Here is a 72089-nt window from a genome sequence, read left to right as displayed (position 1 = left end):
AGTACCAGACCAAACGCCTTCAAAGAGTACAGAACACGTGTGCGGGTCTTGTGTTAACTAAATTTGCTGGACTCAAGGATGTTAGAAAGCTAGGTTGGCTCACAATCAAAGAGCGTTTAGAATTTAATATAGCTAAGCTAGCGCACAAGTCATTATACAATGAGGACTTTCCACTAAAACTCAAGCAACACGTCGTAAATAGATATAGTCTTAGGTCATTAGCTGCACCAAAATTAGAACTTGCCAACAAAATTGAGAAGAACGCTGTACAAGATCAAGCTGCAGAAGCTTTGAATAAGCTTCCTGCGGAGCTAAGGAATTGCAGTGACCATGCACTTTTTTGTTTAAATCTTAAGAGACACATACTGACATGCAATGGATAATCTAGTATAGTCTTTATTATTCACTATTTTATCAATTTTGATTTATTGTAAGTATTATGCATATAGTTAGTTTTTATATTAGTAGCGACGAGCCACTATGTGGAAGTACACTAATAAAGGTCATTATGATTCCTTTCATTTTTTTCGAGGTCATTCATCATTCATTTTTAAATTTTTCTCGTTATTCATTATTCCGTATTAGAGTTTTTTAGGCAGTTTCTAATTCGCCTTCTTGTGAATGGATGATTTCAATTCAATTAAAATATGATTTAAAACCGTCAGCGTCATGTTCAATCTAATTACCGTATTTATTTACTTAACTCCAGCCTAAGGTTTATTTAATAATTTGGATATATCAACAAAGTTGAAATGGTAAATTGGCCACCGTAATGATTACAAAAGCTGACGTTTCGAGCGTTAGCCCTTCGTCGGAGCGAATAGAGGAATTGTGGGTTGTGTGTGCTTTTAAAGGCAGAAAATGGAGCTACGTTATTGGTGGGTGCATGGCAACGAGAAAAACATGAATAAATTAGTGGAATGAAAAGCGTTCATTGATCCCTGTGGGATTGAGACTGCCGGTTTGAAAGATGAGCTTTTGTTCAAGATTTTTACGGCTTTCCGTGCCACCTAAGTGCAAGGAAAGACCGCAGATTGCCATATGTTGCCTAGAATGATTAGGTAAATTAAAATGTCTAGCGACTGGTTTATTTAGATATCAGCCTTATAGGCGTGGCATTTATTTTTACATACTGTACACTGAACAAAAATGTACACTAAACATCTACACTATAGGGACTTTAAGCAGTGACGACGGAAAGCTCTTACGATGGCGTTCGACACTTAGCTTTTTCCCTAGTCCTATTTACTTTGCGCAAATTATTGGTAGATATCTAAGCATCATGATGTTTGATATTCTTATTTTCGATCATGGGATTGAGTCTTTCGTCTCTATAACGTAACCTAAAAAACACTGGAATTTTAATTGATAACGTATTTAAGATCAAAACAACATAGTTATTCAACAATATAATAGTGCGAGTCCTTGGTAGATTGGGTGGTAAATAGCCGAGAACCACATTTTACTGATTCTTTCCGACGTGGAAATACTGTCACTCAACTTTCTCAAAATTATATTAGGCTTTTAAAAATAACACAACGAAAGAAATAACTTTGAGATCCTAGAATACTTACACCAATGAATACGTGTGTTACGTTAGGCAAAGTATTAACTTAACTTGGGTTCAAACGTGTTGCAGTGCGTCCAGATCTCGTATTACAAGCTACACGTCTGCAGAGTCGTCTTTTACAGCTAAATAGTCGATATTGAAATCCCCCAAAACGACAATTTTCGATACGCTGGCAGTTTCGAGAGTGAGTGAGTCATTTAGTGCATCGATGAATGTCTCAGAACAGACGTCATGTGACCTATATACACAAGCAATAAACAATTTCTTGCACTTGAGTCGATGTACTTCAATCCATAATGTTTCAGTATTTTCAGTAGTCAAATCCGTTCTAAGTTTGTAGGGAATCCCATCGCGTACGTAAATTGCCGTGCCGCCGCCTCTTTTACCTGTTCGGTCATTTCTCAGTACTGAATAGCCAGTAATATCTACTTCAGAATCCTTTATAGATGGGCTAAGGCATGTTTCAGAAAAAGTAAAAATGTCGAATTTCTTGTCACTAAATAATAGTCGAACATGATTCATCTTGTGCAAAATGCTTCGCACATTAAGATGAGCTATAATTTCATCTGAAATGTCATATTGGGAATGCCTTGACAGTCTGGGCCTGCTAACGTTGTATGATAGACGCATAGAACTCTGTTGTCATTTATTCGATTCCATTGATAACAATCCCGAACCTAAGTTATACCATCTTCTGCCATCAAGGAATAAAATGTAGTTCTAATTTAAGGTGTCAAGAGATATATAATTTGCCACGTTCTCACAGACGTTTTCGATGCTCTTTCTTTTATGCTATGTCCCAGGGTGCGCACAATGGCCCCAAAAGTTTCAAAGAAAGTCGACTTTAATTTTAGACATTCATGAATATACTAGATTTATTTATTATATTAGGCATTTACATTTATATGATTTTATTTAGCTTTATATTTTAACCAATGTTGGCTGTAAAATACGCAATTCAGTTTTACGACTGCAAAGTATTACTGACTAAGCGATCTATCTATCTATCTATCTAAGTTTTGGGCGACAAGTAGGTTTCCACAAACCATTATATTCTTCCTTGTTGATTTCCACTCGTGATAGTTGATTCTCGAGCCCGTAGTCCTTTGTTTTATAGCCTGATTCTTCAAGGAAATCTCGATGGTTTCTTATTATGTGTTTTTCTTATCATGCGTACCTTAAGGGAATAAACTTGATTCATGTAAATGAAATAAAGAAAAGACTGAAAAGTATAGGATTCGTTTCTGTAGAAGTGAGTCGCTAAGACCATTGTAATCATTTTTACCTCTTGAAAACATTGGAAAATGAAAGAAACGATTCTTGGATCTCTCTTTCTTGTCCTGGTGGAGTAATGAACAACTTGTCACCCTCCCTCCCTCCCTCCCTCAGTAATCAGTCATCTTCCCTAGCCAACAGATCAAGGCAAACAGCCCAGTGGCCTTTCTAAATAGTCGCGGACGTTGAAGGGCACGGGCACCAAAAGGTCTTGTATCAGTAAATACTACTCTGCCTGAAAGATTCTTAATAAAGCTACTGTGCCCTGCATTAAAGGTGGACTATGCAGTAAAACCCACACGAGTTTTTATGTCTACCATAAAAGAGTATCTAAGATTGCCAAGAGTAACCGAGCTGTTTAAATCACAGCCGGGGCTCACACAAGCTTCCTGTAGTGTTTCCAACAAAACTGTTGACTTTAGATACTTTTAATATTTACTCTGTATCGTTATTAATATTTCTTTCAACTCAAGGTCATTATTTACATACCCATTTTCGATTTATTCACTATTTAAGTTTTTATTAATTGATAATTTAATTGGTGCAGGTCCACATCAAGACGTAATGTCTTGCCTATCCCTCAACCTGCTTTATTATGAATAAACGATGATGATGAAACGATGATGAAGCGGCGTGTCTGGTCGTTTATTCGAAATATAAACAAATGTATGGGAGAATGTTGAAGAGTCGTAATATCGTAAACTTATATCGACGAATGTCTTTGTTAAGGCTCAAGATAAATGTAAACCTACCTCACTTGCTGTGTATTGTCTTTTCTCTGGTTCAGTCTAACAGTTCCAAACTTTCAGTCACGTTTTCTTGCCATTTTTTCCGCAGAACACACCCAACATCCCTTTGTTGAGGTGAAATGCAAACGATCGGATAAGTTTTTATCACTTTTTAAGATCGATCAGTTTCCATTCATCAAATATTACTTTGATACCTTCTGAAACATCAATTAACTACTTCACTATACTAGTCCGCCGACGAAGCGAAGAGACAAGCACTCCCCCATCCCCTGTAGTAGTCTACCTGGTCGCGTGACATGTGAGAAGCATTGTGATGTAAATCAAACCTAAGTTGTCAATCAGGGAGTGTCTACTTGTAGCCGAACAGCTAGATTGTTCACAATCTCTCTTTGATTTCGTCATAATTCGCCGCCGCAGTTGTTGTTCACTTTGCTGAGAAGTAAGTATTATGTTCAACACAGTTATGAATTTAGCCCATTTGTGTAAACTGTAGCCTCGCTAGACTCCTGAAACGCGAACAAAGATAATTCAGCTGAGAATTAACTCGGACTCTCCGCCCGATCGAACTGATGTAATATTTCCCCTCAAGTGTTTTTGCCGTCATTTCCCGTAAGATTAATCTAATTCTCTGGTATCTCCAATACTCTTTCTTTCCCTTTGTATTCTAAGTTTGCTGGGTTCTGATCCATTGTTCGTACTTTAACGACGCTCGTCAAATGCAGAGCACTTTCGTCATACGATCTTGCAGGAATCAGTCAATGTTCTGTAACAGACGAGTTCAAGTAGAAACTCCAAGCAACAACAAGAGGAAAACAGTGATTTTAAGTTATGATAGCGTTTTTAACGGGATATTATTGGAACTGGAATGCACCAGAGAAACTGTTTCTGATCGTGTTGACGTCAATTAGCTCTAATCGTTATCTGTCTAGTAGTTGTTAAGCATCGATTAGTATTCACAACAAGTAATGAGAGTGTTTAAACTGATAGCAAAATTTTTCCATGGTTCCCTGGATTGTACTTCATTTTAATTTTAACTGATAGAAGTTAGAAATGTACTCGAAACCGCCAAGGTCTGTTAAGTAACCAAGTGTAGGCATGATTATATGATCTACAGGCAGTTATGTCACGTATTTGATACTTGCTCGCTTTCTGCTTCGGTAATTGACAAGTGAAAAAGTACAAGTCAAATTCTTAGAAACTTTCGAACTCACTCATTTTTTATTCATTAACAAGCTTTTTTGGTAAGATGTAGAAACTACAGCATACTTGAATGTGCATTTCAAGCCAAAAAATTTTGATTCCAGTATTTGGCCTGTTGTACGTTTCTTGTTTGCGAAAGCAACAAACGCTTCCCCGTTTGTATTCAATAAGTTTGATTATTATACTTTGGACATACAATGAAAAACCTGTTTGGTTGAGAGCTTTCAATCAACATACTAAAGTGTGTATACTTGACATGGTAAATGAAATATTTCCAGTGAATGTTGAATTTATTATTTTTTTTTTTATTTAAGCACATTTTTCATTGTTTTCCCCAAAATCACCTAGGCCTAAGGAGGGGATTACAATATTACAAGTTTTATCCAATTTATTCAGGGACACAGACAAACAGACACACAAACAACCCTTCATTGGCAATAACAATGAGTTAAACCTACAAAGCTAGAGGGGTTTATTATTTAAACAATCAAATAATGGCCTCTGAGAAGCCATTAGTATTAATTATCAAACTTTGTACTTTGTGAAAAAAACCACAGTTGACATTGTAATTTACAGACTGAATACCATACAATACAAATTTAGTTTCCTGATGCATCACTGCTCAGTGACCATGCTTCACCTAGAATGTTTGTAGCAGAAGTAGAATTAGGACATCACGTTGAGCTCAGTGTACCTTAGAAAAACAAGAAAGAGTATTTCACTCATTCAGACTCAAAACTGCACTGGGAAATACATAGGTGATGCACAGCTATTAATTTTCAAGAGATATTCTCAAAGAAAATAGGAACCCAGTCTGAGGTAGGTGTGATCAACAGATGCATGCCATGTAACAGAACAATCATATAACTTAGTGTCAGTATTCAGAAAGAGAATTTACCAGGTTTGATCTCAAAGTGGGAAGAGATACAGAGATTGGGACAACTAGGTCCAGACAATTCTAGCCAGTGATAATGGATGGAAAAAAAAGACTTTTGAAATGTAGAACTCTACAAGGAAATTGAGAGAAGTTTTCTTTTGATTTAAGACAAAAATATGCATATCCACTTGACAGTTTAGGGAATAGCTAAGTTGAATAATGTGGAGCAAGATTCTTGGCTATTTTGTAAAATTGGCTTAATGTATGTAGTTCTCTCCTCAAACTAAGAGGCTTCCAAGCAAGTTCATCATGTACCTTTGTGAAGCTGGTTCCCATTTTTAGTTATTCTTTAAACATAAACGAAAAATTATTATCAGTTTTCGATTCATTTTTTCAATTAAATTGTTTATTGCATCAACCACATCATTACACGACATAATGTGTACGACAACTGTTGCTGACCTAGATCTCATGCAAGATGTATCATAAATTGAAAATTGTTGTCTCAAAAGCATCTTACTGGGTGACAAACTCTTAAAAAAAAAGAAACCATCTTCTGAGTAATTTTCTGTGTCAATTGCAAATGAAAACAACTTACAGAGGATAAAATGAAATAACAGGTCTGGAAATAGCCACTTGGTTTGAATATTTTCAGCTTGGAAATCATTCATGTTTTGGTTTATATTACAACTGTTTAAGGTTATCACATCAAAACATAACCAACCATAGATTTGCACTAATGATTTCTTTCCTGTTAGATATTAACCTTTACAATAAAGGTAATCTTCATGTTGTTTTTAAAGAGTCGGGAGAACTCTGTTTTAAAATTCAAGCATTTTCTTGTTCGTAATAGCCTTGTTGTTAACATGTATAACGCAAGCAGTTGTTTATTTTTGACAAAAAAAGTATACAGTGAGATCGAGTAAAGTCAAAATGTCTGACGTGAAAATAAATAACTAGAGCTTTTTACAAATAAGCAGTGTTTACTCAGAGTGTTTAAAAGAACACTGAAGGGTGGATGGCTTGCAAAGATTGTACTTAGAGGAATAAAATATAACTCATTACTTTGGTTTAGTAGAAGTTAAATTATAAACCTCATTTTTTCCATTTTTGGTTGAATGGTTATAATGCCAAAGCAAGTTAGTTTAAGTTACTCACCTTTAATGACAGCTTTTATTTTTGTTGTGACAGTTTCCCATGAATGAAATGGAATTTCTTTCTAAAGAAGAGTTAAGAGGAAAGATGATCGGAGAGAGTTTAGATCTCACTGGGGAAAGTTTGCATGAATTGCCTGCAGCTTTGTTTGAATTGACTGAGTTGGAGGAACTTTACCTGTCATTGAATAAACTTACAACAATACCTGAAAATCTCGGAAAGCTAAACAATCTTACGGTACTTCATGTTAGAAGTAACCAGCTGTCCATATTCCCTACAAGTTTGACTCAGCTGAAAAAACTCAGAGTGCTGAACATCTTACATAACAATCTAACCACCCTCCCTGATGCTATTGGGGAGATGGTGGAGCTGGAGACACTGGGGCTGAGTCACAACCAGTTGACTGTGTTGAGTCCAGCTATAAAACAGCTGAAAAAACTCAGAGCGCTGGTCATCTCACATAACAATCTAACCACCATCCCTGATGGTATTGGGGAGATGGTGGAGCTGGAGACACTGGGGCTGGGTCACAACCAGTTGACTGTGTTGAGTCCAGCTATAAAACAGCTGAAAAAACTCAGAGCGCTGGTCATCTCACATAACAATCTAACCACCATCCCTGATGCTATTGGGGAGATGGTGGAGCTGGAGGAACTGGCGCTGAGTCACAACCAGTTGACTGTGTTGAGTCCAGCTATAAAACAGCTGAAGAAACTCAAATATTTGTCTGTGAGAGGGAATCCTTTTACAGTTGAAGGAATGAGAAGTGTTATGGAGCTAAAGGATAAGATTGACTTTGTATCATCAGATGTCCCAGGTGAGTAAAGGAAATTCCTCTTCACATTAATGTTGTGACATGTGCATTATTTACTAAATTGGTTCTAATGGTTGACTTGCAAGTGGTTATGGTGCTTGTTACTGAGAATTACAGGCAGCTGACAATAGTTTCATAATAAATCCTGAAAAGAACAATGAAGTAAATGCTGTCACAGTTATACTGTATGATCGAGCAAAGGTTGTATCACTTTAGAAATACATGACATTTGTACTGGAAGTTTTAGTTATATTTTGAAAGCTTTATTTTAACGATTTGGCTGACATTGAAAGTTCAGTTGAGCTACAGTGTACTATAATTAGATAGGGAATTGAGGAGGGATTAAGTTTATTACAAATCATTTTACAGTAAGGGATTATTGTAAGTTGTAAGTTTTGTTTTCTAGTTGATTGGAATTTAAGAAGTTTGTTGCAAATTATTTCACAGTTGTAGGAATTGCTGTTGTAATTTTTGCTTTCTGTTTATTTGATTTTAATTTTAAAAGGAAGAATTAAGTTTAAATTATTACAAATCATTTCTCATCCAGGAATGTAGTACTGTAAGTTGTAACTCCATAATTTTTGCTTTATTTTATTGGAAGTTATTAAGAATGTAACAACATTTAGCTTATCATACAGAATTTATGGACTAATATGATTTTAAAACGAGAGTTCAGGTTATTGGGAATAAAACTTTTGTCTTAACTGGTCAGGAGTAATTCTGATAATTGTTACACCATAATTTATGCTGCCCTTGTAATATTTTAGAATCTATCAATTGCTACATTTTGGGAATATGATTTTTCTTTCTGTTTTCCAAACACCATTTGGCAGAATTGACATCAATTATTGCCTTTGTTTAGTTTGATCAGTCACATTTTAATCAATTTACTCTTAATGTTTCATTTCATTGAGTCAGTTTATAATAGTCATATTGTATGTGTTTACCTAACTCACCGATGCAAAGATTTTTACGTGTATATACTAGCATAGTTTCTAACTTTATGCATGAAGGACATGTAATTAAATTGACTTATCAGACCTTTTTCACATTGTGTTTGAAACTTATAAAACAGAAATTGCTTTTCCTTTAGGGTTATTATAATAATTACAACTTCCTCTGATTAGCCTTTTTCCTTTGGCTCAATCATGATGACTTTTTTAATTAGACCATGTGGATAGACAAAGAGCGCAAGGACCATTGGCACAGTTGGCTTATGAAGAGGCTTTAAAAGATGGATATGTACAAGTTTACCGCGGTCGTGTTATGCTGGTTGGTCAGGATCGCGCCGGTAAGAAGATTCAGAGATTCTAAGAAGTAATTAAAGATTCTAAGAAGTAATTAAACATTCAACAACACTTAAAGCTTATCTGCATACAAAAGTTATGGTCAGGAGTAATTCTGATGATTATTTATCGTTAATTTACACTGGCCTTGTAATCTTTTAGAACCTTCAAGTTGCTCCTTTTGTGGAATTTATATGTGAATTTTTCTCCTTTGGTTTTCCAAACAGAAAATGTCTTTTTGAGTCCTCACTATTCCACAGAATTGATAACCATTATTGCCTCCATTTAGTTTGGTCACTCACAGTTTATTGAAACTTATTTCATTTCATTGAGTCAGTTTATAACAGTCATGGTGTATGTGTTTAATATGAAACTCACCAATGCATCTAAGATCAGGAAAATACTTTGATTGTATGACTTTTATATACAAGCATAGTCTCTACATTTATACTCAATAGACATATAATTAAATTGACTTATCTATTTCTAGGCTTGTTTCAGAATTTTTTGAAACTTTTTAAAAGAGAAATTGTTTATTCCTTTGCATAAATTATTACAACTTTCTAAATTTAGAGATAATGAGTGAAAAAATAGCAGATGGACACAGAGCACAGTTGGCTTATGAAAGGGCTTTGAAAGATGGGTATGTAAAAGTTTACCGTGGTCGAATCATGCTGATTGGTCAGGATCGCGCTGGTAAAACCAGTTTGAAGAAGAGTCTGTTAGGCCTTCCATTTGACCCTAAAGAACAGAGTACTGAGGGGATTGAAGTGGATCCTTCAAAGTGTGAAATTGATGTTGATCAAGTTAGAAATTGGCAATCCACCAACGAGAAGAAACCAGGACTGTTAGAATGTGCGAAAGATGTGGCAGAGATTGTTGCAGAGAAATTGGTAGTGCTGAGAAGAAATTTTGAAGATATTTCAGGAGAAGAAGATTCAGAAGATGGTTCAGTGCAAGAAGACTTTTCTGAAGTAAGTTTAGAAGTTACACTCATGAAACAGAAAAATTGATGTTTAAATTTGTACTTTGAATATCTTTATACATAATTAAAGCAGTATGTATTAACAATAGCTGTGGTTACACTCACCTCCTTCCCGAGGTAACCCTGTGTGTAATAACCTTGGGTTGGGATGGGTTTGTGTTTCCAGTCAGGTTTAATCCCCGGTTACATTGCAAATAATTTCCCGAGGTAAACTTTTGACCTAGCAGGCGGGAAATTAATTCATCATGGAGATCGCAAACTGCGAAACTTATGGTTTTTATTGAAGTATTCAGAGCAAAGACAAGTAAAATGTACTTCATGCGAACCTCGAAAGTTGGCCATGTTTGATGCTGCATGTCTTGAATTTAGTACTTGTGAGGATATATAATATATATTTGCTGCGATTTCAGTGCAACACCACAAATATGCCCAGAATGTGCTGCAGTTTCCGGATTTACCATTTTCTGCCATCCGACTGGTTGAACTACTCTTGTGGTTAGATAAACCACTGCTAAACCCTACGACTTGGTTCAGGAAACGTCATTGTTTTGTTTTTTTTTATGTATCCATAGTGATTTCCCATGGGCTGAGTTTCACTGTGGGAATAGAGGTCACACACAAAACACAGACTTCCTGTTGGTAAGGTGTCACTTTCCCGTGGCAAAAGGTCTAGTGTAACCACAGCTAATAATTACGCATTTTAATACATGGGCCATTTGTAATCGTTTATGAATTCATAATTATTTAAATTTCTACAGTCAATATTACCTTAACAAATGCTCCAGATGAAGGAAAAAAGAAATGTAGGTTTATGTTAGCAGAAAAATGCACCATTATGCATCATTGAAATGAAAGGAAAAGGTGATTGGCAATAATTTCTTTTGTGCATGATGGTATAATTTACAGAATTCCCCACCTCAAATTTTCAATTAGAAACTGAGTAAAGGCACAACTAGCTATGGCTATTATTAGCAATATGAGCTCAAATTGAAGCTGTTTGGCAGAAGAAGGTTTATTGTCAAAAATTTTTATTGTCACTGATGAGGTTTAAGAGAAAATTTGGGGATGTATGTATTTTGGGGATTGTATGTATGTGTTGATTAATACATGATATATAAATTTATCACTCTTATGTTACTTTCTTATGTGATAATTTATTTAGGTTGAGACAGACAGTGACACTAAAGGCCACTTAAATAACTCAGATATTTCCTCACCGTCAAAGAAATCAAAGGGAACCCTTCTGCAGGACAAAAGGGGTGAACATTTTCAGGAGTCCAAACATGAACACTTACCAAATGAACCTGAGGTACAGATTGATGCTTTTTCGCCTCCAGATGACATCATAAAACATCTTCATCAGTGGCTAGAGTATTTCAGAGGTAGAGTTGAGATCAGCAAAGAAATTGTCCTTAGTTTAGAATTATGGGATTTTGCAGGGCAGCATATGTATTATGCCAGTCACCCTATCTTTCTATCATCTCGAGCAGTGTACATATTGGTACACAATCTTAGTAAGCCGTTAGATGCCTTAGCTGAGCCTTGCATCAGACAAGGAACAATTGATGTCAAACTGGAAAACTCTAACAATGAAACAAATATAGAGACCTTGATGTCGTGGCTGGCCACGGTTCACAGTGTTGCGCAAGCACCACTAAATGATGGCATAGATGATGATTCACAACACAAACTGCCCTACCTCCGCCCTCCAGTGTTCATTGTTGGCACACATGCTGACAAACCAGTTGGTGACATTGCAGTGATGAAAAAACAAATCCAGGAGAGAATTTGTGGCAAGGAATATGAGAAGCATGTGGTGCGGCCTCTCTACTGCATTGACAACACAAGACCATCTTCAAGACAGCCAGGTACAATGTTGAACTGTATTTTGTGATTGACAATTAGAGATTGCCAATTTAGAATCAACAGTTATTTTGGCAAGCAATCTTCTGTGAAGGAAAGGTTTGGTTTGATTCTGATTGTGTACATAGCCTAGTAAGCAATTTTCTCCTCTGTGCAATCTACCTGGTACACCAAGAAACTTTGGACTGGAGCGAAATTAATTCAGATCTCTGTTATGTGGGTTTTCTACTTAATATCTTTTATCAGAGACTCTAATCCTCCCATTTGGCCAGATGCTTCTTTTTTTTCTTTGTTTTTTTTTTGGAATGATAATTTTTTCCTTGTATTTTTTCCTTTTTATTCATAGTGTCCTGAATTTTTGTTTTTTTTTTTTGTATTGGTTACTCATAGGAATTAATGGGTCAAAAGTATTAGTAAACATCCTAGGTGAAGGGAAGAAAAGAATAATATGCAATTAAGAGTGTAGTGAAAGTTAAGTTGCAGTATCAAAGAAGAAATCAAAGTGAATCCGTCAATCAATGTAGTAATGATTCAATTGTTTATTTACACAGCCATGTGAAGTCTCTAAGGCAAAAGGTTGCTCAAAATAATTATGTATTACTACTAACTAGGATATTAAGTTAAATTGAAGTTAGGTATTTAAATAACCAATATGCAGTGCTTTCCACAAACATTTACATGCCAGTGTTTTTGCTAGCTATTCAGTTGTGAAGAGCCTCCTATGTTTAGAAAACGAAACAGCAAGAGATTTGTTTTGATGTGAACAAAATTTCCTGGATTTTGGAATAAATTATGCTGGAAAGCCAAAAGTTTAGGCTAAAAGGAACTAGATGTCAGTGGAGTAGATGCAGCTGATTCTCTTTAAGAAATGAATTTTCTCCCCCTTGCTATGTTTTTTTTATGGTTGTCTACCTGGAAAGATCTGGAGAACACTGCGTACATTCCCTAATAACAACTTGGCTATCTTTGTAATCATGAGTAGTGTTGTCTTGAGACTTGCCTGTTTTTGATGAAAAACATTTGTTTTATTTTTTAGAGAATGCAATTAATGCTGATAACAGCTGTAGAGATGCAATTCACTCACTACAAAACAGAATCATGGAAGTGTTAAGAGAAGAACCCTACATGGGAGAGAAAGTCCCTATCAGGTAAATAACAATGTTCTTGTAATGTTTCTTACAGTGTCTGTAATTAGCCCTTCCACCATTCATACATGAGTCAGTTTGAGTTGGTTTCCTTGAATACCAAATGCACAAAAAGTAAAAATTATTCAAAAAAGAAATTTTCTCTTCTGTTGGGGGTGGGGGTGGAGGGAAGCTCTCTTTGTCTTTGATGTAGTCTGTATTTTTCTCCTTTGCAATAATTTTGCTTCGAAGTGTTGCTCAAGGTTAATGTGCAGGCCTGCTTAGGTTCATCAGTATCATGGGTAAGCATTTTGATTACAATAAGATCATCGCATTTTTAGTTAAAGCCACAACATGTACTTTGATTGTTGCAATGTGCTTCAAATTTGGGAAATGGGAATTAGTACTAGGTCAGAGGTAAAACAGAAAAGTCTTGAGTCAAATGGAAACTATTTAGTGCTAGAATTAATGAGTTTACTTAATTTATATTTTGGATATATCAACAAAGTTGAAATGGTAAATTGGCCACCGTAATGATTACAAAAGCTGACGTTTCGAGCGTTAGCCCTTCGTCGGAGCGAAGGGCTAACGCTCGAAACGTCAGCTTTTGTAATCATTACGGTGGCCAATTTACCATTTCAACTTTGTTGATATATCCAAATTATTTCGTTACTCCCACCGACGCAGCCCCAAACAGTTTCTTTCAAAACTATCAGCCTTTACTTAATTTATAGATAGCTTTGTATGGTAGGTCAGATCTACTGATTAAGGTCAAACATCAAAGCAGGTGAAATATGTTACTGGATCCACCATCTTGGTTTCCATGTATTGCAGATTTTTATGATCAAGACACCATCAACATGTATTCAATGTATTTAGTGTCAATTGTTTTAAACAACAAAAATGCTGTTTTCTTGAGAAACAATCAAATTACATAATGTATTATTCCAAATTTCACCTTGACTGTTTTCACTGTTCCCAAGGTGGTTCCTGTTTGAAAAGGTGATTGAAGCTTTGGTGGCTAAACAGATTTATCACAGAAATCTACAACAGCTTCAATACTATGCAAGGAAAGAGTGTTTAATGAAAGATCCAGATGAGTTTGACTCCATGATCAGTTTTTACCATGGCCTGGGGATGATAATCAAGCACCACAGTACAGTTATACTGAAGGCTCAATGGTTGATTGAGCTGTTCAAGCAGCTGATAACCATACCACATTTTGATAAAGTGGTGAGAAAATGTTATGTTTAATAGCCAGGTGATAAGAAAGAAAGACTAACCTGAGTAATTTGGAAGAAACCATGATTAATTTCCTTATTTAAAGATAACAGCTGAATGCAACAAACCCTAATGATATTTTGATCTGCCAGCTTTCTCTTTTCATTTGCACTTTTAATTTGAAATATTGACTAGGTTAAACTGAAAGATTTAAAGTGTTTTCTTGTTTTGCAGCCCCCTTTCAGGGAGGTTAATTTTACAGACAATATTGACTTAAAATGCTACAAGTATGTTATAATAGTTGTAGCCAACTGCAAGCAGTGGTACATCATATTTTGCATTTTGATAATTTTTCTTATTAATAATAACAATAATAATAATAATGATAATAAAGATTACAATTATAATTTCATAGTCTTAAACTTGTGTAAGATCAAAAGCTCTGTGTTGCAGAAGTATTAAGTGTTAAGGGATGGCACATTTACCAGTAACACACCTCTGCTTGTTTATGTTTATTATGTTTGATTTCATTGCTAGATTTCAAAAGTAACACAACGAAACAGTTTGAAATAGCGTCCATTTGTTTGAATTACCTTGCTTTCAGTGATTTTGTATTTCAAAGTGAACTTTGAGCGGTGTTCTCTTACTTATTCCTTGATCCTTTACTCTTTGTCCTTTTTGTCAATGACCTTCCTATAGTTTTAAAGCGATGCAATATTCTGATGTATGCTGACGATACAGTTATGTATTTCGCCGCTAGCGCTAGTGACGCCCAAGAAATCAGTAGTACTCTTACCAGTGAACTTGCCAAGGTCAATGATTGGCTTGTACACTGTTTAGAAGGACTGGGTACTAGTCTGACGTGAGGTCAGATGTCCGCCATGTTGTTTTTGTTGTACTGATGCAGCTTGTTATTTTCGTTAAATTAAATTAGTTAAATTTGTGAAGACTTGTTTTGCTTCGAACCTGGAACTCGTTCGGAAGAACATACACAATAGTTTTTTTATTCAGCAAGGCAAAACAGCATGTGTTTTATTCGATACTAGTTCTAAATTAGCAATGCTAATCTCTCTGTGAATATCGATGGTAAGGAGCTAACACGGGTTGCTGAGTATGAATACCTCGGAGTAATTATGGATGAGTCGCTTTCATGGAACGCACACGTGAATTATTTAATTAGCAAAGTCAGTAAGGGATTAGGAATTCTTGGCCGCACTAGGGGGGGTAGCATTGGTATGCTTCCTGTTCTCGATTATTGTAATACCGTTTGGAATTGTTGCGGACGTGTAAATGCTGATAATATAGAAAAACTACAGAGACGTGCGGCAAGGATTATCATGCAAACCATCAGCAGTAACGAAGCGCTAGCTCGCCTTACATATGTTACGCTGGGGCTTAGATGGAAGACACGCGCGGGAAACCTTGTGAAAAAAATGTCTAAATAACCGCTGCCCGCAATTTTTAATGGATTACTTTTCTTCTAATAGAGATATTGTACACAGAAAAACGCGGCAAAGTGATCATCTCTGTTTTCTCTCTATCAAACTAGAATGTACGGAAAAAGCTTTCTATTATCATAGATGTGAAGTTTTTAATCGTAATTTATAGTTTTTATCAATGCTTGTAATAACTTTAATGCTGTTTTAGGATATCTTTCGATAAACTTAGTTGGACCAGTTCTATTTATTTTTAACGCTTTTATACTTTTTATTAGGCCCTCTAAGGATATCAGTTTTCGTAACTGTAGGAGTTACCCTAACCAAATAAAAGTATCTTCTTCCCCTTCTTCTTAGAACTGTTTTTATCTCCATTTTGTAGGATCCTTTACATGCCAAGTACTGGCAGGAACTTGAAGGAAGTGGCATCCTCAGCATGGAACATGTTGATCATGTTTTCTCCAGTTTTATTGGACAAGGTATCATCAAAGATGATATCCTAGGCATGATGGAGCAGTTTGGTTTAATTGCTAAGTTCTCTGTTTCTCCAAATAATGTGAAGTACTTTGTACCAGCTCAGCTGAAGTCATCACCCGACAAGCTCGTAAAGTTGAAGCCATCATCAACTGATCCATGTCCAGTGTATCTTCTCTTCATGCATGGCTTTGTCCCACATGGTCTGTTCTTACAGCTTGTCTCACGATCCATTCGTTGGTGTGCTGCAACATGGCCACACATGCATCAACCTACCCTGTACCAAAATGGAGCACGGTTCATGATTGGGAAAGGTATTCATGATTTTGTCCTCATTTGCAAAACAGGATTCATCAAGATAATATTGCGACGAAAGAAGCAAAGTTATCAGGTTGTGGGTCAGAACACAGCTGAATTAGCAACTTTCGTTCGTGAATTTCTTGAAGCAACTCTACAGGCTTTGCCTCAGGAACTGCCCTACCTGAGGGGACTGCAGTATAAGCTGTGTGTTGCTTGTCCATATTGTCATCAAGGGACAGAGGAACCACTTCAACCATGCTCAGACTACATCAAAACCACTTGCACACACAAGGACTGCTTTCATCTTGTTGATGCAAATAAGGGTAACCCAACAATGTGTAGTCGAGATATCTGGGATGAAGAACTCACCATCAGTGGACTTCAAAAGTGGTTCTCGAGAGGAACAAACCAGGTATTTCCAGTTATAGTGTTTTTTTTTTCTCTCTCACTGATTCGTATTTTCTATCGCTCTCCTCGATTCTCTTTCTTTGAAGATTAAATGTATTCTAGTAAGTGTGCACAATGTGATTATAGTTAATATGACTCCAATTTCAAAGATAAGTCGGACATTTGTTTTCAAGATAAATTTATTTCATGGGTTATATTTCTCAGTGTACCATGTTACTAAACTTCTCATTATAAATGAGAAGGAGCATACCCAAACCTTATGATGCTATATCTGTGATAAAACCTTATATGACCTCTTCTTTTTTGCCCAGGGGTCTTGGTCTTCAAATGTCACCGCCAAATCACAGGGTGCAGCAGCTGAAATTATTCCAATTACGTCTGACACAGCACTGAGGGTGACTCTTCTGGGCAGTGAATGGAGTTCGTCAATGGGAGGCTTGTCCACCATAAACAGACAACTTGCCATTCTGTTGGCCAAACATCCGCAAGTGGACGTCACACTCCTAGTCCCACAGTTTGCTTGTTCTGAAGAAGAGAGGAGAATGGCATCGGGTCACAATGTATCCTTGAGGGAGGCACAGAGACGCCCGGGTTATGCCGACCCCCTTGACTGGCTGAGTGCCCCACCGAGAGATCTGGCCATTGACATAGTACTGGGTCATGGAGCAAAGCTGGGTAAACAAGCTCAATTTATTAAAGAATCGCACCAGTGCAGGTGGATACAGGTAGTGCATACTGCACCTGAAGAACTTGCGACGCACAAAAACTATCCCAAGGCTAGATCCAAAGGTGAAGAGAAGAATTTGACTGAAGTGGAGTTGTGTAAGTTGGCAGATACTGTTATAGCAGTTGGACCAAAGCTAACAGACGCTTTCTCCGCTCAGCTCCGCTCATGCAAGAGTCACGAAGACATCCTTCAACTGACTCCTGGAACTTTCCGTGAATTCTCTGACGTACAACAAGCCCCAAAGGAGAGTAAAACGTTCAAGGTACTGACGTTTGGCCGTGGTGATTCAGAGGACTTCAGCCTGAAGGGCTACGATATTTCTGCCAGAGCAATAGTTGAACTGAGGGACAGATCTTACTGTCTCATCTTCGTGGGTGCACCTGACGGTAAACAGGATGAGGTTGCAAAAAATTTGGAAAAGAGCGGAATCGATAAAAGCCAGCTGACTGTGAGGACGTTCGTACAGAGTAAAGAGAGATTGAAGGAAATATTTTGTGAAGTTGATCTTTGCATGATGCCTTCCAGAACGGAAGGATTTGGTCTGACAGCATTAGAAGCTTTGTCTGCCGGTCTTCCCATTCTTGTCAGTGGCAACTCAGGATTTGGTGAAGCATTGTGCACTGTACCATCAGGCAAATCATTTGTGGTGGAGTCTGAGGACCCTAAGGAGTGGGCAAAGGCAATTGCTGGTGTCCGAGAGAAGAAAAGATCAGACCGCCTCCATGAGATTCAGCAACTGAGGAGTTCCTATGAAGAGAAGTTCAACTGGGAGAAACAGTGTGACATTCTTGTGGAGAAGATGTGGGACATAGTTCATGGTGAGAATATTTTGAATATCCTTAAAAAAAGGTGTTTTGGGGGCGGAGACACCGTATATACTGGGGGCTACTCGGCTTTCGGGCTCTTGATAAATTTTGACGTAAAGCGTGAACAACTTATGCAAAAAAGGTGTTAAAAAACCTGAGTACTGATTTGCTTTTCTTCCTTAACTGCAGCTTCTAAAAGACGAGACACAAGTTTGAAAACTCGGGAGGCCGAAGTTGTTGACACGTCAACCGAACAAGCAACAAGTGATTCATTACTGAATCCAGGTGAGTAACAAAGTATCAATAACACACGGTAATTGACTTCCCCAAAGAACTACAGACAGGTTACTAGACGATCCAGCAGTTGCTCCTTTCCTTAACTTTCAACTTTAGATCAACGCTTTGTGAAAATGGTGCTTTTGATATTTTGTGCTAATGAGACACATGTTATTCACATCTCTGATTTCTTGGGTTAGAATCCAAAGACATGTATGAACAAAGTGACACTTGTCAGAAGAAGAAATGTACAGATCTAAGATTGAGCCTAATTCGATATAGTTCAGAGCGCGATTTTGTTGAACAGCTGCTTAACTTTGTTTAAATAACCGGCCGTAGGTTTCTTTTTCCAATTATACAGTCAGTGTATTTCGTCTAACATGTTACTTAGAATCATAAATTCCCCTCCTAACTCTGAGATGACAGTAAATTTAGGCTTTGACGTCAAGGCTTTTTCTCCTTTTTCCTATGTCAAATGAGCAAAGAAGGAGAATGGATGACATGAGTGGTTTTCATAAACTTATTTCCAGTACTAACTGACGGTTAATCGCCCGCTCCAGTTTGTAGAATCAAACGGCATTTGATGCAGTTTATTCTCCTTGGCTATCTAATCGCATTGTTGTGTTTGTTGTTTTTACAGGTCAAAAGACAGGCTATCTACACAGTCATTATACTCGACTCAGATCTGTGTTTAAAAAAAAGTAAAATTCGGCCGAATAAAGACGTCTATAAAAACTGAAAAGCATTAAGAAACGATAATTCACCGTAAGTGACTTACGTTACTGAAAGCACGAGAAAAATTTTTTTAATTTAGATGCAGTTTAGATTGGAGAAGGACAGAGAGTTTGAAAACACCGAACTTGAACAATTTACGCGGAGTAATTTTGTTAGTCATGAGGAGCGATAGAGCATTTGTAAATACAATTCAGGGTTTAAAGGCAAGGTTTGAAATATTTTGTTGGTAGAGTAGATTTATTTGCCCAAATACCTGCTATGCTTGTATAAGCTTCTTGTAAACGCAGCTAGAGCGGTTAGTGCTTATAAATTACAGAAATCACAGAAAAATCTAAACTAATATGCTTTTCAGTAATGACACGATTTAGGGACACTAGCATTTCTTTTTTCCCAATGCTCCCCTCGATGCCGATTCGTTAATACTTACTATAAATTTCTTATCAAAAGAATCCAAGAATATCTTCACCTGTATCGTAAATACTTTTGTTCTTAGGCCATCGTAATTTGATCAAAAATAAGACACAAACAGCAGTGATAAACATATTGAACTTGCACATTTTGATTATGACTTGACGTTTCGTATGTACTCAACATACATTTTCAAAAGTAACCGTTGAAATGTAAAACAGCTATGTATATCTATAACTGAGGTGAGGGGACTGGAACCAAGATTAAGCATAAAACTTAACAATAAAAAATAACACTAGAGCAGATTAATAAAACAACAGCTTCTCACTTCCGACGTTCACGTTGAAAGCTGGCTCAAGTTCCTGAATAAGTAAGGTCTCTTTGATTTTACAATGGTAGTCTGTTTTGCCCTTCGCCAAAATATCAAAATGATCCCACTTGATATTATGTCCAGTGGCCTTGACGTGGTCAGCAATGGCTGAAGTATTGTCATTGATAGCGAGGGCCTTAAGATGTTCGGTTTTTCTATCGTGAAACCGTCGTTTAGTTTTACCAATGTAACAATGATTACGATCCCAGCAATTTGCTTTGTAAATAACTCTGGATTGTTGCGAAAGATTAATGCGGTCCTTGTAAGGAAAGAAAGATTTTATACATCGAGTGCTCTGAAAAACGATTTTCAGGTTAACAAAAGAATAGAATTTGTACACACATGATTTCAGGCGTTTAGCGACTTGGTTGCTTTGCAAACCTAAGTAGGGAAGTAGGATAATGATATCTTTCTTGGGAACGATAGACACAGGGATGTTGTCTGTGTCTGTTTTTGTTTAACACACCGTTGATATGATAGTTGATTATGCCATGTGGGTAGGTCTTCTGAAGAAGGAGTTTTCGAAGATCATTGAGGGCTACACCCGATTTTAGACAGCACCCGTGATCAGCGCCACACCCCTGATTGGGTATGGGGACTGGGGAGAGAAGACAAAATAATTCTCAAACGAAGATTTATTGAATGTAGAAGTGATAGTTTGTTGACAGCGAAACTTAATAAGTACACCCCTCCCCCCTCATTAATCCCTCTCTTCCCTTCCCCTCCCCCTCATTAATCCTTCTGCGTTCCCCTCCCCCCTCATTAATCCTCCCTTTCCCTTCCTCCTCACTAGCCCTTCTCCTCCCTTCCCCTGCCCCCTCACTAATCCTTCTCCTCCCTTTCCCTACCCCCTCACTAATCCTTCTCCTCCCTTCCCCTACCCCCTCATTAATACTTGTCCTCCTTTCCCCACCTCATTTCAGTTACAGCGACTCTAAGGCGAACATTTGATCAAAAACTGTGGAAAAGGAAAGCAACGATAAGGAGGAGAAGATCGATTTTAATTCAGATTAGTTCAAAAGCCGGAATATCCTTAACACATCAAGAAGACAGAAATTCCGGAAAACGCCTTCAGTTATCGAACAAGAATTTATTTGAAAGCAGAAATTTGAAGAGTCAAACGCAGCAATGTGTTCCCAAAAGAAAAAAAAAACTTTTCTTTCGCCAAGTAAAACTCCCGCAAACTTTTATGAGATACAGTATCTGTCATCGTCAACTGATCTTAGGATCATGGAATGGTTTGTAGAAGACTGATTCAGCGTGAAACAGGACCTAACCTCAGTCATCCAAGTTTGGAACAAGTAGAAGGGAGATATCCAGCGGTAACTTAAGACCAAACATAGAGATAAAGCAGCGTACATATTACTTTTTAAGCATATTTCTTACCTTAAGATATATTCACTTCGCCTTTTACTGTCTGTGATGCACTCTCAATAGAGCACAATATTGTGACATAAGGATTTACACGCCAGTCCGGTTTCTAAGGTCTCTGCTTTTCTAATTGCATCTATGGAAACGGGTTTTATTCGAAGTTGGTTGTAGCACACGTCAAGTTTTATAGTTTTGTTTGTTTGTGTACGTATAGTTATTCCTGCGTTTGCCCGGAAACTTTTAAGTATTGTTCTACATGGTCCAGTCAGTGGTACAGTCAGTTGGTTGAACCACTGTGCTCATGGTATTGTTTTGAGTTTTTCAGTAAGGCCCTATGCTCTCACAGCCCCTTACTTCACTTATGATTACACAGGTGTATTAGTAATTTACCGAGATCGGGTTGTTCAAAGGTGGGTTAAGAGAACCCAGGATGAATGTAAAATCCAATTTTAGATATGAAAGCTTTGAAAGAAAATTCAATGATTTTTTTTTGTCTACAATTTGTCGATTAGATGCTCTGAAAAGAAGAGAGATTATTATCCGAAAAAGGCTCTTAAACAAAGAAATAGAGAAACCAGGGTTAAAAGTTAACCCCTGGGTTTGCGCCAATCAGCCTTTGAAGAACTGGGCCCGAGGAGGCTTGCAGATATGCTGGAAGTTACGTGCGATGGATCAGCATTCCGGCATTCTCCATGCTCCAGAAACGTGAATAATTAAGCTCTGATAGAGACGGACCACTGAGCTCATAACACTAATACCAGAGAGGGCCTTTAAATCTTTGCAAATAATGACAATTATTCAATAGTTACATGAGTCATCCATCCATTAAACTTTTAAGTGTATCAAACTTTTGAGAGCCCCCCTAATTGCCTACTCCTTATTTCTAAGCTTGATGTGTTTAACAAAGCAAAACATTGAGTTTCACCAATTACTAAAATAACGATTTTCTGTGAACTGAAAGAAAGTAAGAAATGAGACAAATCAGAGAAGAATACAGAGTATAATAGCTGCTATAAGCTATCTCAGTAGCCAGGTGAGCGCTAGTTTCGTGAAAGATTTACAGTCCTCTTGAGGCTATAACTTGGGTTTAATGAAAAAAGAATTAAGAGGAGAAGGAATTTGTGTCAAATACATATCATTGTGGCTAAATCAGATTTGTTCGAATAAAGTCTAATGAAATTGACTAAACACATGACTATCAAAGAATCTATGTTGTTCATGTACCGAGCTGAAGTTCAAACATGATAAAGTATACATAAAGTCGTTCGTGCGGTGAAAGGTAAAAGTCTGCCTAAGAGAATGACTTACATAGTGAAGGGAGCTAATCAATCTAAGTTTCTGTGATATGAAGTGACCAAGAATATTTTCACCCACCCCTGGACGGGATCCTACTCCTTGACAGGTAGCTCCACAGTATTTTTTTTTCTCATTTCTTTATCATTTCACTTGGACCATTAATACTCCTGGAGACACTCCTGGGGAAACTCCTGGGGACACTCCTGAGGACACTCCTGGGGACACTCCTGGGGACACTCCTGGGGACACTCCTAGGGACACTCCTGGGGACACTCTTGGGGACACTCCTAGGGACACTCCTGGGGACACTTCTGGGGACACTCCCGGGGACACTTCTGGGGACACTCCCGGGGACACTCCCGGGGACACTCCTGGGGACACTCCCGGGGACACTCCTGGGGACACTCCCGGGGACACTCCTGGGGACACTCCTGGGGACACTCCTGGGGACACTCCCGGGGACACTCCTGGGGACACTCCTGGGGACACTCCTGGGGACACTCCTGGGTAGAGTGACGTGAGGGAGAGGCATTTTAACAGTAAACTTTATTTTCCAGGAACAGTACAACTTGACTCCTCTAATGGCTGAACTGGACCTTTTCATTATAAGTCTAACGCATTAATATTAAAAGAGCCCAAGAAATAAACTCTGTATACCCTTGCTCGCTTCGCTCATTGAAAAGTAATTGTAATTGGGTAAAAATGATCCGAACAATTTTTACTATTTATCTACTAACGCTACATTATGAATGCTGCAATCTGATTGACTACCCTAAACGCTATCTATTTAAACAACAGAGTGTTTCTGTCGAGGAACTATCGATTGATAGTTGCCCCGCGAAAATTTGATGTTCTTAAAACAAATACTTGCCCGAGAAGTGAAGCTTCGAGGGCAATTATACTAGTTCCGAGACATAAACACTCTATTGTCTTTATTGTTCACCAATAAATTTTCTTCCGCGTGCCAGTTGAAAAACAGTCAAAACCTACTAAACGCAGATCAATCAAATATTTATTCATGCGTACAGCCTGTCACAAATGTCAATAATTCGCAGCAGTACACCAGCTAATTAATACGTTATACCTGTCAGAATTGAAAAGTCACTGTTTTTCCGATCTGCCTAACGTCGCGGCTATCAGACCATTCAAAATTTTTCACGGATAAGTACTATTCATCCGGGTATTTTTCACGGACGGGTATCGCGTCACGTGATCAACTTAAACCAAAAAGAGTCGAAAAAAATTTAGTAGTAAACTATAATCCATGATAGATAAGTCCACCAAGCCCTCGCAGTGGTAGAATGCTGTGAAACAGATTGCTGGAATGGTTCCTTGTTCCGGTTCGGACAGCATTCTCTCCAGTTTACAACTTGAAGGCGAAAAAAGGGAACTTGAAATCGCCAAAAAAAATTAACTCCGCCTTCCTTGCTCCCATAGAAATCTTCCAACCGTTAGAGCCAGTTGCAACTGTAGAGGACGAACCCTATGTATTCACTCTGTCCGAGCCTGCGGTTCTGTCCCCCCCTGACACAATTAAATCCACGCAAAGCGGCCGGACCCGACTGTATTCCTGATTGGCTCTTGCGTGAGTACGCTGAGGTTCTTGTCGAGCCCGTTACAGCTATTGTACAGCTGTTGTACAGCTATTTTGTTGTATCGACCCACGTTGGCTGTTTTGAAGATCATTGACCGTGATCAATACGGTGCTATCCCTAAATCCTCCATCCTGTTCGCTCTGATCTCGATGTTTCACCACTGGTCACAAGCTACAAACGGTACCGGTGCAGCCGTTAGAGTCGTGTTATTTGACTATCGCAAGGCCTTTGATCTTATTGATCATAAGATACTTGTCGCTAAGATCATCGGCCTCGACATACCGCACAGCATCAAAGCCTGGGTGACTGACTCTTTGACGAATCAACACCAACGCGTCAAGTTGTCCTCTGACTGCTTTTTGAGTGGGGCCCAGTCCCTGCCGGAGTTCCTCAGGGGACCAAGCTCGGCCCCTGGCTTTTCTTGCTCATGATCAATGATCTCAAGGTTGTCGCTCCCTTGTGGAAGTATGTTGACGACACGATAATCTCCCAAACCATACCCCGCGGCTCTCTGGGTGACGTGCAACACGCTGTTACTGCCGTGGAGGAATGGTCTCGGTCTCAGCGGATGCAACTCAATGCCGATAAGTAAAAGGAGATGATTATTGACTTCAAGAAAAACCCTAATAACTTCTACCTTGTCGAAGTAGATGGTCACGAGCTTCCTGTCACCAACCGACTGCGCGAAGATATTAGGTGTTACGATATCCAGTGACTTGAAATGGAACAATCATATTGTAGATTGCATTAAGAAAGCAAATAAGCGCCTGTATTTTATTGTTCTCTTGAAAAGGGCCCGTGTTCCCCTAAGGACATTGTGAACTTCTATTGTACAACAATTAGACCTATACTAGAATACTGCGCTCCAGTGTTCCATCATGCACTCCCGGCCTATCTTAATGAAGATAGAGAAAGAATTCAGAAACGCATGCTTTCTATAATTTAACCTGAAATGTCATATCGGGAATGCCTTGACAGTCTAGGCCTGCCAACTGTGTATGATAGACGCATAGAACTCTTGTGTCATTTGTTCGATTCCATTGCTAACAATCCCGAACATAAGTTGTACCATCTTCTGTCATCAAGGAAAAAATGTAGTTCTAATTTAAGGCGTCAAGAGATATATAATTTGCCACGTTCTCACACGGAACGTTTTCGAACGTCCCAGGGTGCGCGCAATGGCTCTTAAAGTTTCAAAGAAAGTCGACTTTAATTTCAGATATTCGTACATATTTTAGATTTACTTATTGTACTAGGCATTTACATTTATATGATTGTATTTAGCTTTATATTTTAACCGATGTTATCTGTAAAATACGCAATTCAGTTTTACGACTGCAAAGTATTACTCAATAAACGATCTATCTATCTATCTAAGTTTTGGGCGACAAGTAGGTTTCCACAAACCGTTAGATTATTCGCTGTTGATTTCCACTCGTGATAGTTGATTCTCGAGGCCGTAGTCCTTTGTTTTATAGCCTGATTCTTGAAGGAATTTTCCATGGTTTCTTATTATGTGTTCTTCTCATCATGCTCACCTTAAGGGAATAAAGTTAATTCATGTAAATAAAGTGAAGAAAAGAAAAATTATAGGACTCGTTTCTGTAGAAATGAGTCGCTAAGACCATTGTAATCATTTTTACCCCTTGAAAACATTGGAAAATGAAAGAAACGGTTCCTGGATCTGTCTGTCTTGTCCTGGTGGAGTAATAAACAGCTTCTCACCCTCCCTCCCTCAGTAATCAGTTATCTTCCCTAGCCAGACAATATTAACAGATGGAGGCAAACAGCCTAGTGGCCTTTCTAATTTAGAGGGCACGCCCACCAAAAGGTCTTGCATCAATAAGTACTACTCTACCAAACATTCTTAATGACACTACTGTGCCTAGTATTGAAGGTGGACTATGCAGTAAAACCCGCATGAGTTTTTATCTCTACAATTAAAAAGTATCTAAGATTGCCAAGAGTAACCGAGCTGTTTAAATGATGCCCTTCCGCCTCCCGAAACTTCCAGTCACGTTTTCTTGCCATCACATCCCACATCGCTTTGTTGAGATGAGTTGCAAACGGTCGGATAAGTTTTTATCACTTTTTAAGATCGATCAGTTTCCATTCATCAAATATTACTTTGATACCTTCTGAAACATCAATTAACTACTTCACTATACTAGTCCGCCGACGAAGCGAAGAGACAAGCACTCTTCCATTCCCTGTAGTAGTCTACTAACTAAACATATATTTTCTGCTGGTATACAGAGTTTACAGTTCATTAACAGTTTGTTTCATTGTTGATTCAATTCACTGTAGGACACGCCATTTGGGGCGTGTCACCTGAGTATTCCTAATTGGTGTGGTTTCAGTATTTATAGACGGTTCAATGTGATTTAGTCCTCTCACTCTCGCTTTCCACGCTGACATCAAAGTTGTAGCCCCGCCCGCCTGCCCGTGTCAGTTTTCGTTATTTTCATCATTTTCTATCTCCCCGTTCCCAGACCGTTTAGAATATGTTGTAGGGGTCAACCGTTGTATCAGATGCAACCGCGCTGGTCAATGGGCCAAGGACTGCAGAGTCGGAAACCCTTTTATCACACGGCCCAACAGAAGCGGTTTCCATTATTCGAGTAGCGCCATACCTACTAAGCCCGGATCAGGAGGATTCAATAAAGGGGCATCCAAATATTAGCTGTAACGATGCTCCTTTTGACGAATTTGTCGAGGTAATAAGTGATTACGAACATGAAAGTTCAACGGGGCCGGCCATATTGCAGGTCAAAGGTAGTTTGAGGAGAAACATATCTTTCTGGCACGATATAGGTGCGCCAGAATTTATTTTATCGGTCATTCAAAACGGCTTCCATTCGAGACAATTCCCTCCGGGAATGTTCTCAAAAACAATACGCTTTCTTTGCATTATCCAAAGTTTGTAGAGGAAGCAATCTTAGAGCTCTTAAGTTCGTATCGTGTGGTAAAACCTAAATGTATGGTGGCCCATAAGAGACATGCCACATTTTTTTATCGCGCGATAAATGATAGATTATCGCGCGATAAATGAAAGTTATCGCGCGATATATGGAAGTTATCGCGCGATAGATGGAAGTTATCGCGCGATAAATGATAAATTATCGCGCGACAATTTTTAATTTATTATTATCGCGCAATAATTTATATTATTATCTCGCGATAATATTTATTATCGGGCGATAATTAATCATTTATCGCGCGATCATGGGAAACTTGTCAGGTGACGTAATCGGCTGTCACGCACGATGTTTCCTTGGACGACAATGGCTGCCGCAGTTGAAGAGGTATGTTTTGAGGTTAACAGTTCATTTTCTTTACGTAAAAAGATCATTTAGCAGTACGTTGCAATACTACTACACATAGCTCTTTGAATCAGTACAGTAAACCTTGATTTTGAGAAATCTTACAAGAAGCTTTCAGGGATGACTGTCAGTGTCTGAGAACAAGAGTGGATTATCCTATCTTTCTGATTACATTGCAGGTTTGCAAATTTCTAGAGGGCAGATGTGTCGACAAGAGCGTTGTTACCAGGTTTAAAAAGCCTTTATTGATAATGAAATTAGCCTGCTTTAAAAAATTATTGGTTAGCTATAAAATATATTCAGTCTAATTTTCATCTAATAGACCGCGATCCGCGCCCGTACGTGGAAATTTTTATTATTTATTTATATTTTGTGATAACTTTTTGATGATTGCATGACTTATACTGTTGTGTTACATTAAAACCTTGAAATAAACTTTCATCAGTTTGCTTATCCTCCAGTCTATACTATATGCCCTCTAAATTTCGTTGTCATTGCTCAAATATTCTGGAAGTTACGGAGGTGAAGGGGGGCGGAATTCGCTTCCCTCCCCCGTCTGAAAAGATCAAAAAAGCCCGGGTCGAATAGGGTCAAATTACTTCGTGTACACGAGAAGTTGCACAATGCTCATAGGCTTTAATATCCTCTATTTCGCGCAGAAATGAATAAACAGTACTTTTGACAAACAATATGTGGGGCTTGTTCTGTCGCAGTATACACCATCAATCACATTAATGTCACCTAGGTCAACTTCTGTCCGGTAATCCGTTGCATGTGTCCATGCATGAACATAATACAGTACATCTGGTCGGCCAGAAGGGGATTCTACATTATGTGAAGCTCTTATCCAGTGCAGATTGCAGTGTATGGCAACTTTGTTGAGCTCTCCTTGAATCAAAGGCATGAAACAGAATCTTAAGCATTCTAAGTGAACTGGGTCAAGATCGCAAAAGATACCCTCATCTCTCATATCCGTTTAAAAAAGTCGATCCACCACCTTGCATTACTTTTCTTCAGAAAAGACCACCAAGCCTCTATCCTCTGATTGCTAACTGACTTTCCCTACAAGAAACTTTTATCCCCTGAAAATGCATCTTCGCACCCTGACCTCAAAAACCGTTGTATTCCCGCGACATATACATTTTCTGTTCCCGCATCTGCACGCACTATCCTTGGGACTCCACCAATTTGACGACTACAGTCTGTAAAATAGTTAGCAATGATTTTTGGGTTGTTGTTTATACGGCCAACTTCTAACCAAAGAATACTTCGGCCCCATGTATGCAAAACCCAAATGGTTTGAGCTTGCCGTAACCACCTATATGCCAAATGTAGTTAGGTCCTTTGCCATGGTATTCTCTTCTTCGTAATCGCTTTGATGATCGTGACTGTACGCCAGCAGGATCCAATTCTTTACTTAAAACTCGTACGGTCTCCTTCTGGACAACAAGACTATATTCAATTCTTAATCGCTGGTGCATTTGGCGATAACGAATACTGCCCCCACTTCCTTCAAGTTCAGTTTCAATCGCATTTAAAATTTTCTTGATGCCACTATGGTCTTTTCTTCTACTGAAGACCCTGACGCCTAAGCACTCGTTTCAGCTGGCGCAAGCTTATTTCAATTCCATGAAAAAAAAAAAAAAAAGAAAAGCGAAGATCTCTGAGTAAGTCAGATCGAGAGTAAAGTAGTGATTAATTATATCCTTCCTCTGGAAAATATTAGGCAAGCCATTGCCAACGTAAGGCGGTAAATGACAGCGCTGGATAAATGAATTATTCCAAAAAGTAAAAGTGCTTTCAAAGAATGCCTTAACAACGCGATCTTACTGTGTTGACTGCGTGACTAATATCACGCACACGCTGAGTGCGAAATATCGCGCGATAAAATTGAATTTATCACGCGATAATTTCCATTTATCGCGAGATAATTTATCATTTATCGCGCGATAATCTCCATTTATCGCGCGATAATTTTTCATTTATCCCGCGATAATCGCCATTGGTCGCGCCATTTTATCGCGCAATATTTTGATTTTATCGCGCGATAAAAAAAAATCTGTCATGTCCCCCCTATGGGCCACCGTATAAATGTGTTCGAATATGCTAACAAAAATAGACGCCCACCGCTAACTTACGGAATGTGATATTGTAAACAATTTTGCCATGGGAAATAGATGAGAATTTGAAGCGAAAGCAGGGATAAAAACCAATCAGTCGTCGTTAACTATGCAAGGCTAGCTTATTGTATTGATTTCCTGATCGAACACGGTGTTAACTACTAAAATGTGTTTGGAATTTCGGAGTTAACCGCAGGGTGCCTAATTAGATTATGTCGTAACGTAAATGCCGATGTTGCGATTTTCACAAAGTTCAGCCTGGTTTTTTCGTGCGGAGATAAAAAGCCCAAACTAATTTTTATATCCTCGAAAACAACACTATTTCCACTTATCATGAGCTTAACCTGAACCGATTCTGAGTTATACCGCATGGGGAAAATGATAATTGCAAATTTGCTGTGAAATGCGATATTTGGATTTTAAAATATTGATGATTTTCAAAAGCGTTCCATGGCCTCCAAATTAAATGAAATGGTCCCGTTTACTTAAACCATACCTCGATCCTTCGTATACAAATCTATAAAATTAATATAGGCCTGCTTTCTTTTGCGCTTTTCATGAGCAAGTTCATTTGTCTCTACTCAGGGCACTGATAACCGCCATTTCACGGCTACCGACGCTCGTTTTAGTTTTCGTGGATTTTTTAGGATGAAGAGGCATGTCTGGAATAAAAAAAAAAACCATACAACGTTGCTATGTTCACCATAAGGTGTCTCTGAGCGAAATATGAGGATAGTCATTTTTCGGTCGATGTGCCGCCTCTTACGTGGTCTTGAAAAAACGTTTGTAGAGAAAGCAATCTTAGAGCTCTTGCGTTCGTATCGTGTGGTAGAAGTCCAAGCTCCCCCTCATGTGGTTAACCCTCTATCTGTATCTGTGCAACCCAACGGGGAGAAGAGATTAATCTTAGACTTAAGGTACGTTAATAAGCATCTTACCAAACAAAGAGTCAAGTACGAAGACTGGAAGATAGCTTTGTCGTATTTCCAGAAAGGAGCGTTCATGATTTCGTTTGATTTAAAGAGTGGCTACCATCATATTGATGTTTGTCCAGATCATCAGACTCTCCTAGGTTTCGCGTGGAAGTTTTGAGGTGATATTGGGTTCAGGTATTTCGTATTTACCGTCTTGCCTTTTGGATTGGCGTCAACCCCGTTTATCTTTACCAAGTGCCTTAGGCCAATCGAAAAATTTTGAAGGATCCATAGGATCATAATTGCTTTATTCCTGGACGACGGTTGGTTAACTGATTCGGATCAAGCTTTCTGTGCAGCGTTAGCGGTCTCCGTTAGATCTGATTTATGGAAAGCCGGTTTTATTATCAAAGACGAGAAGACCCAGGGGACTCCTTGTCAGGTCATCGAGTGGTTAGGTATAGTATGGGACTCTAATCACGGATCTATGCGAATTTCGGATAGACGCCTGTCTAGTACTGCGGGCTCCGTTCAAAGAATGTCTCAAAAACACTATATGGTGTCCGCTAGAGAATTGGCTTCCCTAGTGGGTAAGATTATTTCCGCCGGTGCAGTGTTTGGGAGCATATCCAGAATTATGACCAGATATTGCTCAATAGCTGTCGCAGCAGCGCAGGATTGGGATTCGAAGTTTACTTTAGATGAGTATTGTGTAAGAGAAATTGAGTTTTAGGAAACTAATTTACACAGACTGAATTTGAAAACTATTGTAGACTGCCCTTTCAGGCCATCTAAATATGTCGTTTATTCTGACGCTAGTGCCACAGGCTGTGGTGCACATTTAAATGTCAACGGTGAACAGATATGTCATAAGCAATGGGACGTACACGAGTGCGGCATGAGTTCTACTTGGAGGGAGTTAACAGCTATTATATTTGCTCTTGAGTCATTTTTGCCCCTTCTTAAAGGCGCGTACATCAAATGGTTTTCTGACAGTCAAAATGCTTGTAGAATTATCCAAGTTGGAAGCATGAGGAAAGATCTAAAAGTTATAGCCCTTAAGATTTTTCAGTTTTGCGTTGATAATCATTGAAATCGAATTGGAAGTACAATGGATTCCCCGAACTAAGCTTGATAGGGCGGACTTCATTAATCGTATTATTGATGTAGATGATTGAAAAATCACAACTTCCTTTTTCGAATTCCTGGATTATACTTGGGGGCGACACACAGTGGACTGTTTTGCCAATTTCTATAATAAGAAAGTCAACAAGTTTTATTCAAGATTTTGGAATCCAGGTTGTAGCGGAGTGGATTTCTTCGTTCAGAATCTGACAGGGGAAAATTGCCTCGTTCTTCCCCCGGTAAATCTAATCCATAGAACAATTCACTATTTCTATATATCCAAGGCTGTGGCTACTTTAGTCGTACCATTCTGACCTACGTCGTATTTTTGGCCTTACATTGCCGGAAAATGTTTTAGTTTTGTGATGGATTATAAGTTGTTCAGCGGAAGGACTGTTCTGAAGCATGGTCGGAACAGCAATTCGTTGTTAGGCTCTAAGAGAGTTTTTGGAGAAATGTTAGCGGTCCGTATGAAGTTTTGAGTGCTTGACCACCGGGTCTCTGTAACTGTTAGGATGATCAGTAATGATTTAGTTGAGATTTGTTTGGTAGGTATAAGGACGCTTGTCCGATTATACATCGACAAGAGGGCGCTGTTCTCGGATTAGGGGAGCACTTTATCGTCTCCAGCTTATATTCTGAGGTAGTTTATGTGGTACGCTTGTGCATACGATAGAAAGGTGGTGCTGGCCTGTTTTCGGAGACCGGTTGTTGCTTTGAATCTTGTATTTTAGTTTGCGGCGTTTCTTTTAAATGTTTTCCGCTCTCTTTTGTCTTGTTTTCTTTCGTTTTCATCATCAGATGTTTACCACTCAAGGTTATTGGGAGAACATCTCCGACCACGTGAAACCAAACACCAAAGATCTTCTGACCTTTTTAATGAGGTCTAAGGCGGATTCCACAGTAAAAAGATATACAAAAGAAATCGTCAAGTTCTCAAGAAGGTGTTTCATAATAAAGCCTGAGAAGAATATGAAGTGAATACTGTCACAGTTATACTCGGGGGTGGAAGTGGAATAATTGGATCTCACTTATTCATTATTCAGATGCTGATGAGCTCAACTCATTCTTCGCCACTACAGCAGAGAGAACCTTAGGGAAATCTCCACGGGAATCTGTCGATGACCTATTACATCTGGTAAATTCACTGGGTGATGTTAGCGACTCCGTCCCTTTCAGGCTACGCGAGGTAACCCATGTAGAGGTCTTACGTGAAATCAAATTACTATGAACGGACAGTTCAACAGGTCCAGATAATATCCCAGTGAAGTTTTTGAAACCAGTTGCGGAGCTTTTAGCAGGTCCCCTCACACATATAATTAACTACTGTATCAGAAATAGTTATTTGCCTATTGACTGGAAGGTGGCGCGAATCTCACCAATACCAAAGATGGATCAACCAATGGCTAAACATGACTATCGACCTGTATCCATCCTCCCAGCCCTGTCCAAAATCTTTGAAAGGCTGGTAGCCCTTCAGACAATTGGATTTATTGAAGAAAGAGCACTTTTTGGTGAAAACATCTCAGGATTTAGAAAGAATCACTTAACGGCCACAAAATTACTGGAGATTAGAGACGATATTTCACGTGCAATGGGTCGCGGCAAAATAACTCTCAGATTCTTGCAGACTACTCGAAAGCTTTTGACACTGTGAACTTCAAGTCAGTTATTTATAAAATGCACTCATTGGGTCTTTCAAAGGATTTTCTAACCTGGGTTACCCCTTATCTTACGAGCAGGCAACAGTATGTAATGATAGATGACAAGTGTTCTCAGCGGTTGGAAACGTGCTTCGGCGTCCCTCAAGGATCGATCTTAGGACCGTTAATTTTCAATATCTATGTAGCAGACCTCCAGAAAAAGTTAAGTTATAAATGCTTTCAATATGGGGATGATACCACGTTGCTTCACCACTCGAAGCCGCATGAAATAGAGGCGTGCATAAAGGATGCTAATCAGACAATAAGAGGCCTGAGCAGTTACTCTGAATCGTCAAATCTGGCGTTGAATTCAGAAAAAACAAAATGGATGCTTCCCTCTACAAGACAATTGGCGCGCGCACACTCTTTAAATGGTTTTTCTGCAGATGTATACTAAATATTAATTATTAAATATTAATTATTAAATATTAAATATTATTATGCGCACACTCTTTAAATGGTTTTTCTGCAGATGTATACTGCGGTGACACTAACATGAGAAAGTCTCAAGCACCAAGCTTTTGGGAGTTTATCTGGATCAGGAACTAACATGGCAAGAACACATAACCAATCTGTTGTCATCGTGTTACGGTGCTTTAGCAGTACTACGGAAACTAAAAAACTTCTCACCATACCACATAAGAAAACTACTGGTGGAAAGTCTTATACTCTCTAAACTGAATTATTGCAACGTTGTGTTTAGTCCTCTCCCAGAGTACCAGACCAAACACCTTCAAAGAGTACAGAACACGTGTGCGGGTTTTGTGTTAACTAAATTTGCTGGACTCCAGGATGTTAGAAAGCTAGGTTGGCTCACAATCAAAGAGTGTTTAGAATTTAATATAGCTAAGCTAGCGCACAAGTCATTATACAATGAGGACTTTCCACTAAAACTCAAGCAACACGTCGTAAATAGATATTGTCTTAGGTCATTAGCTGCACCAAAATTAGAACTTGCCAACAAAATTGAGAAGAACACTCTACAAGATCAAGCTGCAGAAGCTTTCAATAAGCTTCCTGCGGAGCTAAGGAATTGCAGTGACCATGCACTTTTTTGTTTAAATCTTAAGAGACACATACTGACATGCAATGGATAGTCTAGTGTAGTTTTTATTATTCACTATTTTATCAATTTTGATTTATTGTAAGTATTATGCATATAGTTAGTTTTTATATTAGTAGCGAAGAGCCACTATGTGGAAGTATACTAATAAAGGTCATTATTATTCCTTTCATTTTTTTCGAGGTTATTCATCATTCATTTTAACTTTTTCTCGTTGTTCATTATTCCGTATTAGAGTTTTTTAGGGAGTTTCTAATTCGCCTTATTGTGAATGGATGATTTCAATTCAATTAAAATATGATTTAAATCCGTCAGCGTCATGTTCAATCTAATTACCGTATTTATTTACTTAACTCCAGCCTAAGGTTTATTTAGATATCAGCCTTATAGGCGTGGCATTTATTTTTACATACTGTACACTGAACAAAAATGTACACTAAACATCTACATTATAGGGACTTTAAGCAGTGACGACGAAAAGCTCTTACGATGGCGTTCGACACTTACCTTTTTCCCTAGTCCTATTTACTTTGCGCAAATTATTGGTAGATATCTAAGCATCATAATGTTTGATATTCTTATTTTCGATCATGGGATTGAGTCTTTCGTCTCTATAACGTAACCTAAAAACCCACTGGAATTTTAATTGATAACGTATTTAAGATCAAAACAACATAGTTATTCAACAATATAATAGTGCGAGTTCTTGGTAGATTGGGTGGTAAATAGCCGAGAACCACATTTTACTGATTCTTTCCGACGTGGAAATATTGTCACTCAACTTTCTCAAAATTATATTAAGCTTTTAAAAATAACACAACGAAAGAAATAACTTTGAGATCCTAGAATACTTACACAAATGAATACGTGTGTTGCGTTAAGCAAAGTATTAACTTAACTTAGGTTCAAACGTGTTGCAGTGCGTCCAAATCTCGTATTACAAGCTACACGTCTGCAGAGTCGTCTTTTACAGCTAAATAGTCGATATTGAAATCCCCCAAAACGACAATTTCCGATCTGCTGGCAGTTTCGAGAGTGAGTGAGTCATTTAGTGCATCGATGAATGTCTCAGAACAGACGTCAGGTGGCCTATATACACAGGCAATAAACAATTTCTTGCACTTGAGTCGATGTACTTCAATCCATAATGTTTCAATATTTTCAGTAATCAAATCCGTTCTATGTTTGTAGGGAATCCCATCGCGTACGTAAATTGCCGTGCCGCCGCCTCTTTTACCCGTTGGGTCATTTCTCAGTACTGAATAGCCAGTAATATCTACTTCAGAATCCTTTATAGATGGGCTAAGGCATGTTTCAGAAAAAGTAAAAATGTCGAATTTCTTGTCACTAAATAATAGTCGAACATGATTCATCTTGTGCAAAATGCTTCGCACATTAAGATGAGCTATAATTTCACCTGAAATGTCATATTGGGAATGCCTTGACAGTCTGGGCCTGCTAACGTTGTATGATAGACGCATAGAACTCTGTTGTCATTTCTTCGATTCCATTGTTAACAATCCCGAACATAAGTTATACCATCTTCTGCCATCAAGGAAAAAAAATGTAGTTCTAATTTAAGGCGTCAAGAGATATATAATTTGCCACGTTCTCACAAACGTTTTCGACGCTCTTTCTTTTATGCTATGTCCCAGGGCGCTCACAATGGCTCCTAAAGTTTCAAAGAAAGTCGACTTTAATTTTAGATATTCATACATATTCTAGATTTATTTATTATATTAGGCATTTACATTTATATGATTTTATTTAGCTTTATATTTTAACCAATGTTGGCTGTAAAATACGCAATTCAGTTTTACGACTGCAAAGTATTACTCACTAAGCGATCTATCTATCTATCTATCTAAGTTTTGGGCAACAAGTAAGTTTCCACAAACCATTATATTGTTCCTTGTTGATTTCCACTCGTGATAGTTGATTCTCGAGCCCGTAGTCCTTTGTTTTATAGCCTCATTCTTGAAGGAAATTTCGATGGTTTCTTATCATGTGTTTTTCTTATCATGCGTACCTTAAGGGAATAAACTTGATTCGTGTAAATGAAATAAAGAAAAGACTGAAAAGTATAGGATTCGTTTCTGTAAAAATGAGTCGCAAAGACCATTGTAATCATTTTTACCTCTTGAAAACGTTGGAAAATGAAAGAAACGATTCTTGCATCTCTCTTTCTTGTCCTGGTGGAGTAATAAACAACTTGTCACCCTCTCTCCCTCCCTCAGTAATCAGTCATCTTCTCCAGCCAACAGATCGAGACAAACAGCCCAGTGGCCTTTCTAAATGGTCGCGGACGTTGAAGGGCACGGGCACCAAAAGGTCTTGCATCAGTAAATACTACTCTACTAGAGCTTCTTAATGACGCTACTGTGCCTAGCATTAAAGGTGAACTATGCAGTAAAACCCACATGAGTTTTTATCTCTACCATAAAAAAGTATCTAAGATTGCCAAGAGTAACCGAGCTGATTAAATCACAGCCGAACCGAGCTGATTAAATCACAGCCGGGGCTCGCACAAGCTTCCTGTAGTGTTTCCAACAAAACTGTTGACTTTAGATACTTTTAATATTTACTCTGTACTGTTATTAATATTTCTTTCAACTCACGGTCATTATTTACATACCCATTTTCGATTTATTCACTATTTAGGTTTTTATTAATTGATAATTTAATTGGTGCAGGTCCACATCAAGACGTAAATGTCTTGCCTATCCCTCAACCTGCTTTATTATGAATAAACGATGATGATGAAACGATGATGAAGCGGCGTGTCTGGTCGTTTATTCGAAATATAAAGAAATGTATGGGAGAATGTTGAAGAGTCGTAATATCGTAAACTTATATCGACGAATGTCTTTGTTAAGGCTCAAAATAAATGTAAACCTACCTCACTTGCTGTGTATTGTCTTTTCTGTGGTTCAGTCTAACAGTTCCAAACTTTCAGTCACGTTTTCTTGCCATTTTTTCCGCAGAACACACCCCACATCGCTTTGTTGAGGTGAAATGCAAACGGTCGGATAAGTTTTTATCGCTTTTTAAGATCGATCCGTTTACATTCATCAAGTGTTACTTTGATACCTTCTGAAACATCAATTAACTACTTCACTATACTAGTCCGCCGACGTAGCGAAGAGACAAGCACTCCCCCATCCCTTGTAGTAGTCTACCTGGTCACGTGACATGTGAGAAGCATTGTGATGTAAATCGAACCTAACTTGTCAGTCAGGGAGTCTACTTGTATCCGAACAGCTAGATTGTTCACAATCTCTCTTTGATTTCGTCCTAATTCGCCGCAGTTGTTGTTAACTTTGCTGAGAAGTAAGTATTATGTTCAACACAGTTATGAATTTAGCCCCTTTGTTTAAACTATAGCCTCGCTAGACTCCTGCAACGCGAACAAAGATAATTCAGCTGAGAATTAACTCGGACTCTCCGCCCGATCGAACTGATGTAATATTTCCCCTCAAGTGTTTTTGCCGTCATTTCCCGTCAGGTTAATCTAATTCTCTGGTATCTCCAATACTCTTTCTTTCCCTTTGTATTCTAAGTTTGCTGGGTTCTGATCCACTGTTCGTACTTTAACGACGCTCGTCAAATGCAGAGCACTTTCGTCATACGATCTTCCAGGAATCAGTCAATGTTATGTAACAGACGAGTTCAAGTAGAAACTCCAAGCAACAACAATAGGAAAACAGTGATTTTAAGTTATGATAGCGCTTTTAACGGGATATTATTGGAACTGGAATGCACCAGAGAAACTGTTTCTGATCGTGTTGACGTCAATTAGCTCTAATCGTTATCTGTCCAGTAGTTGTTAAGCATCGATTAGTATTCACATCAAGTAATGAGAGTGTTTAAACTGATAGCAAAATTTTTGCACTATTCCCTGGATTGTACTTCATTTTAATTTTATCTAATAGAAGTTAGAAATGTACTCGAAACCGCCAAGGTCTGTTAAGTAACCAAGTGTAGGCATGATTATATGATCTACAGGCAGTAATATGTCAAGTATTTGATACTTGCTCGCTTTCTGCTTCGGTAATTGACAAGTGTAAGAGTACAAGTCAAATTCTTAGAAACTTTCGAACTCACTCATTTTTTATTCATTAACAAGCTTTTTTTGTAAGATGTAGAAACTACAGCATACTTGAATGTGCATTTCAAGCCAAAAAATTTTGATTCCAGTATTTGGCCTGTTGTACGTTTCTTGTTTGCGAAAGCAACGAACACTTGCCTGTTTGTATTCAATAACTTTGATTGTTATACTTTATACATACTATGAAAAACCTGTTTGGTTGAGAGCTTTCAATCAACATACTAAAGTGTGTATACTTGACATGATAAATGCAATATTTCCAGTGAATGTTGAATTTATTTTTTTTTTTATTTAAGCACATTTTTCATTGTTTTCCCCAAAATCACTTAGGCCTAAGGAGGGGATTACAATATTACAAGTTTTATCCAATTTATTCAGGGACACAGACAAACAGACACACAAACAACCCTCCATTGGCAATAACAATGAGTTAAACCTACAAAGCTAGAGGGGTTTATTATTTAAACAATCAAATAATGGCCTCTGAGAAGCCATTAGTATTAATTATCAAACTTTGTACTTTGTGAAAAAAACCACAGATGACATTGTAAGTTACAGACTGAATACCATACAATACAAATTTAGTTTCCTTCCATCACTTCTCTGTGACCATGCTTCATCTAGAATATTTGCAGCAGAGGTAGAATTAGGACATTACGTTGAGCTCAGTGTACCTAAGAAAACAAACAAGAAAGAGTATTTCACTAATTCAGATTCAAAACTGCACTGGGAAATATATAGGTGATGCACAGCTATTAATTTTCAAGAGATATTCTCAAAGAAAATAGGAACCCAGTCTGAGGTAGGTGTGATCAACAGATGCATGCCATGTAACAGAACAATCATATAACTTAGTGTCAGTATTCAGAAAGAGAATTTACCAGGTTTGATCTCAAAGTGGGAATTAAGAGATACAGAGATTGGGACAACTAGGTCCAGACAATTCTAGAGAGTGATAATAGATGGAAAAAAAAGACTTGTGAAATGTAGAAGTTTCTACAAGGAAATTGAGTAAAGTTTTCTCTTGATTTAAGACAAAAATATTTGTATCCACATGACAGTTTAGGCTGCCACAATAGCTCAGTTAAATAATGTGGAGCAAGATTCTTGACTATTTTGTAAAATTGGCTTAATGTATGTAGTTCTCTCCTGATACTGAGAGGCTTCCAAGCAAGTTCATCATGTACCTTTGTGAAGCTGGTTCCCTTCTTAGTTATACTTTAAACATAAACAAAAAATTATTATCAGTTTTCTTTACTCTTTGTAATTAAATTGTTTATTGCATCAACCACATCATTACATGACATAAAGTGTACAACAACTGTTGCTTACCTAGATCTCATGCAAGATGTATCATAAATTGAAAATTGTTGTCTCAAAAGCATCTTGCTGGGTGACAAACTCTTAAAAGAAAACAAAAAATTAAAAAACACAAAAAAAATTAAACAGAAAAGAGGCTCTCATTCTGTTTTTTCTGTATTCCAAAGAATAAATAATGTCAGAGAGAAGGACTTATGAAATCAGTTTCTGTTAAAGAATCAGGATCATCTGAGTAATTTTCTGTGTCAATTGGAAATGAAAACAACTTACAGGGGATAAAATGAAATAACAGGTCTGGAAATAGCTACTTGGTTTGAATATTTTCAGCTTGAAAATCATTCATGTTTTGGTTTATATTACAACTGTTTAAGGTTATCACATCAAAACATAACCAACCATAGATTTGCGCTAATGATTTCTTTCCTGTTAGATATTAACCTTTACAATAAAAGTAATCTTCATGTTGTTTTTAAAGAGTCGAGAGAACTCTGTTTTAAAATTCAAGTATTTTCTTGTTCATAATAGCCTTGTTGTTAACATGACTGTATAACACAAGCAGTTGTTTATTTTTGACAAAAAAAATTATACATTGAGACTTAAGTCAAAATGTCTGACATGAAAATAAATAACTAAAGCTTTTACAAATAAGCAGTCTTTACTCAAAGTGTTTAAAAGAACACTGAAGGGTTGCTGGCTTCCAAAGATTGTACTTAGAGGAATAAAATATAACTCATTAGTTTGGTTTTTGTAGAAGTTAAATTACAAACCTCATTTTTTCCATTTTTGGTTCAATGGTTATAATGCCAAAGCAAATTAGTTTAAGTTACTCACCTTTAATGACAGCTTTTATTTTTGTTGTGACAGTTTCCCATGAATGAAATGGAATTTCTTTTTGAAGAAGGGTTAAGAAGAAAGGTGTTACCATCTTTGGGAGGAAAGAGTTTATATCTCGGTGGGCAAAGTTTGCATGAATTGCTTGCAGCTTTGTTTGAATTGACTGAGTTGGAGGAACTTTACCTGTCAAAGAATAAACTTACAACAATACCTGAAAGTATCGGAAAACTAAAGAATCTTGTGGTACTTGATGTGAGTACAAATCAGCTGTCCATATTCCCTACAAGTTTGACTCAGCTGAAGAAAGTCAGAGTGCTGAACATCTCACATAACAAACTAACCACCATCCCTGATGCTATTGGGTAGAAGGTGGAGCTGGAGAGACTGGGGCTGAGTGACAACCAGTTGACTGTGTTGAGTCCAGCTATAAAACAGCTGAAGAAACTCAGAGAGCTGGACATCTCATATAACAAACTAACCACCATCCCTGATGGTATTGGAGAGATGGTGGAGCTGGAGGGACTGGGGCTGAGTGGCAACCAGTTGACTGTGTTGAGTCCAGCTATAAAACAGCTGAAGAAACTCAGATGGCTGAACATCTCATTTAACAATCTAACCACCATCCCTGATGCTATTGGGGAGATGGTGGAGCTGGAGATACTGCGGCTGAATGACAACCAGTTGACTGTGTTGAGTCCAGCTATAAAACAGCTGAAGAAACTCAAATATTTGGGTGTGAGAGGGAATCCTTTTACAGTTGAAGGAATGAGAAGTGTTATGGAGCTAAAGGATAAGATTTACTTGGTATCATCAGATTTCCCAGGTCAGTAATGAAAATTCCTCTTCACATTAATGTTGTAACATGTACATTTACCAAATTGGTTCTAATGGTTGACTTGCAAGTGGTTATGCTGCTTGTTACTGATAATTACAGGCAGCTGACAATAGTTTCATAATAAAGCTTGAGAAGAATATGAAGTAATGCTTTCACAGTTATATTGTATGATTGAACAAAGTTTGCATCACTTTACAAATACATGACATTTGTATTGGAAGTTTTGGTTATATCTTGAAAGGTTTATTTTAACAACTTGGCTGACATTGAAATTTAAGTTGAACTACAGTGTACTATAATTTGATAGGGAATTGAGGAGGGATAAAGTTTATTACAAATCATTTTACAGTAAGGGATTATTGTAAGTTGTAATTTTTGCTTTCTATTTGATTGGAATTTAAGAAGTTTATTGCAAATCATTTCACAGTTGAAGGAATTGCTGTTGTAATTTTTGCTTTCTGTTTATTTGATTTTAATTAAGGAAGAATTAAGTTTATCACAAATCATTTCTTATCTTGGAATAGTTGTGACTGTAATTTTTGCTTTATTTTATTGGAAGTTATTAAGCATAATTTATATAACATCATTTAGCTTATCATACAAAATTGATGGACTGATATGATTTTAAAACGAGATTTTAGGTTATGGGAATAAAACTTTCGTCTTAAGTGGTCAGGAGTAATTTTGATAATTGTTACACCATAATTTATGCTGGCCTTGTAATATTTTAAAATCTATCAGTTGTTACCTTTTGGGAATATGTGTTTTTTCTTTCTATTTTCCAGACACCATTTGGCAGAATTGACATCAGTTATTGCCTTAACTTTTAGTTTGATCACTCACATTTTAATCAAACTCTTAATGTTTCATTTCATTGAGTCAGTTTATAATTGTCATGTGTATATTAAACCAAACCCACCAATGCAATGACTCTTGTATGTATATACAATGATAGTTTTTAAATTTATACATAGTAGACACATAATTAAATTTACTTACCTACTTCTAAGCTTGTTTCAGATTGTTTTTATAACTTATTAAAACAAAAATTGCTTTTTGTTTAGGTTTCTTATTATTACAACTTCCTCTGATTAGACTTTTTCCTTTGGCTCAATCATGACAATTTTTAATTTCTTAAAATTAGAATTAGAGCAAACGGAAGCAAAGCACAGTCAGCTTATGAAGAGGCTTTAAAAGATGGATATGTAAAAGTTTACCGTGGGCGTATTATACTGGTTGGTCAGGATCGTGCCGGTAAAACCAGTCTGAAGAAGAGCCTTTTAGGCCTTACATTTGACCCTAAGGAACAGAGTACTGAGGGGATTGAAGTGGATCCTTCAAAATGTGAAATTGATGTTGACCAAGCTGTCAAAAACTGGCAGTTGAGCAGGGAGAGTAAACCAGGACTATTGGAATGTTCAAAAGATGTAGCAAAGATTGTGGCAGACAGAATGTGTGGAGCAGATATTTCTCGAAAGAAAATCTTAAAGGAAGATACAATTGATGAAGGAAAACTGAAATTAAAAGATGAAGTTGGAGATGTTTTCAAGTCAAAGCAGGTTTGAGAGTTTTGTAAAGTGTTGAGAATTTTACATCTCTCTCTCTCTCTATAACTCTTTTTGTTTTAGGAAGGGCCAGGAAAGGAAGCAAGGAAGAAGGAAGAGGAGGGAGGAAGGCAGCCAAATTAGCCTCATAAGAAAATATATTTTTTAAGGGAATATGAGTTGGATTTAAACTTGATATGTTTCAAAATTCTTTTCTTTATGAAAATTCTAAATTTCTTACATTCAGAATAATTATGTCTGAAAGAGTCTGTTTCTTTTGGATGTTTTCACAAGTGTTTAGATAGATGAGTCTAGAAAAAGAAAAAGATCTGCAAGTAATTTTTATTTATTTAATAACTATCTTCACTGAAGGCATACATGCAAAACTTTTACCATAAAAGTGAGGGGCATCTTTTGATTTTTCCATTCTTCAATTGCTTTTTCAGTGATGTCTTCACTCAACTTAAGGGAAATTTGGGATTTTTTTACCAATTATATATAAATTTTTAGTTGTAATTATTTTTTATTATCTTATGCCATAATTTTTTAATAGCTTTTGTTATATTTTGGCTATCAAATCCCTATGGAGGAGCTTCAATGAATGTATGTTATGCTATGTAACTTCAGTCTCAACTAACATTTCTTGGTCTGAGTCAACTAGCTCCAGGGTGGGAGGATTTGCTCTTCAATGTCTTAATCTGTGCAATTAAGTTTCTCTCTGTCTAAGGGCTCTTACACTTGAGATGTCAGCTTCAGAACTCTTTATAGTAACCAATTTACATCTTCATTTCAGTTGGTAAACCAAGTTATCTTGTCATACCCCCTTCAGTAAAGCAGCACAACAGTTTTTTTGTCCCCTTAAAATTATTCTACCCTGAGGTGATCATAATTTTTTACAATTAGGCAGCCTGTTCATAACATCAAGTTTTGAATACATAATTATATATACTTAAGTGAGCATAATGTTTCGTTTAATTTTCCATTCAGGTTAAGGAGGATGAAGGTTTCACAGACATTCTGCAAAACAATGGCAATGAACATTCTACTGAATGTAAAGATGAAAACGTGCAAGCTGAGCCTGATGTGATGATTGATGTTTCTCAGCCGCCTGATACTGAGGAGCATGTTAATCAGTGGTTGGAGTATGCTCAGGGGAAACCCACTGAAAGTGCTTTATCCACGGAGGAACCCTATGTTACAATGGACGTGTGAGACTTTGCAGGGCAGCACTTGTACTATGCTAGCCATCCTATCTTCCTATCACAGCGGGCACTATACATATTGGTGCACAATCTCAGCAAGCCTTTGGATGCCCCAGCTGAGCCCTGCATGAGACAAGGGAGAAATGATGTGAAATTGGAAAACCCTAACAATGAAACAAACATGGAAAATTTGCTGTCATGGTTGGCTACAGTACATAGGGTTGCCCTGGCAACTGATGACACAGATGATGATGCCCAACAAAAGCTGCCCTACCTCCGCCCCCCAGTGTTCATTGTTGGCACATGCTGACAAACCAGTCAAAGACATAGCAACAATAAAGAAACAAATTAAGGAGAGAATTTGTGGTATGGAATATGAGAGGCATGTGGTCAGGCCTCTATTCTGCATTGACAACACAAAATTACAGCGACTAAACTTGATTAAGAAATTGATCCAGAAGAGTCGAAAGCGGAGAAAAAAGCATGAAACAGGTAAGATGTTTGCCTTTATGTTGTATCCTTTGTTCTATGTTTCTAAAGTAATTGATGACTGGATATAATTGACCCAAGTGTGAGGTGACGATAGCTGGATATTGAGAAAAAGTTACAAACTTTGCAAGTCTGCTCCACACACTTTTTTGGATGTGTGGGATCAAAGTATGCGATCCTGAGTCCATCTTACTTGCTTGGGTAGCCAATCAGAACACATGATTTTCTTCACTGGGTGCTGCACACAAACTTGTCTGACGTTCATCAGTTTTCAAAACACTTTACAGTTAATTTTGGTTGGCAAGCATTCATATTATCTGACTCACATTCAGTGGTTGTGTTGTATTTCAGTAAAATTTAAAAGACTGGTAGAATGAGTTAAGGCTTGTAATGAAAGCAAGAAAGCAAGTTATGTTTTTTTTCTTTCATTAGCTGCACTCTTCTTAGTTTAAGGCGGCACCATACTGGGTCCTATACTTTTTTGCTGACAGATCCATTAATTTCAGAGTTTGGAGTTAGGAACAGAGGCTTAAAATAGTGGGATTTGAAGAGTTAATCATCTTAGTTATGTTGTCAGCTGTAAAATCTCTGCAATCACACAATTAAAATACAAATAATGCTCATTGTAAGCACATGTTTCTGTGTTGCTTCATGCTTTGAATTCCTTTTCTAAATATATCCTGCAGGGCAAGAAGGAAAAGTAGATGGTATAAATGAATTACAGAACACAATCCTGGAAGTGTTGTGGCAGGAGCCTTATATGGGTGAGAAAATACCAGTCAGGTAAATGAAAAACGCAACTTATTTGGAATAACTCCAGTTCAAGTACTTCAGGATCAATAATTTATTCAAAATAGACAGCAATGAAATTTCTTTGAATAATTATAATCGGCATATTCAGCATAACTGAACATGCATGAAAATGTATATCAATGCAAAACTATCTCACGTCCAGTACTTTAAAGTTCATAAAACTCTTAAAACGTCAGATCGTGCAAATACACAGCAGTCCATTCGTGAATTTCTTGAATACACCCTTCATAATTTGTCACAAGAGATGCCGTACCTGAGGGGACTACAGTATAGACTGTGTGTTGCATGTCCTTACTGCCATCAAGGGGCAGAAGAACCAAGTCGTGCATGCTCAGACCATGTGAAAACCACGTGCACCCACGAGGACTGCTTCCACCTCATTGATGTAAATGAAGGCCAAGCGGAAATATGTAAAAGAAATCTCGATGACAAAGTACTTCCTCCCTGTGGATTGGAGAAATGGTTCTTGAAAAGAAGAACGGAGGTATGATCGATTTTTAAGCACAGATTTCCAGCCTCTGATCTATCTTTGCAAGTTTTCTCCTCTATTTTACCTGATCTAAGAATTAAATGTGCCGTTATCAGTGTTGAGAAAGTTAGCCCTGATAGTTTGTCTCCTGTTTTAAATATAAGTGAGAGAATCTTTATGAAGATGAAATTAGTTTTGAAGTTTATTCTTTTCTTTTTTCTCTCGGTTAAGTATTGATCAACATACATTTATTTGATAACACACCTATTATTTTATGTTATTTTATTGTCCTAATCCTCCATGACGTCTTTTTCTTCAGGGTTTATCTTCAAATCTGGCTGCCAGATCACAACGTAAAGCAGGTGAAATTGATCCAATGAAGTCTGACGCGTCATTGAAGGTGACTCTCCTGGGCAGTGAATGGAGTTCATCAATGGGAGGCTTGTCCACCATAAACAGACAGCTTGCCATTCTGTTGGCCAAACATGCGCAAGTGGATGTCACTCTCCTTGTCCCGCAGTTTGCCTGTTCTGAAGAAGACAAGAGAACTGCAAGAAGCCTCAATGTTTCCATCAGGGAAGCAGACAAACTTACAGGCCACAGTGACCCTCTTGAATGGTTGAGTTTCCCACCAAGAGACCTCGTCATTGACTTTGTACTGGGTCATGGTGCTAAGCTTGGTAAGCAAGCCCAAGTTATCAGAAAGTACCACAGTTGCAAGTGGATACAGGTTGTGCACACTGCACCTGAAGAACTTGGAATGCACAAAAACTATCCTGAGGCTATTTCTAAAGGTGAAGAGAAGAACACAACTGAGGTGGAGTTGTGTAAGTTGGCAGATGCTGTGGTAGCAGTTGGACCAAAGTTGACAAAGGCTTACTCTTCCTACCTGCGCTCATGCGAGAAGCACCAAGATATCATTCAACTGACGCCAAGCACGTTCAGTGAGTTTTCTTACGTGAAACAAGCTGCAGTTGACATGGACAAGTTTAAGGTTCTAACGTTTGGCCGTGGTGATCCAGAGGACTTCAGCCTGAAGGGCTACGATATCTCTGCCAGAGCAATAGTTGAACTGAAAGACAGATCCTACCATCTGATCTTCGTAGGTGCAGCTGACGGTAAACAGGATGAGGCTGCAGCGAATTTGCTAAAGAGTGGAATTGATAAAACGCAGCTGTCTGTGAGGAAGTTCGTGCAGAGTAAAGAGAAATTGAAAGAATTATTTTGTGAAGTTGATCTTTGCATAATGCCCTCAAGAACCGAAGGGTTTGGATTGACAGCATTAGAAGCTTTGTCTGCTGGTCTTCCCATTCTTGTCAGTGGCAACTCAGGATTTGGTGAGGCATTGTGCACTGTACCAGCAGGGAAATCAGTTGTGGTGGAGTCTGAGGACCCTAAGGAGTGGGCAAAGGCAATTGCTGGTGTCCGAGAGAAGGAAAGATCAGACCGACTTCAGAAGATTCAGCAACTAAGGAGTTGCTATGAAGAGAAGTTCAGCTGGGAGAAACAGTGTGACATTGTTGTGGAAAAGATGTGTGACATTGTTCATGGTGAGAATATTTTGAATATTCTTCAAAAAGTGTTTTTGGGGGCTACTCGGCGTTCAGTCTCTTTTAAAGCGTCATGGAAAGCAGGGACACCGTCTATAAAAAAATGTGTTAAACCTGAATAGTCTGAATAGAAATCAGCTGTTTTCTCGTCTTCTTGATTGGTGCAATATTGAAAAAGGTTTCTTTCTATTTGTTTAGCCTCTAAAAGACAAGACACAGGTTTCAGAACTCAGGAAGCCGGAAATGTAGATACGCCAACCGAACAACTAACAGTTGATTCAATAGTGACTCCAAGTGAGTACCAAAATAGCTAATGTTTCGCACGAGGGATTCATGTCAAGATTTATAGCTCTGCTTTCATCGGTTGTAATCCAAAGACATGTCTACATAAATTTGACTTTCTTTTACTTCCAATCAGGACGGATGGATTGGTGTAATTTTTTTCAGTGAGGGGAAGTTTTTCTCCCATTTCACCAGGAAACAAACATAAATTGCCAAAAACAGGGAGACTTGGAGCGTTTTTTTTGCTCGTTGTCAAAGCGAAGCCAAATTGTAAATGCCGTTCCTATAAAAACACTTTTACGTACCGGCTTTTCAGAATAAAGTGCTCATCCGACACAGGTAGAGGAAAATACATTTGGAAAGAGGAAATACATTTGGGCCAGTTCATTTCTATTAAATCTAACCCTAACCGCTGTGTTACGCAAGCAGTGGGCCATTCGTATTCTTTCTAAGAGGTTTCTTTTCATTAAATAATTGTCTTTCCACTGCAAGCTTTTGGCCCTCTTGACACTGTTCACAAAAATAAATATTCAGATAAAAGATTCAGCTTAGTTCAATATAGTTTAGAACGCAGCTTTGGTTTACAGTTTTTTTTTTTTTTTTTTTTGTCGTTAGCCACACAGACTACTCCCAAACCGAAGGAAGAGGAGAAGGATAGTGTTGAGGAAGACGAGGAAATCGAGATAGACTCTGAACAAGAAATCGAGATTGGCTCTGAAGAGGAAATTGAGGTCGGAACTGAGGAGCCGGAAGACACAGACGAAGATGTTCAAACTCAAGACAAAAGCATCATCTTCAAGTAAATACATAAATTATGTTACCCATGATCTTGCTTAATCATAATTACACTAATGATTGTGGAGACTTGCCCACTGATTGGTCAAGAATTACTTCAAATTTTGCCATTGTCAACCCACGAGAGGTGATTATTGTAGCAAAGCGAACTGAAAATGGCCACCGTGCATTTTTTTCCAATTTTTTGAAAAAGAAAACAAAAAAAAGTTCCTGTGATATTTATTCAAGAAATTAGACTAAAATAGCCATTATCCTCAGGCTTAGCTAGTAGAATTTAGTAAGTAGTGTTTAGGGACTTAACAACAAGACAGGCTCGTATTTTTATTTATATTGTGTTCCCACAACCACAGAACGTTCAGCTACTCGCTTTGTCTATCACGGAATGAATAGATAGCAAGTAACGTAGCCAATCAGATTGGAGCATTTGCGATAGAACGCTTAGTATGGAATGATTGGACATTTTCCCGTCATCTTCGACGAAGAGTTGCTCTACGATTGATCGTTAGTTCAGTTTTGTTTAACCGAAGTCATTCTTAATTCTTCCACTATACGACGAGAAGTACTTTTAAAAGAAAGCCTCGTCATCTATTCTATCATATTGGTGTTCAATAAACTCAGTCACAAGATTACCGCAATGTATATATCTTATTAACCAAGCGCGAGGGCCGTACTGGGAGAATATCGGCCCGAAGTCTTGACAGTACGGACCGAGCGCAGCGAGGTCCGTACAAAAAAGACCAAGGGCCGATATTCTTTCGGTACGGTCCCGAGCAAGCTTGGTTAATAAGATATTTATTATACGACTGAAGTTCAAAGGGACACAAGTGCGGTATCATTCGGGACCATTCGGGACAGTGCCCGGTCCAATACTAAGAGAATATTGACCGGAAATAGAGCAGTTTGATTGGTTGATTTTAGTTATTGGCCCTCTGACTGCCCGAGTCGTGTAATAAACCTATTTATTATCGTATATCCCACAGAGATACTGTAACAGTACAAGGTGGTCATTGGGACGTGAGAAAGGCTGCATCTCACCTGCTATTTCCGCCTGGTTTTGTTGCTGAGGACACTCCGCTGACCCTTTTCAGATGGAAACCCTCCGTGTGTTCACCTCCTCTTCAGCCAAACGAAGCTGTAGTAAGCAATGTTCTTGAACTATCGGCAGAAGGCGTTGAAGGTCTTCAGTTCAACAAAGAAGTCACTGTGGGAATCTCGCACAGTGGACCAGACCTGCGAGGATATGAAGTAGTGATAAAGATCTTAATAGACGCAGAAAGAAATGAATGGAAGGACGTTGAACAAACAGTTGACTTTCGATCTGTATCAGGTAGAGGCTGGTTTTTAACGTCGATTCATTACGCATTAGTCTCATTTGATATGAAAATGTAGCTTGTTCCTTTCTTAACTAGCCTTTTCCCAGAATTTCTGTGTCCATGTTTCAGTGTTTTTGCGGTGGCAAAAGTCATCTTTATCCACGCAAGATGATGTTAACTCTTTCAAAGGGTAACGTATGGGCGTTGAAATCAATAACAGCAAAACAACAAAAGCGACGACAACAACAAGACTCTACCAAGTGTTTTCCTTTCTTTTTTGCATTTTTGATTCTTGTATTGTAACTTAAATTTTATAATGATACGATTCAGCTATTACGTTATTTTCATATCTTGTACAAAACTAACATTACTGATACAGCAAAAAGCATAAAACAAGAATATCAGTTAAGCATACCTTACTAGATAAGGGTTCCGACCTATCAAGTTACAAATAAAATCAAACGAGCCAAACATGACAACGTTTCAAGGCTTTAACAGGCGAAGTGATCCCCTTTTTTAACAGTGAAAACTTTATTTCATAAACTGGTTCTAAATTTTCTTTGGTGTCTTTCTTTCAGATCTGCAAATGGCTTATCGCGATGATTTTCCTGACTATGCTCTTCCTGTTGCTGAGACAAAGATTACACAGTGTTCCACATTTGCAGTGGTTTGCCGTCTTAAGGCCCACAAGTTCACCATAACCTCAGAACCGTCCACCTTTTCGTTACCAGACTTTCCATTGGTCAAAGTGTTCTTCCCGTCAAATGCAGTTTCCGTCACAGAAGAATACCAAGTGACAGTCACAGTAAGTATATGATGGGCAGCATTAAACAATTTCGGTCTGTACCATTCCCGAACTATTCTTGGACTGGTTCGTTGAATCAGAGAGCACAATCGTTGCTATGGTTCAACAACAAACAATAACAACAAGCCTTTATTTCATCTCGTCTTTAAAATAGCCAAAAAAACATGCTAATATATCCGGTTGCTGGTGTTGATTCTTTTTTCCGGTCAGGCAGTCGCTTCTATCGATCAGTCTGTAATGTTAGACTTAATTGCGTGATATCTAATTTTACTGCATAACACCCACGAGATGTCAGGTAAGCTTTCGCGCGAAAACTTGATATCTTCACACTTGATATTAACACCGTTACTATGGTTATGTAACATATCGCACCTTTCGTAGCAAAAGTGAAATGGTTTGATTTTTCATTGGTGTTCCTACATTAAATGAAATATTACAAGGCCGCTTGGAGATACGAAGTTTCTCTTCTCGTGTTGAAAAATATTTCAACACTCGAAGAGACGTTTCGTATCTTTGCGCGGCCATGTGATGTACTCTATATTTTACCGCCTTACTATCGCTTTTTGTTAGGTATTCTAGTAACCCGGCATAATATTGGAAAGATACTTCTCCAAGCCAGATTTACTTTGCCACTTGTGATAGTTTTCTTTACTTTTCGTGTTTCTACATTACTTTTGAATCTTAACGCCCTAGATCATTTTATTATGTTGCTACGTAAACTCTCATGCAGGACAGACGGTTTTGTCCAGATAATTCACGTTCCCTTTACAGCGTGTGCAAACTTTAATTTTGCCTTTCTTGTAACCAGTCTTAAAAAAATACATGTAGATGTTACGCTGCCGCTGCCCACAATTTACTGTTGAGCCGCTTCCTCGCCCATTCATCGACTAACTTTCTGTAAGAAGGGGGTAGGGTTCTAAAGAAATGGTGGTGCTGCTTCGGTGGGTGTAACAAGGTAATTTTAGTTTTTATCAACTGAATTGATATTGTAAATTGGCACCGTAAGAAGTTTCAGTAAAGAGTAAAGAGTAACCTTCTGGCTTGGAGAAGTTTCTTACCACAATCACAACTACTGAAATACCTTACTAAAGACCACACCGAGGCAGTAACCTTCACCGTCAAGAAAAAATTTTTTTTACTCCACCACTTGTAGATACAAGAATTTCGCAGAAGAGAGTTAAGAAACAAGGAGATGTTGGCCGGCCCGATATTAAGTATTCAGTGCAGCAAGGAGGTCAAATTTCAGGAACCAGTCACTGTACAGCTACCGCTATCCTTGAGAGACACTGAGCAGGGCGCTCAATCATTGGGTATCCCTGATCTGTCATTAGCCCGTGCTCGAGTCTTGTTTTTACCATCTGATGGAACCCAACTAGATTGGACTGAAATTACCGCTGATTCCTCTCCATGGCTGGATGGCACTGTCATTAAATTCAGTGTGAAGCACTTCTCGAGGTATGCCCAATTAACCATCTGCTTTTAAATTTTCACAAGACTTTGATAAGTGACGTAAGTCTCCAGGGTAGCGATACTACTACTAATAAATAAATATTAATAAAAATAATAAATAATTTAGCAATGGACATTCCACTGGGTGGCTCTTCCTTGTCCACTGTTTTCAGATCGAATTGGAATTTGGAATGTTGGTTTTTGCGGAGGGAGGAAAACCGGAGAACCCAGAGAAAAACCCTCGGAGCAAGGACGAGAACCAACAACAAACTCAACCCACATGTGACGCCAGGTCCGGGAATCGAACCCAGGCCACAGTGGTGGGAGACGAGTGCTCTCACCACTGCGCTATCCTTGCTCCCCAACTGGAAAAAACCTCATCGAAATCGAAACGAAAAGAACTCAAAGCAAAAATAAACAAAGGCAATCAGAGCAGATCCGATTATAATTAGAAACACAAGGTCAGCGATGGTACAACTGGTGTTTTTTGAGAGTGTGGCTCATTTTCCCGCAAGCATCCGTATCTTGATCTTATTTGACTTACTACAGTAGCTATAAGGCATCACACGAATCTATGTTAGAGTTTTTATCACCATCGCAGCTGCGTAAATTCGTCCCATTCGTCAGTTAAGGGAAGACATTTTGTTCGCATATGGACAGGTCTACTAATTATTCACCTATTGTATGACCACAAGCTTTACTTTGCTTTTACTTCTGTTATATTTCTTTATTCCGTCTATCGTATTTACTATTTCTATTGTTATTGTTATTAGTAACATTATAATTATCATTCATTATCGTATACGTTTTGAATTGCGAGGAGGTGAATTTATTTCGTCAGCCACAATGAAAACACTAACGGACAGGTCATTCTTTCTCGCCAGGCGAGAGAAGGGGGAGGGGAGGGGAAGGGAGGGGGATCCGGTCCATTTTTGTTGTGTCACAGTAAAATCTACTTGATTCTGTCATAACGCTATGTACTCCTTATGTGATTCCCCCCCCCAACTCCTCCGCTCCATCTCCCCTCCTCCATCTCCCCTAACCCCCTCCCCCCTTCTCCCTTCAGGCGAAGAATTATGATTGACCTCATATTGTTGCTTCGTTGCAGACTTTGGGGCTGGATAGATTGGTGCGTTAAACCCGTCATGTCACCAATTATTGAATTAGCGCGTAACTTTAACACAGAAGATGTACCCCAAGTGGCCGTTTTTACAGCTTGTCTACCAGCAGATACAGAGTTAGGTTCTGCAAGATTGTTGAATGTGTTTTGCAGTTCAAGTAACGCGACAAGGAAGCACATTAAAGATGAAGAGAGATTGTTGTTAGCAGAAGAAAGTGCTTGGGACAACATGGTACCACGCGAAAAGGCTTACGTGTTTCTTTCAGGGAGTGTGGTTCATCCGGCCGAGGTTGCGGATTTGGAAAACTTTTTTGTCAGGTAACACTTTAGGGAAGATTTGCGTGGAACTTGAGCATCTGGGTTGAAATGAAATAATAAAAAAAGAGATGGATGGGAAAGTGAACTGCTTATTACCACCATGGTGGTTAACATAACATAACATAACATAACATAACATAACATAACATAACATAACATAACATAACATAACATAACATCAACTTTATTTCAACATTTCAACACGATAAGTGTTTAAAGATTCGCGCTTATGGGGTCGTGCATTAAAATTAGTCCTAAAAATTGGTTAGCCAATCAGTCCTTTTGTTAGGTGAAACGAAACTGAATCGGAACGTTCAAATTGATCTGGACGAGTGGCTGTTAGTCCATCAGATGTTAGGGATTTAAGATGCAGCATATAAAGCATGTTGAAGACGATATCAAGCTTCTCTCTTATGTCCAAGTTGTGGAGTGCTAACTGCCTCCCGATTAGCTCAATGAATAGAGCGCTAGACATTGTGCGGAGGGTCGAGGGTTCGAGCCCCGGCCGGACCAACACTCAAGGTCTAAGTTACTCTTACGTTACGGTGGAGCATCACTGATGTTCGATTCGCGACGGCCATATAAAAAACGCAAGACTTCAGCGATAGTACAGCTTTATTGAAGCCGTTATTTGTCCGTCAATTACCGCTCAAAATTTTCCGCAGCTTTTTATCCACTTACCTCCCAAAAAAAACTTAGGAAAATCAGCTTTTTATTGCTCTAAGAGAGGACTTTCCTTAAATCCTCCTCATATGTCAAGAAATTGTCTCATTTCCTTACAGGTTTGAAAAGGACGATTCTATAAAGAGGAATTTAAGGGTGCATGTTGTCGACAAAGGATGGCTAAAAATAGAGTTCTACAAGAGCAGAGAAAAGAGGCCAGACAATAAACTGTGCCAACTAGAAATGGATCTCCCCCCTCGAAAAATAGACATTGAGGTAAAGAACAACGTTTGAAAGACGTAGCTCAATTCACAATTCCTCCCACAGATCTTTCACTAGCGATACTTTTATCTCCAGATCGATCGGCTTTCCAATTTCGAATTTGGCTGCTTGAAACGTTCGCGGCCCGGTTGCCGATCGCACAGTATGTTGGGTAACAAAAATAAGCCCGGCGAGGGTAGCCAGCGGCCTGCAGTCCAAAAACAAACCCGTTAGCTCCCCTGGTCCCCTCGAGAGGTTTTGTCAAGACCGCATTGTTTTGATCGACCAATCAACATCGAATGGAAATGTGTTTATTAATTTAAATTTTACTTTGCTTTGGTAACATTGATGTTTTGATCGTTGCTTTGATCTCGTGAATACAGGATGGATCGTCATTGTTGATCTAATCCTCGAATTCGAATTCGCCGAAGTCATTATTTTTTTTGTTCCTGTTCTTTTTAACCTGATGACTTCATCGCTGGCATGGAAGGCATGGTAAGCTTTTAAAAATATAACTAACGAGGAAGACTAACTGCGATACCTTCGAATTCTATCACAGATACAATAAAATATTACGAATACATGTACAATATGAACATATTTTGTTGTAGGTTGCTTCGGAACTTTGAACACTGTGAGGGATGTCTCTTTCGAGTCAACGACATAATTTCTGATGCAGAGCAAGTGAAAGAAAATTTTTCCCGCCCTCCTAACTCGACATTTTTCGGTCACTTAATAAAGCAAATATGGGGAAGCAGAGTAAACCTAGTAAAACGAGGCTCGCACAAACAGAGGCGGGTGAAGTACAGTGAAAATCTGCAGCGAAAATCGCCCTGTAACACCAGTTTGGTTGACCTTGGCTACCCTCGCCGGGCTTATTTTTGTTACCCAACAAGTCCTGGAACAATCAATCTGAGCCTGGAGAAGTCCTGGAAAAATCCTTGAAATTTGTTTGAAAAAAGGGTATGAACCCTGAGTAAAGAAATTAGAATTTCCATGAATTTTTGTTTTTTGACAATCCTTTCTGGAGCTAACTGTGTTTGCCCTATTGATGAGGTACTCACCTCTCTCCACTATGCCCTGGTTTAATTGACTCCTAATCCTTGTGTCACAAGTAGCTTAACCCTTTTTATAACCCCTAAGAGGGACTAACATCTAATTTCTCCTTACAACATCACCCCTGAGTCTCACATTAAGGTCAGGAGAATATAGGAAATGATCATCAACTAAAGAAGCTCTTGATTGTTAATTAAATTCTCTTAGTCAGCACCTTAAGAAATGTTTAGAGAAAAGTATGGAGAATATGCATACTGATGTCAGGGGATGACGTGTTAAGTTTGTTGTTGGCTCATTTCCTCGACTAAGGCTGGAGGTTGAGTAATTTTTCTTTGGTTTCTTCGCAAGGTTGTGGTTTTCTTCCTTTACAAGAGCCTGTACTTTCTAAACAAATTCAACCTGAAGTAGGAAGGTCTTTTTTGGGAACATGTTATGTCTTACATGCTGAAGAAACCATTAAGATGGTTTTTTTTGTTTTTTTGTTACAGGATTCTGATCCATCTAGTGAAGTTTGTACATCACAAAAATCTTTACAACAAAAAAATTATGGTAAGACAGACTGAATTCACTGCTTTAAGTTTTTTGCCATGTTAGCTTACCTCCGGCCTTGAACATTGATTGATATAATTGGACCATTACACGCTTCTGGTTGGAATCATTGTTCTTTGCTTACAGTGTGATTGATTGATTTTGTACAGAGATCCCAGTAAAAAGACCGTATCAGTAGTGGTTCTATAGAAATTATTTCTTTTTTCTTTTTGTAGTAAAACAAGGCACACCAACAGATAATGAATTGGAACAATTAGCCTCCCAAATTGGTAAAAAGTGGATAAAGCTTGGGCGTCGCCTCGACGTCGAGGATGCAAAGCTAGAGGATATAGGACAAAGACCAGAGGGTCTGGACGAGAAAGCATATGACATGTTAAAACACTGGAAACAGAAGAAAGGTTGCATAGCAACTTTCCAAGTTTTGAATGCTGCATTACAGGACGAACTTGTACAGCGCAAAGACCTAGCTGAAAATTTTTGTTACCACCAAGGTAATTATTTTCAAGAATGTCGCTTTGTTCAAAATTGTTGTTATGAGTTATTTTAAATTACTATTTTTATTGCCTGGCATGGAGTCGCTTAGGAAGCAGTCTCAGAAATTTCCATAATTATGTGCCCACTGAGAGCTGCATAAATTATCTTCAACTTGGCAACCAGTGCTAGTGCGTATGAGTAATAAGATGTTACTTCCTGATTTAACTTCCAGGTAAGCTAACTATTTCGTAGCGTAACAAAACGTAAATTATTGTAACGTACCGTCACGTTATCAGTCTCTAGAAGAAGGCAGTACCTCAAAACTAGCCCAGATCGCCTCAATCCGACTACAAGGCTTAATATCAAGGGACATTAATCTATATCATGTCTCTTGGCTCTAAACAAAAAATTAGGAATGTATGAACATGTTTTTATGGAAAACTTGAAACTGCAAAAAACTGACTCCACTATTAGGGAGGGATCAGTAACTGGTGCCTCTTATTTTTATACATTGTGGCCAAAAATTCAAAGAAAAAAAGTTAGAAAACAGTTATGTTAGGTAAACACGAGAAGGAAGGATAAGAATAAGGATAGTTGGTATCAAGCCGGACAAACCAGTTGGCGATCTTGAATTCTGATCAAGGAGCTGAGCTTAGGACCATCAAGAACAGTCTCGGCTATCGGCCAGAGCAGCTAGGAGTTCAAACCTGGGTATCACTTAACATCCAGAGCCCCTAGAACTATTTTGTAAGGGTTATTTTTCAGTTGTGGTACTTTTTGGTACGTGTAGTTTGTCCCTCTTAATTAATCAGGGTCGTTAAAAAGATTTTAGTTGAGTAGCTTGACTATGAACAATGATACAAAGTACGCGGCACAATGTTATGCCGCTAGGCTGTGAATTTAGCCACATGCATTCGGAGTAGCCGGCTTGTTTTTCAGAGTAGACAGTATAATGCGCCGCGTGTCGGGCTTTTTTGACAACCCTGCACTGTACATAAAGACCACATCCTTCCTTCATAATTGAGAAAGGCATAGTTCAAGTTCAAGTTCAAGTTCAGGTTCATTTATTTGTTTAAGCAGGTTGATTAATTGGCAGCTGTAATAGCTGATGTGGACCTGCTGTCCTAACCCACCCATCCCACCCCAGGGGAGGACATCCATCACACAGTAATCTCGTGTGTGGGAAATTAACGTCTCCTACCCCCAACCCTGCAGGAGACGGAACCTCCATTTATTCGTCCCTATCCGAGAAGACTAGAATATCTAACCATTTCTTGATGTTATAGAAAGGTAGCAAATTCTTCTCAATTATTTTAAGACCTTGAGTGTTGGTCCGGCAAAAGTATCAATAACACACGGCAATTGACTTCCCCAAAGAACTTCACACAGGTTATAAGACGATCCAGCAGTTGCTCCTCTTCTTAACTTTCAATCTAAGGCCAGCGCTTTGTGAAAATGGTACTTTTGATAATATTTTGTGCTAGTGAGACATATATTATATTCACATCTCTGATTTCTTGTCTTAGAATCCAAAGACATTTAGGAACAAAGTGACACTTTTCAGAAGAATAAATGTACAGATAAAAGATTCAGCTAAATTCACTATATTTTAGAACGCGGTTTTGCTGAACAACTTCTGAACTTTGTTTGAATTACTGGCCCTACGGTTTTTTTTTTTCCAGTTACACAGATATGTTAGAGTGCAGACCTTGACGTAAATTGTTCTTTACTTCTTCTTCTCTTTTGGTTATTGGTGTGATGGTTCGCACATAAAAAGTCTCTTGCAGTTTATCTCTTCAATGCTCAGTTGTTGAACAAAACATCCGTTGTTTGGTCGTCGAAGGTCTTCTTTGCCTTTTTACCCTCCAAGTTACTCATACTTGTTTAAGAATTGTTATTTTCCAGCTGACAATTGTTACGCTTCTTTCATGCTGTCAGATTAAAAAAACTTTTTGTCCCTTCTAGGTTCTCATGACCGAATCATCCGGGAACTTCAGCAGATGCAACTTGATGCAAGCAAAGTCAAGAGCAGAACAGATCTATCATTGGGGCTGAGGACTACTGCATCAGACAAGGGCTTCATGATATCTGACAATCAAGGATCAGGAAATTGCATGTTCTATGCCTTGTCAGAACAACTGGAAATTGTTAAAGGAATCAAAATCCCACCTGGCAGATTAAGACAAACCTTGGTTCAGCACCTTAGAAGTAACCCCAAACTAGTAAGTTGATGTTGGTATTTCTAACATAGTTACTTACGGTTCTTTTTGAGGTTAAGTGTGTATACGGGTCAACACCACCAGAGCCTATCCCAGTGTTTACAGCATAACTTTATTATTTAAGAAGCCTCACAATGATGTTGGTTACAATTGAATCCATTTGTTACTTAATGTGGGCCTCCGAAGTAGCAGACTTTTACGGTTTTAGTCATTTGAATATTTTGGTTTAAAAAATGCCCTCTCTTAAACATCTATCAGATAACACTAAACAAAACTCCAGTTATTCTCTTAATGATGGATCTTTCCTGTTGTTTTTCTGCTGTTTGCGAATCGTTGCTGTTCTACAATAAATGCTAATTAAAGGTTGTCTCGTACCATTCTTAAAAAAATTACTCCATGACTCGTACTCCGCGCGCTCAAGTTCCTATCAACAATCCTCTTTAAGTTTGTTTCTTTAACTGATTTTCTTACAGCCGGATGGAACAGATTTGTTTCACTTTGTCCCTGGACATAAAACATGGACTGAATACTTAACACACATGGAACAAGATGGCGCTTGGGGTGATCACGTGATTCTGTGTGCCGCAGCAAACTACTATAAAACGTGCATTCGTGTGGTCAGCAGTCTACCCCATAGCAATGATGTAATGATTCCGCCATATTGTCCAGTTGACGAAAGCAAAGCACTTGTACTGGGACATATTCATGAGGTGCACTATGTCAGCCTTCAACCCGCTCAAGGTACAGCTCATTACATTAGATAGAGATAGCTTTATCAAGGAGTAAAATCATTGCAGTCCCCGGGCCGGCTGAAATGTGACTTACTTTACAATGGAACTAAACGTCATCTATAAATTATGATAAACTACTTAAAAAGAAGAAAACCGTAAAATGTTACGTAAAATTTGTTACCACCAAGGTAATTATTTTCAAGAATGTTGCTTAGTTCAAAATTGTTGTTATGAATTATTTTAAATTACTATTTTTATTGCCTGGCATGGAGTCGCTTAGGAAGCAGTCTCAGAAATTTCCATAATTATGCGCTCACTGAGGGCTGCATAAATTATCTTTAACTTGGCAACCAGTGTTAGTGCGTATGAGTAATAAGATGTTACTTCCTGATTTAACGTCTAGGTATGCTAACGATTTCGTAGCGTAACGAAACGTAAATTATTGTAACGTACCGTCACGTTATCAGTCTCTAGAAGAAGGCAGTACCTCAAAACTAGCCCAGATCGTCTCAATCCGACTACAAGGCTTAATATCAAGGGAAAGTAATCTATTTCATGTCTCTTGGCTCTAAGCAAAAAATTAGGAATGTATGAACATGTTTTTATGGAAAACTTGGAACCGCAAAAAACTGACTCCACTATTAGGGAAGGATCAGTAACTGGTGCCTCTTATTTTTATACATTGTGGCCAAAAATTCAAAGAAAAAAAATTAGAAAACAGTTATGTTAGGTAAACATGAGAAGGAAGGATAAGAATAAGGATAGATGAGAACAGGCTGGACAAACCAGTTGGCGATCTTGAATTCTGACCAAGGAGCTGAGGTTAGGACCATCAAGAACAGTCTCGGCTATCGGCCAGAGCAGCTAGGAGTTCAAACCTGGGTATCACTTAACATCCAGAGCCCCTAGAACTATTTTCTAAGGGTTATTTTTCAGTTGGGGTACTTTTTGGTTCGTTTAGTTTGTCCCTCTTAATTAATCAGGGTCGTTAAAAAGATTTCAGTTGAGTAGCTTGACTATGAACAATGATACAAAGTACGCGGCACAATGTTATGCCGCTAGGCTGTGAATTTAGCCACATGCATTCGGAGTAGCCGGCGCGTTTTTCAGAGTAGACAGTAAAATGCGCCGCGTGTCGGGCTTTTTTGACAACCCTGCACTGTACATAAAGACCACATCCTCCCTTCATAATTGTGAAAGGCATAAACTTTGAACATGCACCAAGCACGAGAAACTTTGAACATGCACCAAGCGCGGGAAACTTTGAACATGCGCCAAACACGAGAAACTTTGAACATGCGCCAAGCGCGGGAAACTTTGAACATGCGCCAAGCGCGGGAAACTTTGAATATGCATCAAACGCGGTAAACTTTGAACCTGCACCAAGCGCGGGAAAATGCAACTTCCATCGAGTACGAGGACATGCGCGTTACTTTAGTGGCCAAGTCATTGATTGACTATGGGGCCTTAATGAAAAAAAAAGACAGAAACCACTGTGAAAGAAGTGTTTTATTACCGTGTTATTATCGTGCTTCTCGTAGGTCATACAGAAAAGAGAAGAATCGAAGACGACAGTTTCCCATGTCAGGAAGAAGAGACTTCTAAAAGGCAAAAAACAGATTAGTGTTCTGGAATAAATATGGTAAAGAAATCTTTTATCACAAAATGATGTTAACCACATTTGTACTGATATCAAAAGTAAATTAGTTCATTTAATTTCCTGAATATCTCGGGACTGAAACAAATATTTGGTGTTACGTGTTCGTGTCGTACCATTCAAATGTAATTGGCCAATTTAAAATGACGTGATAAATCACTTTGTTGTTGGCTTTGTTACTTTACTCAGCACAACGATATCACCCTTTCCACTTAGTAACGTCTGGTATTTTTTTTTAATTTCATGATCCGCTAAGGTGTGAATGCCAAATCCTCATTATCTTGATAGCATTTGTTTTACCATTAATTTTTTACTCATGGCAGAGAGGCATGGTAACCAGTTGATCTAATACACTAACCTCTTCTCTCCTTTCTGTCCAGCTGTCAAGCGTGTAACCACTTAAAGTACTTCTCACGTGGAGCCTACTATCCTAGAAATAGAGCAGTACAGCGGTCCAGTCCAGCGGTCCAGTGCAGCAGTCTAGCGATCCCCGACCAGAAGAGAATGCGCTTGGCGATCATCGTGGACGAGTGAGAAGTGATCTCGAAGACCAAAACATCATGGCAAAGGAATTGAAATAAAAATGAAAATAAAATGAATGAAAGAGAAAACTGAATCAATTTATTCTATAGATTGAATCGCTGATTGTGAAGGAGACCACCTGCTAAAGAAAAGCGCTTTTAAGTAAGCGTTCAAGTTTCAAGTATTTATTCTTGCAGTTCAGTTTTCAAATCATGTCAATACTTGTAAAGACTACGTTACACACGGCCAGCAAACTTTATAAGGTTGAAATTATAGGAAAGTGTTAAAAAATTTTCCTCTCCTAAATTCGATTTATTGTCACTTAATTTGGGCGGTTGAAAGCGATTTCAAGTTTCTGGGATAAAATTCTTATCCGCTGATCATAAATCCAGCAAACTGATCAAAAAATACAAAGAGGAGAGGACGTTCTCGGATAGTAAGTAAAAAAAGAAAATTGTCGTAAGTGCTCCTAGTATCAACAATTTTCGTTAGTGTTGTACTTAACTGATGATGTAAATATGTAATAAAGACGATCAGTAATTTGTTAAGTTATATCTGATTTTTTTTTGTTTTTGGTTTTTTGGTTACCACAAAGAAAGGTATATATAACGGAGGGGTGTAACAGAAAGAGGAAATGTATTTGGGGCCTGATTTCATTTAATCATTAACCTTTTAATCTCCTACTCAGTCGTTTCTTCCACAAGCAAGGGATTTATCTGATTCCACTGAATAAATTATCGTTCCTAGACTGGACATCTCACATAACAATCTAACCACCGTCCCTGATACTATTGGGGAGATGGTGGAGCTGGAGGGACTGGGGCTGAGTTTCAACCAGTTGACAGTGTTGAGTCCAGCTATAAAACAGCTGAAGAAACTCATTTCTTTGTATGTGAGAGGGAATCCTTTTACAGTTGAAGGAATGAGAAGTGTTATGGAGCTAAAGGATAAGATTGACAGAGTATATTCATATGTCCCACGTGAGTAAAGGAAATTCCTCTTCACATTTATGTTGTGACATGTGCATTTACTAAATTGGTTCCAATGGTTGGGTCTGCTAAATCTGTGAGCTGGCAAGCCCTGCGAGCCACGGTACGAGCCACGGTGCGAGCCATGCGAGCCATTTTTGCGAGTATTTTTTCTTCGATTGGTCCAGGGTCCAGCTAGGAGGTCGTGGATCATTTTGCGCCTGACTATCACTCAACTGTCACTATAAACCGCCCACCCGCCATTTTGAAAGTGGAGATGATCCTGGGGACGAGTGTAAACGGTACAACCTCGCTCCCAGGGTACTCTCTCTTTGCCTGGAAAATTAATTTTAAATTTAGCTACAAAAGGGTTTAATAATGAAATATTCCCAGAAAAAAATCTTATACTCGCTTTGGTTGCCAGAACTATTGCTGGTGCGTCAAATATGAAAAATGCTCTAAACATCTGTACATCGTCCCAAGTCTTGCATCATAGTAATGGCTGCATGTCCTGAGTTGGACGAATTATTTTCTTCGTTTCATATTTTTGTTATTCAGAGAAAATTTTATGTATTAAAATTGCTCAAGATCTGCAAATAATGAAAACAATGTGAAAAAAATTAATTAAGGTTCAAGACTTAAGTAAAAAAATTTTCTAAGGAAAACGTATGGCTCCATCACCCTACCACGACTGAATGGTATCCATTGACTGTGTGTCTGTGTGTCTTTATTGTTCAAAAGATAAAATTACATATCTTATGTTACATCTAATACAGGAAGTACACTTTCACAAAGCTACATTATACTTAAAAACAATTCTATTAAAAAATGTATTCTTAAAACGGTTTGTGCGAATAGCGGGCATGACAGGGGATTTATTTCTCAAATTATACCTCGTGATCTTGGTCTCAGGGAAGTAGGCTCTAAGAGGATGGCTCAGGATAGTTGAAACCTTGCGACAAATTTTGTGATCTTGCGTTTTAAGTAAGTCACCTATCACTAATTTCTTAGATATGTATTTACGTTTAAAACAACGATCTAAAAACTGCTGGGCTATAGTTAGCTCTGACTCAGAGGCCCCATGCACAGATAGAGCATAAGTGATATTAGGTAGGACAATGGAATTAAATAAAACATCTACTTCTGCTTGGCTACATCCTTCCTTGCGGAGGCATCTGATAACGTATAACCCTTTATTAGCTTTACCTAACTTTTCTTTTAGGTGAGTACTGAATTTGCAGTTCGGCTGAAACGTGAGACCAAGAATGGTTATTGTACTAGTCTGAGGTATGCCAAAAATACTTTTGTAGGCCTCGGCAGTGTGACCTTTTTTATACATAATAAGCTCTTTACATTTAGTAGAATTTGAATTCATTCTATTTTGGCTTGCCCACTGTAAAAACTGATTTATTAAGTCTACAGAGTGATCTTTATAATAATATACCGGAGCAATAATCGTACAGTCATCAGCGTATTTGAAACCAAGTGTCTCGTTCCCTAATTTAATTTCCAGATCGTTAAGAAATATATTGAACAAATAAGGTCCTGAAACACTACCCTGGGTTGTGCCCTTGTTAACTGTTTTCCAATTACAGACATGATTCCCGAAAATAACTCTTTGTTTTCTATCTCGCAAAAAACCTAACCACCAGTTTATGATATACGGGTTAAGTGGTAGACTCTTAAGTTTCTCAGCAAGGAGTTGATGGCTCACAGAGTCAAAGGCCTTACTGAAATCCATCGCGAACATCCGCACTGCCTTGCACTTGGGATCATCAAGAAACTTGCAGATTTTATTCTGTATAAGTAGCAGAGCATCTGTGCAGCTCCCTCCTTCTCTATACGCGAATTGACTATTCAACAGCTGTTCTTCTACCGGCCTTTGGGCGTGAATCTTATAGACTGCCTTTTCCAGGGCTCTTGCTATTACAGGGGTTACGTTGATCCCCCGGAAGTCCCCTCTTGCCACTGGAACATCAACTTTTGGCAGTGGGTTTATACTTGCCCTTTTCCACGATCTAGGCCATTGGTGCGTAGCGAGAGACAAATTCCATAGCTTAGTAATGATTGGAGTGAGGATCTCCGCATGGTCTTTCCACACCCAATACGGAATTTGGTCAGGACCAGTTGCAGTCTTCTTTAGAGTACTCAGTGAGTTCCATACATATCGTTCACTAATTTCCGGGACTTTCACCTCAGGACCAATTTCAAGTAACGCGGGCTCAACGTAATCGCCATCCGTACACAGGTCACCGAAATACTCGTTCAAATCTTGAGCGGTCTCTCTATCCAGCGAAACGTTTGTGGACCGCCGGCGTTGAGATATCAAGTCTACGTTTTTCCACCATTCTCTGCTCCCCATTTTGCCCTCCAGAAGCATCCTTCTGTTTTCGCCAATAACCTTCAACACATTTCTACTAAGCTCTCTATGCTTATTAGTACGTAAAACAGAGATGCGAGACTTGCTACGTAGCATGTATTTAACTAGCGGTGTCATCCAACTTGGATCACGGGACGAAAGGGAAACCGTTCGTAAAGGCATGCACCAGTTAATATTTGCCAGGATCTTCAATTCTAAGATGTTCACAGCTGTTTCGATACTATCCGCCTCCAAAACATCATCCCAGCATTCTGATGCGAGGGCAAGGTAAAGAGCTTGCTTCCTATGCTCACGACAATCCCTAAATTGCACTTTCTTACGAATAGGCTTGAGTTTCTTGCCCGCTGGAACTATAAATCCAATGTGATCCGTCTTAATCAGCATCTTTATAGATAAAGCTTTTCCGAAGAGCTCTGGCCTATCTGTAAGACAATTATCCAAAAATGAATTCCCTCGTGTTGGAAAATCCACTAAAGCAGTCCAACCAGTAATGCGTTTAAGTCTCGTGAGATCAAGGTGATTAAGATCGCCACCGCAAACAATAGTAGCGTTTGGGTGATTATCCAGCATTGTGTCAAAGACATTAAGAAGATAATCCATTAAATCGCATTGCTGGTATGATGTCTTCGGGGGGTGATAAAGACCAGATAAAAGAATGTAATTCCCACTTGGCAGCAACACAGTCAGGCAAATAAACTCGTATAAATTAGAACGATAAACATCAATAACTGAAAGATTACTCCTTGTATAGATAGCAACACCTCCCCCATTCCTTAGATCGCATCCAGACCAATTCCTATCCCTTCTGAAGATATTATAACCCGAGATATTGACCACCGTATCGGGTACCTCAATTTTTTAAATGAGTTTCCGACACAACACAAGCATCGATGTCATTATTTCTTAAGTCGGCCTCCAGAGCCACAACCGCTCGCACCCGACTAGTTGTTTTCCCCAAACTACAGATGTTAATAAACAAAAGTTTAGGGACAGCAAGCTGACCAGAACTAACAGAGGTGTGTTCGCGGGACACCACTTGTTTTGGTACACTGACGAGATTGCTAGGGTTTCGTCGTTTTTCAACCCGCAGCCGGGGAATAGCAAACCCGCTTTCCGCCCTTCGTCCAATGACGACAGAAATATTCTGAATAGATCTCTCCTTCACATGCTGAACATTTTTTCTCAAACCTCCCCGTTTACCACGAAACCTGAGCAGCTGTAGTTTCTTAAGCGTCTCTAAGACAGGGCTCGAAGGTTTACCAGATTTCTTTCTCAAACCGAGTAAATAGTTTCTTCCATAACATGGAATCTTACTTTCGTCCGACCAGGTTTGCTTTCGTAGATCATAGCTCTTCTCTGAAGAAATAGGACCAGGGTTCGTCTCCACATCCATAAAAACTGTAATGTCTATCGTTAACAGGGAGCAATCCGTCGCCGCAAGCAGTATATGACCATGTTTAACCCATTTCATGATAGGCCTTCGAAGTCTATCATGGCGGTGCACTCTTGTTGAGTAGCACTTACGAGCTGAGAAGGAAATTCCAAAGACGTCGCAACCAACCGAACTTTTTCCTCTCCAAATAGGCTTGAGAGAGTCAAAGTCTTCATCCGAGTATATATTGTAATAAAATTGAAGCTTAAAATTGATTAAAATAGCTAATAGAAGAGGAGCCAATATCCTCGTGGCCGCCATACTCGGCGCCTGCGCAAAAATAACTCCTCTCATTCAGTGATATCAACGAGGAAAATCATTCAAGAGAAAAGAGAATAGTAGTTCCAGGATAACTCCGTGTATTGGCATCAAGAATGGTGAGCAAATCACGTAATTTTAACAGCTTCACACTTTAGTGAATCAGACTTATCAAAATTCTATCAAATAAAAATTCTTAACATTTTGACTGTGGTTCACATGACTCGCGGGCTCGCACCTTGGCTCGCAGGGCTCGCCGGCTCACAGGTTTATAAAACTCCTAATGGTTGAATTGCAAGTGGTTATAGGGCTTGTTATGATAATTGCAGGCAGCTGACAACAGTTTCATAATAAAGCCTGAGAAGAATATGAAGTGAATACTGTCACAGCTATACTCGGGGGTGGAAGCGGAATAATTGGATCTCATTTATTCATTATTCCGATCCTGATGAGCTCAACTCTTTCTTCGCCACTACAGCAGAGAGAACCTTAGGAAAATCTTCAGGGGACTCTGTCGATGACCTATTATATCTGGTAAATTCACTGGGTGATGTTAGCGACTCCGTCCCTTAGGGAACCGAACCTTAGGGAAATCTTCAGGGGACTCTGTCGATGACCTATTATATCTGGTAAATTCACTGGGTGATGTTAGCGACTCCGTCCCTTAGGGAACCGAACCTTAGGGAAATCTTCAGGGGACTCTGTCGATGACCTATTATATCTGGTAAATTCACTGGGTGATGTTAGCGACTCCGTCCCTTAGGGAACCGAACCTTAGGGAAATCTTCAGGGGACTCTGTCGATGACCTATTATATCTGGTAAATTCACTGGGTGATGTTAGCGACTCCGTCCCTTAGGGAACCGAACCTTAGGGAAATCTTCAGGGGACTCTGTCGATGACCTATTATATCTGGTAAATTCACTGGGTGATGTTAGCGACTCCGTCCCTTAGGGAACCGAACCTTAGGGAAATCTTCAGGGGACTCTGTCGATGACCTATTATATCTGGTAAATTCACTGGGTGATGTTAGCGACTCCGTCCCTTAGGGAACCGAACCTTAGGGAAATCTTCAGGGGACTCTGTCGATGACCTATTATATCTGGTAAATTCACTGGGTGATGTTAGCGACTCCGTCCCTTAGGGAACCGAACCTTAGGGAAATCTTCAGGGGACTCTGTCGATGACCTATTATATCTGGTAAATTCACTGGATGATGTTAGCGACTCCGTCCCTTAGGGAACCGAACCTTAGGGAAATCTTCAGGGGACTCTGTCGATGACCTATTATATCTGGTAAATTCACTGGGTGATGTTAGCGACTCCGTCCCTTAGGGAACCGAACCTTAGGGAAATCTTCAGGGGACTCTGTCGATGACCTATTATATCTGGTAAATTCACTGGATGATGTTAGCGACTCCGTCCCTTTCAAGCTACGCGAGGTAACCCATGTAGAGGTCTTACGCGAGATCAAATTACTAAGAACGGACCGTTCAACAGGTCCAGATAATATCCCAGTGAAGTTTTTGAAACCAGTTGCGGAGCTTTTAGCAGGTCCCCTCACACATACAATTAACTGCTGTATCAGAAATAGTTATTTCCCTATTGACTGGAAGGTGGCGCGTATCTCACCAATACCAAAGATAGATCAACCAATGGCTAAGCATGACTATCGACCTGTATCCATCCTCCCAGCCCTGTCCAAAATCTTTGAAAGGCTGGTAGCCCATCAGACAATTGGATTTATTGAAGAAAGAGCACTTTTTGGTGAAAACATCACAGGATTTAGAAAGAATCACTCAGCGGCCACGAAATTACTGGAGATTAGAGACGATATTACACGTGCAATGCGTCGCGGCAAAATAACTCTCATGATTCTTGCAGATTACTCGAAAGCTTTTGACATTGTGAACTTCAAGTCAGTTATTTATAAAATGCACTCAATGGGTCTTTCAAAGGATTTTCTAACCTGGATTACCTCCTATCTTATGGGCAGGCAACAGTATGTAATGATAGATGACAAGTTTTTTCAGCGGTTGGAAACGTGCTTCGGCGTCCCTCAAGGATCGATCTTAGGACCGTTAATTTTCAATATCTATGTAGCAGACCTCCAGAAAAAGTTAAGTTGTAAATGCTTTCAATATGGGGATGATACCACGTTGCTTCACCACTCGAAGCCGCATGAAATAGAGGCGTGCATAAAGGATGCTAATCAGACAATAAGAGGCCTGAGCAGTTACTCTGAATCGTCCAATCTGGCGTTGAATTCAGAAAAAACAAAATGGATGCTTCCCTCTACAAGACAATTGGCGCGCGCACACTCTTTAAGTGGTTTTTCTGCAGATGTATACTGCGATGACACTTTTGGGAGTTTATCTGGATCAAGAACTAACATGGCAAGAACACATAACGAGTCTGTTGTCATCGTGTTACGGTGCTTTAGCAGTACTACGGAAACTAAAAAACTTCGCACCATACCACATAAGAAAACTACTGGTGGAAAGTCTTATACTCTCTAAACTGAATTATTGCAACGTTGTGTTTAGTCCTCTCCCAGAGTACCAGACCAAACGCCTTCAAAGAGTACAGAACACGTGTGCGGGTTTTGTGTTAACTAATCTAGTATAGTTTTTATTATTCACTATTTTATCAATTTTGATTTATTGTGAGTATTAGGCATATAGTTAGTTTTTATATTAGTAGCGAAGAGCCACTATGTGGAAGTATACTAATAATGGTCATTATTATTCCTATCATTTTTTTCTCGTTATTCATCATTCCGTATTAGAGTTTTTTAGGGAGTTTCTAATTCGCCTTATTGTGAATGGATGATTTTAATTCAATTAAAATATGATTTAAAACCGTCACCGTCATGTTCAATCTAATTAACGTATTTATTTACTTAACTCCAGCCTAAGGTTTATTTAGATATCAGCCTTATAGGCGTGGCATTTATTTTTACATACTGTACACTGAACAAAAATGTACACTAAACATCTACACTATAGGGACTTTAAGCAGTGACGACGGAAAGCTCTTACGATGGCGTTCGACACTTACCTTTTTCCCTAGTCCTATTTACTTTGCGCAAATTATTGGTAGATATCTAAGCATCATGATGTTTGATATTCTTATTTTCGATCATGGGATTGAGTCTTTCGTCTCTATAACGTAACGTAAAAAACACTGGAATTTTAATTGATAACGTATTTAAGATCAAAACAACATAGTTATTCAACAATATAATAGTGCGAGTTCTTGGTAGATTGGGTGGTAAATAGCCGAGAACCACATTTTACTGATTCTTTCCGACGTGGAAATATTGTCACTCAACTTTCTCAAAATTATATTATAAGCTTTTAAAAATAACACAACGAAAGAAATAACTTTGAGATCCTAGAATACTTACACCAATGAATACGTGTGTTGCGTTAAGCAAAGTATTAACTTAACTTAGGTTCAAACGTGTTGCAGTGCGTCCAGATCTCGTATTACAAGCTACACGTCTGCAGAGTCGTCTTTTACAGCTAAATAGTCGATATTGAAATCCCCCAAAACGACAATTTCCGATCCCGCTGGCAGTTTCGAGAGTGAGTGAGTCATTTAGTGCATCGAAGAATGTCTCAGAACAGACGTCAGGTGGCCTATATACACAGGCAATAAACAATTTCTTGCACTTGAGTCGATGTACTTCAATCCATAATGTTTCAATATTTTCAGTAGTCAAATCCGTTCTAAGTTTGTAGGGAATCCCATCGCGTACGTAAATTGCCGTGCCGCCGCCTCTTTTAACCGTTGGGTCATTTCTCAGTACTGAATAGCCAGTAATATCTACTTCTGTCAGAATCCTTTATAGATGGGCTAAGGCATGTTTCAGAAAAATTAAAAATGTCGAATTTCTTGTCACTAAATAATAGTCGAACATGATTCATCTTGTGCAAAATGCTTCGCACATTAAGATGAGCTATAATTTTACCTGAAATGTCATATTGGGAAAGCCTTGACAGTCTGGGCCTGCTTACGTTGTATGATAGACGCATAGAACTCTGTTGTCATTTCTTCGATTCCATTGTTAACAATCCCAAACAGAAGTTATACCATCTTCTGCCATCAAGGAAAAAAATGTAGTTCTAATTTAAGGCGTCGAGAGATATATAATTTGCCACGTTCGCGCATACGTTTTCGACGCTCTTTCTTTTATGCTATGTCCCAGGGTGCGCACAATGGCTCCTAAAGTTTCAAAGAAAGTCGACTTTAATTTTAGATTTTCATACCTATTCTAGATTTATTTATTATATTAGGCATTTACATTTATATTATTTTATTTAGCTTTATATTTTAACCAATGTTGGCTGTAAAATACGCAATTCAGTTTTACGACTGCAAAGTATTACTCACTAAGCGATCTATCTGTCTAAGTTTTGGGCGACAAGTAGGTTTCCACAAACCATCATATTGTTCCTTGTTGATTTCCACTCGTGACAGTTGATTCTCGAACCCGTAGTCCTTTGTTTTATAGCCTGATTCTTGAAGGAAATTTCGATGGTTTCTTATTATGTGTTTTTCTTATCATGCGTACCTTAAGGGAATAAACTTGATTCATGTAAATGAAATAAAGAAAAGACTGAAAAGTATAGGATTCGTTTCTGTAGAAATGAGTCGCTAAGACCATTGTAATCATTTTTACCTCTTGAAAACATTGGAAAATGAAAGAAACGATTCTTGGATCTCTCTTCCTTGTCCTGGTGGAGTAATAAAGAGCTTCTCACCCTCTCTCCCTCGGTAATCAGTCATCTTCCCCAGCCAACAGATCGAGGTAAACAGCCCAGTGGCCTTTCTAAATGGTCGCGGACGTTGAAGGGCACGGGCACCAAAAGGTCTTGCATCAGTAAATACTACTCTACTAAAGCTTCTTAATGACGCTACTGTGCCTAGCATTAAAGGTGGACTATGCAGTAAAACCCACTCGAGTTTTTATCTCTACCATAAAAAAGTATCTAAGATTGCCAAGAGTAACCGAGCTGATTAAATCACAGCCGGGGCTCACACAAGCTTCCTGTAGTGTTTCCAACAAAACTGTTGACTTTAGATACTTTTAATATTTAC

General features: G+C 38.6%; 3 protein-coding genes, 1 long non-coding RNA gene and 1 pseudogene across 7 annotated transcripts; 3 read left to right on the top strand and 2 right to left on the bottom strand.

The window, feature by feature from the left end:
• The first annotated feature begins 6862 nt into the window (after positions 1–6862).
• LOC111336191 (uncharacterized) lies at positions 6863–20023 on the top strand. The gene is made up of 10 exons (XM_088750486.1): positions 6863–7643; positions 8809–8931; positions 9500–9900; positions 11074–11779; positions 12811–12922; positions 13882–14131; positions 15938–16741; positions 17049–18282; positions 18460–18555; positions 19187–20023. Exons 1-10 carry the CDS (start codon positions 6869–6871, stop codon positions 19249–19251), a joined length of 4566 nt encoding a protein of 1521 aa, XP_088606612.1. The 5' UTR covers positions 6863–6868; the 3' UTR covers positions 19252–20023.
• A 5489-nt stretch (positions 20024–25512) lies between these two features.
• LOC148740415 (uncharacterized) lies at positions 25513–37690 on the bottom strand. Its single transcript, XR_015997163.1, has 2 exons — positions 37469–37690; positions 25513–25859 (listed from the first exon to the last, which is right to left on the bottom strand). It is a non-coding gene; the product is annotated as an uncharacterized LOC148740415 (long non-coding RNA).
• A 105-nt stretch (positions 37691–37795) lies between these two features.
• On the top strand, positions 37796–43122 carry LOC148740414 (uncharacterized; annotated as a pseudogene). Its single transcript, XR_015997124.1, has 3 exons — positions 37796–37899; positions 40862–41654; positions 42811–43122. The product of XR_015997124.1 is annotated as an uncharacterized LOC148740414 (transcript).
• Positions 43123–44417: 1295 nt separating this feature from the next.
• Positions 44418–62499, top strand: LOC148740413 (uncharacterized). Of its 3 annotated transcripts, none has more exons than XM_088750491.1 (14): positions 44418–44904; positions 45588–46198; positions 46503–47733; positions 47932–48027; positions 48631–48814; positions 49791–50137; positions 50702–50928; positions 52082–52383; positions 53486–53815; positions 54598–54754; positions 56284–56344; positions 56560–56835; positions 58784–59040; positions 59511–59933. In XM_088750491.1, the coding sequence occupies exons 2-14, from the start codon at positions 45818–45820 to the stop codon at positions 59799–59801; spliced, it is 4140 nt and encodes a 1379-aa protein (XP_088606617.1). In that variant the 5' UTR covers positions 44418–44904; positions 45588–45817; the 3' UTR covers positions 59802–59933. The 3 variants fall into 3 exon arrangements, with proteins under 3 accessions (XP_088606617.1, XP_088606618.1, XP_088606619.1); XM_088750493.1 differs by lacking the exons at positions 58784–59040; positions 59511–59933 and adding exons at positions 61310–61410; positions 61806–62499 and having other exon boundaries at positions 44420–44904; XM_088750492.1 differs by lacking the exon at positions 47932–48027 and having other exon boundaries at positions 59511–59934.
• A 989-nt stretch (positions 62500–63488) lies between these two features.
• On the bottom strand, positions 63489–65895 carry LOC148740412 (uncharacterized). The gene is made up of 2 exons (XM_088749674.1): positions 64557–65895; positions 63489–63505 (listed from the first exon to the last, which is right to left on the bottom strand). Exons 1-2 carry the CDS (start codon positions 65893–65895, stop codon positions 63489–63491), a joined length of 1356 nt encoding a protein of 451 aa, XP_088605800.1.
• Positions 65896–72089: the final 6194 nt, after the last annotated feature.

Source organism: Stylophora pistillata, chromosome 2, assembly GCF_964205215.1.
Source record: "Stylophora pistillata chromosome 2, jaStyPist1.2, whole genome shotgun sequence".
Classification (NCBI taxonomy): Eukaryota; Metazoa; Cnidaria; class Anthozoa; order Scleractinia; family Pocilloporidae; genus Stylophora; species Stylophora pistillata.
This window is presented reverse-complemented; position numbering and strand designations above follow the sequence as displayed.

Bases quoted from the DNA above. Each gene is read 5' to 3' on its own strand.
- LOC111336191 (XM_088750486.1), top strand. From the start codon at position 6,869: ATGAATGAAATGGAATTTCTTTCTAAAGAAGAGTTAAGAGGAAAGATG. The intron at 7,644-8,808 runs GTGAGTAAAGGA...TTTTTTAATTAG, and splicing joins TGTATCATCAGATGTCCCAG to ACCATGTGGATAGACAAAGA. The intron at 11,780-12,810 runs GTACAATGTTGA...TTTATTTTTTAG, and splicing joins ACCATCTTCAAGACAGCCAG to AGAATGCAATTAATGCTGAT.
- LOC148740413 (XM_088750491.1), top strand. From the start codon at position 45,818: ATGAAAATGTATATCAATGCAAAACTATCTCACGTCCAGTACTTTAAA. The intron at 54,755-56,283 runs GTAAAGAACAAC...TTTTTGTTACAG, and splicing joins CTCGAAAAATAGACATTGAG to GATTCTGATCCATCTAGTGA. The intron at 56,836-58,783 runs GTAATTATTTTC...TGTCCCTTCTAG, and splicing joins AAATTTTTGTTACCACCAAG to GTTCTCATGACCGAATCATC.
- LOC148740412 (XM_088749674.1), bottom strand. From the start codon at position 65,895: ATGGATTATCTTCTTAATGTCTTTGACACAATGCTGGATAATCACCCA.